Source organism: Dipteris shenzhenensis, chromosome 26, assembly GCF_047967505.1.
Source record: "Dipteris shenzhenensis isolate YYH24624 ecotype China chromosome 26, Dip_SZ_1.0, whole genome shotgun sequence".
Lineage (NCBI taxonomy): Eukaryota > Viridiplantae > Streptophyta > Polypodiopsida > Gleicheniales > Dipteridaceae > Dipteris > Dipteris shenzhenensis.
This window is the reverse complement of record NC_141621.1, coordinates 32497482-32569570: the sequence shown is the minus strand read 5'-3', so window position 1 is coordinate 32569570 and position 72089 is coordinate 32497482. Positions and strand designations below refer to the sequence as shown.

Genomic DNA, 72089 nt, shown 5'->3' with positions numbered 1-72089 from the left:
TAGAATTTGACAACTGGCGGGATCATGGGCTACAAATTTGACAACTTGCCTACAAATTGCTCAAGAATGGTAGAGATTTCAAACTTCTTATTATTTCACCTCTGAGCCTAGACAGCCGAGACTACAGTGAATGAGCTGGTTGCTTTGTCGCTTGTCTGGAGTCTGGATTGTAGCCAGAACACAGTTAAAATAGTCTGACACCGATATAAATAATGGGCACCCGGTCACGACTTGGAAGTCTGACTCGCGTGCTCGCGATTCTTGAGAGTCGACGCTCGTGCTGTTGGAGAAAGACGTCCGGTCAAAGGCATTCCGCGTGAGGCAATGGGCATTCGGGGCCGGGGCATTGCTCACGAGTCACGACTCACGAGTCATAACAAACCGGACAGCCGAGCAAATTGCAAGGTTTGAGTGGAGGTCAAAGAAATGAATCCGTCACGTCGCGTACATGGGAGTTGCCGCTGTACAGTTCTTTGAAAGAGAACCCACGTTTAAAATAAGGCAAAGGTGCGAGGCAGATTCAGTTTCGTGTATTTTCTATTTCAGGGATCGATTTCGGCTCATCTCTTTAGCCGAGATGCGCACTGCGCAGCGTTTGAGCAACATCGTCATTCGTCACCTTTCTGTCTCTACGAAGCGAGTGGGGACATTCTCGCAGCGGACACGCACTAACGTTTTGCATATAAAATACCATTGTCGTGCGCGACGATTTGTTTCCGATCCCGTCGTGATATCACACCGAGACTAAGCGAGTGCTTCGTCCATCAGGATTACCCGACTACTCTCAGTCCAGATCATGATTTTATTTCTATGTTCATGGATTATTAACTTTAGGTGTCTTTTCAATATACAAGATCAAGTTTTGGGTGTAGACACGTGCAGGCAAAACGAGAGTTGACGAGCCGTTGCTCCCCGTCCGTTCTACCTCGCATGCAAGCTTCCTTCCTTCAGCTTCAGCTCTGTCTGTTTTATTTCCCCCCCCCTTCCTTTCCGCACAGGCTCTCCGTCCCTCTAAAGGAGGGCCACCTCACCATGGGTGAAGCAGGCCCTTCCACAAAGATGGTGGAAGACTCCCCTGCTTCACGCCGTCCAGCAGTTTTTCCCCCTCGCCTCGACTTGGAGCACGAAGCCTTCCAAGGTCAGGAACTGCAAGGAAACGACCATCTCCTACAAAGCCATACAGGCCGACTATCCCAGATCGAGACTCTAGCCCGATCCAATACGACGGTATCCATGGATATTCAGCCTAATAGGATGTTTGGAACCTCCCTCGGGAATCCTCGCATGCCTGGGGAGCCTTCCTTCCCTCCGCTAACGGGGAACCCTGTGTTCCAACCCTTTTCAGCCCCTTTGAGACCCTTCTTTAATTCCCAGCCCCCGCACAATGATAGCTTCGTCTTCAATAGTCCGACATTTGGAAGCTTCAGGACTCCAATCCCACCCCAGGCCCCCTTCTTGGGTGAAAGCCCACCAATTCTTTCCACGAGAGATGGCTGTTCTGCTGGGAATCTCCAAGCGAACATGTACTCTGCAGCAGAAATCTCTAAAGCTCAAGGCAAATATACATCCAACAATCAAGCCTCAGGTGAGAACAGCGAACTTGCAGCATCGAAGGGAGGTATGGCTTCTATTCAAATCCCTTCCAACCTTCTTTTCAGCTCGTCCAAAATGTATCAGGAACGTGCGTTGGTTGGTCTATGCCATGGCCCTCGCCCTCCTGCGGAAGTCCTTCGTCAGTGGACTCGACAAAATTGGATTCTTAGAGGAAACAAGGTATTATCTACATAGTATCTGCCTAATAACTTTTTCCTTTTTCTATTTGAGAGCCAAGAAGCAGCGTTGAATGTGTTGGGGGGGGGACAGTGGATGGTTCGCAATTCCCCGCTGTCTTTGTTCAAATGGAACAAAGATTTGACCCTATGGGCCCAAAACCCACCCGAATGCCGGTTTGGGTAGAATTCCCTAATTTGCTTGCCCATCTCGTTCCTATACTGAAATTAATCGTCGAACCTCTAGGGAAATTACTTGGCCAATGCCCTTTCACAAACATCAACCCGAGATGGCACCCGCAGGTGCTCATTGAGATGGAAGTGTTGGGTCCAATGCCCGAATTCATATTGATTAAGGATTCAGAAGGAAACATAGTCAGAAAACAGGAAATCTCTTACAAAAATCTTCCTAATGCTTGCTTTAAGTGTATGCATACTGGTCATTTTGTAAGAGACTGCCGAGAGACAATAAAAAAGATTGCTACAGACTCTCAGCTAGCCCCCTCCCATGGGCAGAAGAATGAGCCTGATAGTGATGGTTTCCAGACCGTTTCTAAGAAAAATAAACTCTCAAAAACTATTGTCCACAATAAGGTGAAGAGTAGGAACTTTAATAACTTCTCTCCTCTCCTCGTTGACCTGACTGAACCAGCCCTAATTGTTTCCCAGCCACATGAGAAGGAAGCTAAAGATGCTAGGAAAAATAATGTAGAACTGACAAGGGAAGAAGACATAAAATCCTCCACAGATGACATGGGAGAAGACGATTTTGTTGATGACACTCAGTTCAACGTAGACCAACAATTATCTTGGGAGCTAAATGAATATGATCTGAATCAGCCAATCATGGAGGAAGACAACTCTCTCTCGCAGGTTGAAGAAGAAACTCTGCCAGGTAGGAACCTCCAACCTCCTCTAGAAAAGTCACCCAAGGTTCAAGGTAAGCTCCAGCTAGGAAACAGAAAAATTAACTCGAAATGAAACAAGCCATAAGAGCCATCTCATTTAACACCCAAGGATTAACAGATCTAGACAGACCGAGGGTCTTTAAGAAATGGATGAGTGACAATAGTATTAATGCTGACTTTATTTGCTTGCAGGAATTAAAGGCTGTTGACAAGACTCTTGAGTACAACCTCAAAGCTGTGTCAACCTCCCACAGATGGTTCCACACAAATCACCCCCCAAGGAAGGGGGTAGTTGCCCTTGGAGTCCATGAGAAATGGGGGTCATCAATCACTAACATTTTCTATGATGATTCTCACAGGTGGGTAGCGGTAGAGATACAAGCCGAGGAGACCTCTGTGGTGGCCTCTGTGTATGCTTGGGGGCCTGCTAGCTCTCGGCCCTCCCTCTGGACCTCCCTCTCTTTGTTTCAATTTCCGGTTATTTTGCTTGGTGACTTTAATATGGTAGAGTCTAGCATTGATAGATATTTTAGGAAGGGTGTTGTTATAAGTGGTAGGGAGAAGAGAGAGTGGAATAAATGTAAAGACAGCCATGCCCTGGTCGATGCCTCGTCCTCCAATGATTTCACCTGGGATAATTCTCAGAAAGGAAAGGATCATAGGAAGGCTAGATTGGATCGGCGGGCTTATGTCTCCTCAGGTCTCCTTCATTCATTCAACAACTCTCAGGTCAAGGTCTTTAAAGACATTTGTCTTTCAGATCACAAACCTATTTTGCTTAGTCTCTCCAACTACAATTTTAATATCAAGTCTGGGTGGTTTCATGTGGATCAGGATCTCTTTCACCTCCCCCTTGTCAGAGATCAGATTGAGAAGATTTGGTCCTCCTATTTTGAAGGTCCCTCTTCTCCCTCCCATGCTTGGGCTTGTGCTGTGAAATCAACCCAGCAGTTCCTGAGAGAGACTAAAAGATCTGTCCAACAAATCAGGCAGCTCATAAGGAAAGCCAAGTATGACTCCCTCAAAACCCTTGAAACTAGATTGCTTGCTGGAGATCGAGTAGTCCTCTCTGACATCCTTCAAGCCAAGGCTGATCTCAAAAGGGAAGAGCTTATTGAGGGCAACCAAATTAAGAAGTGCACTAGGAATTGGTGGGCTGGTAAAGCCGATAGACCCTCGAAGGAAATGTTTCGGACCCTTAAACAGAAGTCTAGAAGAGACCTCCTTCCCCTTATGCAGAAAAAAGATGGTCTCTTCATCTCTTCCCAAGAGGAGAATAAAGAGTACATAAGAAGCTATCTCTTTGAAATTTTCAGTAGGGATCCTTGTTACTCTCCTGAGAAGACCAGGGCCCGGGCTACTATAGCCCGTTGTAGAAAAGCTGTTGTCCCAGAGGAGCTGAACTACATTCTCAATCGGGACCTCTCCGAAACTGAAATTAAGTACACCATTGACCAGCTAAAAAAAGGCAAAAGTCCGGGCCCTGATGGCCTTCCAAACGAATTCTTCCAAACCTTTTGGGACTGTATTACTTCTCCCCTTTTGATGGTGTGGAACGAATCCCTCGGGTATGGCTCTCTCCCACTTTCTGTTAACGAGGGAGTTATCAAGCTTATTCATAAAAGAGAAGAAAAACACCTTCTTAATATTTGGAGACCAATTACTTGTCTTAACACTGCTTACAAGATATATGCCAAAGCCTTTGCCCTAAGACTCTCCAACCACTTAAACTCCTAGATCCGAAAGGAACAGAAGGGGTTTATCAAGGGAAGGTACATTCTTGATGCAATCATTAGCATGTGGGAGGGTATTGAGCATGCCCAGTCTACCAACCAAGACTTTATGTTTTTTAAGATTGACTTTGACAAGGCTTATGATAGGTTGGACTGGGATTTTGTCTTTCAATCCCTTCATGACATGGGCTTGGGAAGAAAATTTATTAAATTTGTCATGGTTCTATTTGGCAATGCAAGATCTAGAGTTGCCATTAATGGTTCTTTGTCTGACCCCTTCCCTCTCAAGAGATCCATCAGGCAGGGCTGCCCTTTAGCCCCCCTCCTCTTTGCCATCTCTACTGATGCCCTTGGTTGGCTTGTCCAGGAAAAGATGGACCAAGGCACCCTAAAAGGAATTGCCATTCCCGATAGCCCCTCTGACCTCTGCCTGCAACTTTTTGCTGATGATACCAATGCTCTCATCCATAATGATGACCAATCAATCGCCTCTTTCTGGGATTGTCTGGGCACTTTCTGTTTGGCCAGTGGCAGCCAAGTTAACCATTCCAAGACTGGAATCAAGACTATGAACAAACTCCCCCCTAATTGGCTCCTGCAACAAGGTTGCAAAATGATTAGGGATGGTGATATCTTTAGGCTCCTTGGTATCCCGATGGGATTTGGTGTCTCCATACACCAAAGATGGGAGTGGGTCCTTGATAAGCTGAAAGCCAAGCTCGACAAGTGGAAAGGGATGCAATTCAACATGGCCTCTAGAGTTATGGTCCTCAAACACATAGTGATTCCTGCCACCATATATTTCCTCTCCTGTTGGAGGCCTTCTAATGCTGACCTAAAGTCCTTTGACAGATTGTGCAGGAACTTCTTGTGGAGTGGAGACGGGAGCATCTACAAACTGCCCAAAGTGGCCTGGGAATTCTGCACCACTCCCAAAGAGAAGGGAGGCCTTGGGATCCCTAACCTTTGTGAGCTATCTGACAGAATGGCTGCTATATGGGTCATCAGAAGTCTTCTCTCCCCTAATGACAGCTGGTCCCTTCTACTCCATAGGCACAACATGGACTTTAGACTTAAGGACTGCCCTACTTGCAAAAATTTGGACACTATCCCCCTCATCTGTAGCCCTCTCAAAATCATTCCGAAAGGCTCCCAGTTGGTGAAGGGGATTCGGAACTCTTGGAACAAGCTCTAAGACCAACTTATCCTCAAAAGATACTCCAATCATATATGCTCATGGGCTCACTTGGACTCTGTTTGGTTCAGCACTCAACTTCAGAACTTCTTCTCTGGAGATCTAAAACATGCTTATAAACTACACAAGAAGGGCATTCGGCTCTGGGGACACATATGGGATTATGCCAATAGGAGATGGAAGGAAAAGGAGTCTTAAAATTCTATTCAAACTGTCTAACTCTGATTATCTTCTTGTGCAGGAAAGGATAGACCTTTGGGACTCCAGGGCAGCAAGGATCCACTTCAAAGGAGAATTCAAAATCCAATCTTTTAAATGGAATCAAGGGAGTCAGCTTCTCCCCCTCCCCTCTCTTCATAAATTGAATTCCAGTCTTCAATTTAAACTTAATAGACTATGGAAAATCAATTGGAATGTAAGACAATGGGAATTTAGGTTCAGGAACTGCTGGAAAAGGGACATCAGCCCCAAAAAGTCTTGCCTGCTTTGGTTAATCTTACATCATGCTGTGTGGACCTCCATGAGGGCTTTAAGGATAGGAAAGAGAGATGGTAAATGTTGCCGTTGCAAAACTGAAAATGAATCTCTCCAACATTTGTTTATGGGATGCAGCTTTAACATTCCCGCACTAAATTGGTTTAACAAACTCATGTCCTGCATCCATCCTTCTTCTATTTCAGTTAAGGAACTCCTTCTAGGAGAAATCTATGGATTGCCAACAACTCTTTGGAATAGTATAAGAGCAGCCTACTTGTGGAATGTTTGGATTAGTCGTAATGAAATGCCCTTTCAAGGTACGCATAAAGATATACTGCATCCTCTAATCCTTGACATTTGTAAGCAGATTGAAGACTCTTTCAAAGACGTGAGGAAGAAGATGCAGGCCCTGGAGCAGAAGATGGAAGGCCACGTACAAGATCCCAAGCTGGCTCATATGGAGGAGAACCTAGTCAAACAAGAAGAAATCCTCGTAGCCCTGTCACTACTCAAAAATCAGAGCTTAAACTTGTTGTAGATTGTGCTAGCAAAATCCTCTTTAGAGGAGAGACAGTAGCACCTCCCTTTTGAATTGGACTTCCCTTTGGTAATCCCCCTAGCATGTTGGGGTTGTTGACTCTGCCTCCGAGCAGGGCTGTAATCTTTCTCTTTTCTTCCAATTTAATATAATCGCAGCTTTTCGAAAAAAAAAAAAGTTTTGGGTGTAGAGCTAGTCTAGAATAGAGGTGGATCAAGGATAGCCTTCTAGGACCCTCCGTGAGTTTCATATCAAATCCAGTATGGGAGGGGGTAGCTAGCATTACAGGCCACACATAGATTAGCACTCGGAGGTAGATCTATCCATGACAGGCTGTTCGGAAGCAGGGGACAGGGTTGAGAGCAGCTCCCCGCAGAGGCCAGTAGGCCCTACTGGTAGGCAGATTGCACAGCCCCATGACTGTTGGGCTATCAGAGCTAGCTTTCTTTCAGCTCTGCAATGCTAGCCCAATAACCCCATTTCAAGCTTCAACTAGCCTAGCATTGCAATGGCCAAGTGCTCTGATTGGTCCAAAGACTTGGATGGTCTTCCTGTTGGCGAAAAGAACTTGCGAAATCCCTATCATGCCATCATTATGGTAGTCTACAACCTCACAAACCTTCACGGGGACGTGCCTTTTGCAAAGCCAACGTAGCATCCAAATGCTACAGTTCCAGCATTCTGAAGAGCGTGGGGAGCTACTCTGAGCATCCCAATCAAATGGAGAGCGATTTGGCTGGAAAGACACTCACTCATGGAAGGCAATTGCAATTGGCTCCACATCCTTAGAGAGCCTCCCCATGCTCTTGCCAAGGTAAAGACTCCAGGCTCCAACAGTGGCATGCTGAGCTACCAGTTCAAAAACCATGTCCCCATGAAGGTTTCTGTGATGCCTGGGTGATATTAATGAGGGTCGACAAGAGGCTTACAGGAATTTGCAGGTCATTTTAGCCAATTATAGAGAAGGTCGATCTCTGTGGCCAATCAAAGAGCTTGGGCATTGGACTGTTGTGCCAAAAACGCTTCAAACAGGGCTGTTGGGATAGCATTGCACTGCTGAGAAAAAGCAAGCTCTAGCAGTACAAACGTCATGGGGCATTGCATTTTGCTTGCTACTAGTAGGGCTGAGCCAAGCCCCATTGGCATGCATAGAGAGGCTCTCTTATAACTCCAAGGAGCACCTTGGGTGGAAAAATGGATCAATGTACTTCCCCTGATCCTTCCAAGAATCAACGTGTTGAAGGAAAGCGCCACTAGCTCTGTTATTTTCTCTTGCCTGAACCCACGGGGTGCTCACACCGCCGCCCATATGTGCGCATTTAGGGTGGCATGAAAATAGGCCCTATGGAGCTCGGCATCTTTCAATACCTCGTGCCCTACCCAAAACTCACCTTGCACTCATGAACATAGGGAAGGGGTGGACATAGTCCTAAATACACCAAAATTGGAGCATCCCCATGTGAGTCTAGTACCCATAGTGGCTTAGGTACACCATAATTTTGGATGCTTCAAGTCTTGCTAGCCTTCTGTCTTTGTAGAAGAGAACATCATTTCAACTTTCATTGTGCACTCCATGGAAAGGTTTTTTTAATTTAAAAGAAGCTTGGGCAACATAGAGACATGGAAATATTGTCGGATAACTTGCGTTTAGTCAAAAACTAGGAGGAAACTCTCTTGGGAGAAGAGATGATGCCATTGTTGGCATAATGTAGTTAATTTTTTAGCTTCATGCCATATATGCTATGTGGTTCGCCTACATTACTTTTTTTTCCATATAGATTGAAGGCTTGGACATATGGTGGGCAATGTTTTAAAATGAACATTTTCAGATGCAAGAGTAATGGTAATAGGGAAGTTTGAATCTCAACTCTCTATGACTCTGATAACTTACTCTTAGTTAAAAACTTCTCTCTAAAAGATGGGAGGCAGCTCTCTTGGGCAAAGAAATGATGCCACGTTTGGCATAATTTGTTAGATTTGACCTCCTGCCTATATGCTATGTGGTTCAATGGCCATATGTTTGCTTAAACAAGATTTTAAATTAACACTTTTAGATGCAATAGCAACGGTAATAGAGAAGTTTAACAATCAGCTCTATAAGATAACTAGCCATTGTACTAGACTAGTTTAACGCACTATAAATATGCAGCCCAAGTAAAGTGTCTCTTGCACTAAGTTATTTCTTTTTTAGCATATCTAATGTACAGGAATCCCATTGCCAATAAGCATTGAGAATGCCCTTTTGTTCTTCATATACCACCCCAACTTGGACTTTCAATCGTGTGGAACCTTGAATAGATTTTTATAGTGCCCTAAAGCCATGTTTCACATCTTTGTTTTTTGTGGTAGAATGTAAACGCCTCACATGAGAGAGAGAGAGAGAGAGAGAGAGAGAGAGAGAGAGAAGCATAACATGAACCTTTAGTTGGTGGACCTTGGAGCTTTCCTTTATAACTTATACTCCTTTCCTTCTCATCCCCTTCCATTATAATTTAAGAGCTTGCTTATATGCATCTCCCTTTCATTTTCCTTTCATTTTCATCCCCTCTCCAATCCTTCTCTTACCTAACAAATTCAATACTTCGACAATATTGACTTGAAGACTAATGTTGCAACACATCATAATTTCCCTAATTGTACCAAAAATGAAGTTCAGAGAGGTTGTTGAGGTCTCTGCTGGAGTTGATATTGCACGTCATCTTGCACAGTGCATGCCAAAGCTAGGACAAGGGCATGGCCTCTTTAATGCCTTATGCTTTTTTACAAGGGATTAAGATTATTGCAATGGATAATGGACATTGATTATAGCAAATAAGATGTAGATATCGTAGAATAATATTACCTCAAGCTCTCAGGGTTTTCAACCATAAAATTGCTACATGTAGTTTTTTATTCAAATAAGTTGTGCCTCCCCCATAAGATCATTGCTTGTGTTGTAGCATGAAACTATGCTGGGTGATTGTGACCTCATGCTCTTAGCTAGGAACGATGGGACAAGAAACCTCCTTTTTGGTATGAAGTGCAATCATACCAATGGTAGTTACAAGTGTGATACTATGATATGCCAAGGACTATGTTAGCATCAGCTCTCAAAAATTTATGGTGGCTAGGGTTATGTCAAGAAGTATGAATTGCTCTCTCAAATTGGCACTATTTAAGTAAAGAGTACTAGTTCATGGTTTTGGACATTGAAGTAATGACCCCTAACTTAGATTAGCACTTATAGTTAGGTCCCATGAGTCTTTGCTAGTGAGAGGCTAGTGATGAGGATTTATTTAACATGTGTTGGTTATTGGAGTTCACCTCATGTTTAATGGCTCCTTCAACCATCTAACTAAAGATCATTGACCATGATGATATTTTGAGCTATTATTCATAGTTGGAACTAAACAAGGAGATTAATTTAGGTAGTTCTTCTAAATTGGGTTTAACTATCTAACCAAGACCATTGATAAACCATGATAGTTTACATGTCCTTAACCTTATGTAGATTGCTTGAGTGGGGAGCATACAATCTTTATGATTGAAGCAACAACCTTTTGGAAGCCTCTTTGCATACAGGAATGGTGGCATGGCTACTGATGTTACTTGCAAAAACTGAAGACATGGGCCATTCCTATAGCTCTCGACTCAAGGAAATGCATTGTGCTATCAATTAAGTGGTTCGTGCATGATCAAAGTCCATGGGAATCTAAAAGTTGCTTTTCGGGACCTAGTGGTCATAAAGTGGAGGGTTAAATGTTATAACTAGTAACTTATTGTGTTTCCTTTGCATTGAGCCCCGCGTTCACGATAGTCATAAGTTATGGTCTTTGCAAATCATGTCTTTCCATTCATTGTTACTAAAGACTGTCGTTCACTAAGGATTGTTTACGACTTTGAAAGGGAAAGGGTGTTTTGATCTACTACATAGCATTATAGGCTAGGTTTCCTTATTTGGATTGTTTTTATAGAGGACTTATTTTTCAAGGGATCGACCCCTGTAGTTATAAATATTTTGAGGTTGTTGCCCCTTTTTCTTATTAAAAAAGAGACTATGACTAGTTGAATTATCTCTTCAATCTACCAACTAGTTATATTCATGGTTCTTCTTCTTCCTCTTTTGTTGCCCTTCTTGTGGATCAAACTAAACAAAGAAGTTAACAAAGGAGATCCACAAGATGAAGCAAGCAGAAGCAACAACAAGTAGCTAAAGCCTTAAAAAGAAAAAGAACATGAAAATGCCAATCAATATCACAACCTGTAGAACATGGAGGTGGAGGCAAGCTAAGTGGCAATACCTCAATCTTTGTAGTGAGTGGGCTCTGCCACACCTTTTGACCTCTCTTTGTCAAGTGTCTTACGTTAAATGTAGTTATAGTATCTTGCATGTAATTTATGGTTGCTTACGACATTCCAATGTAGCAACTTACCTAAGAATGTTATTAATGCATGACAAATTGAAATGTGTTAAGGTGAGGTTCTTGAGATATGGCCATATATATATATATATATATATATATATACATGGTTGTTATGAGAAAATAGGGGCAAGTAACACTTACCTTACTTATGGTCCTTTGCAAGGTTAATAAGAGAGATGGTTACAAGATGCATGCCAACAATAGAAGCCTTTCTAAAATTGCGGCCATGTCAAAATGCTTACATAGCCAATCGAAAAAGCCCATCTCTAAAGGGACAAACATTTGCTATATTCAGGCATTTAGCTAGTGGAGGTAAGGATGCCCAAATTGAGTCTTTCAGGCATATTTTCTAGATGATCACATTTCATGAATTTGCTCTAAGACCTCCAAGGGACGAACTAGCCTATGCAATTGGTCGTGGTGGGAGGCTAGAGCAACTGCCCATGCTGGAGAGCAATGGCCTGCTAACATTGAAGGAAACTATTTTTTGGCATGGAGAAATGCCATTTTTGACCAGTGCATGGCTCAAAATGATGGCAAGTATAACAGAGAAGACCCTTGGAATGGGAAGCCGCAAGGGTACAAGAAAAGATAGCATCATAGCAATTGAAAAGAGAGCGTGATAGCAAGAAAAGATAGCATCATAGCAATTGAAAAGAGAGCGTGATAGCAAGTTGATTAGAGAGATTCAGGAAATGAGCCAGTTAGAGTAGGGCCCCGAGCTCCCGAAATTCTAACTGCACAGACTTGGAATTTTCATCTACTTGAGTAGACCTTGTCAGGCCAAATTGGCCAAGTGCAAGTCCCCATGGAAGGCAACAAGCTGCATGCTTTACTAGCTACTGACTTGGACTGGCATGTGGAAAAATCAACTGGCTCCAAGCAGTGCCACACTCCCAAGGTGGGAGAGAAGGATTTGCATTGGCTCATGACATTCGACACAAATGAATGCATGGCCATTTTTGGAGCCCAAGCCATGCAATCGAGATAGCGGGCTGCAAGGGGGTGCCCCTACGCACCCCCTAGAACTAACTGCTAGACTTTGAATCTTTGGCTCCTACCTCCCCAGCAATTACAGAAGTGGGTTGACATGTGGTCCCCATGGACCGCATGGATGGATTAGAATATCCAATCTAGTGTGGTCCATCGGTGCATGGAGACCCCTCTCTAGAATGTTAGAGTTTGTTCCATCTTACTGCTCCATAATGGGGAAGCAACATTATTGAGCATTTGTGGGTGGAGGAGAGAAAACGGTTTCTGTGTACTCCTTGTCGTTCATCTATGACGACAATCCCACTCTTTTGACAATAATCCTCCATTCTTGACAATAAACATGCAAACGGATTGGTCAGGAGCAAGCTAGCCCTGAACTGCTCGGCTTTCATCTCCATCGAGGCACATCGTTGCTCGAGAAAACGTGCAAGGCTTTCAAAAAATATGGCAATCTCGCTCATGTAACGGTAAATGTAAATGAGCTCTTAGACTTCTAAGGGTTTGTTTTTGTGGATGAAAATGCGCGCGCACAGATGCTCGATGCACCCTCACATTTGTTCACACATGCAACATTGAATGGATGGCGATGGTAGTTGGAGCATTTAGGTGGCCTTTTGAGCATTTTGTAAAATGGTGGATTCAACTAGTAGCTTTCAAGTGGCAAGAAACTTGAAAAAGACCTTTGGACTTCTTGCAAGCGGAGAATCGCCATCAACTCTGCTCCTACTAACCTTTCGCTGGCTGCTCTGCACCCTTTGCACCATCGCGTTCGATTGACGTGCCCAATTCGATACCAATCATCCACATCAACTCCCGAGCCTCAAATAAAAGAAGCTCCATACCTGAATGAAAACACTTCAAATCTACTGAAACAAGCCCTAGCCTCTAGGTTCTAAGATTGTGGACAGACTATGTCCTAATGGGCTTGGATGTGGGTAGGCAATCTTGCCTGTCCATAGTGCCAGGGTGGGCTAAGTCTATAAACACCTTAAGTTATAGCGACATTCATTATTTATGGAGTTATTAGAGCGCGGCCACATGCCACCATCCAAACCCTCCAAACCTCCATTAATCTCCGCTACACCTCCATTTCTAGATCTCACGAACAATAGTGCTCTTGGCCATATGGATCAGCGAGTCTGGGTTGTAGGGTAGTCCAGGGCACATTGGTCTAGACACATAGGTCCCATGAGGGTTTTGGACTTCCAACAGCGGTGGGTTTTGGGCACCTCCAAACCTCCATTTTCCCACAATCTCTGTAGAATTCGACGTACACAGTCTGCTATCTCTATTGCACTGTTGCACCCGTGGGATCCCTCAAAATGCATGTGGCTTGGATTTCCACCGCGAAACCCTCCGAAACCGCCTTGCATGCGGGGGAGCTCTTATAGAATTTTGAATTTAGAAGCTCCACGTAGAATTTGAATTTTACAAAGAAATGACGTGGCCACGGCACGAGGGGGCGCCTTGATGCGAAAGCTCCCGTCGTTGTCGAAGACGTACTGGAGGCAGCTGGCGGCATTGGGCCGACGGCAATATGCGTCATCAATGACGGAAGACTTCAAAGTTCGTCGTTCACCCGTCACGGCCTCCCTTAACTTCCGTCATCTCTCGTCTTCGTGCCTTCATTCATTGTGCAACTTCGCTACAACTTCCGTCCTACATCTTTCTTCTTTTTCATTTTCCTTTGCTTCTTTTCGTTTTGCAGCTCCTAGTTCGAATTCTTCCTCTCAGCCATGCCTGTCGCCCAGCAGCAGCAGCAGCAGCACCATCACCACCACCATACCCCTTCCTCCGTCTTCTCCTCCTTGAATAGCATCCTCCATAGCCTCCACCACCCCCACCCCTGCCCCTCCTCCCAGCCCTTTGCCTCCTTCGACTCCTCCCTTTCCCACCGCCTCTCCTCCCTTCTCCCCCCCGATGGTGTCTCCTTCCTCACCTTGCCTTCCCTCTCCCAGTCCATGGACGTCGCCCTCTCCACCCACTCCGACCTCACCCCCCTCGTCCCCTCCCTCGCCAGCTCCCCCGTCTCCCCCGCCCAGAGCCGGATGATGAACGAGTTTCTCGACCGCAGCGCCAAGCTGCTCGACTCGTGCCACGCCATCAAAGAACAAATCGCAGAAGTCCAGGGGTGGCTGGAGCTTTTGGACGTGGTGCTGCTTTCTCTGGGTGTCAAGCAGGGGAGTGTCCGGAAGGGGCAGTTTCGGAGAGCCCAGAAAGCGCTCGCTGAGCTGCAGTTTCTGATGGAGACAGAGAGGGAAGAGGCCGGAGGTGATTTCGTTCAACTGCATCGGTCGTTTCGGCTCAAAATTCGTGAGGCCGGTAATATGCTGCATGAGCCTCAGCGTTGGAGTTCTTGGCATGGTAACGCTTCAAGCTCGCATTCCACCCTGTCGAATAAACTACACGCTGTAGGCGCCGGTCTTACTCCTCCGAGATTCTCCGGCGGAGACGTCGACGAGGATCTTTGTGCTGCCATATATGCTTTCAATGTGGTCTTGATTTTTTTTCTAAGCGCAATGATGGCTGCCTTTCCAAGCGGGGGCTATAGCTCCATCATGAGTTTCACTCACCCAAGATCTTTCCCCTGGGCTGCTCCCCTGTTACACCTCCAAGACAAGGCACAAGAGGAAATAAGGAGAAGGGGTAAGAAGAGCGGGAATGGAAGTCTTCTGGAGCTCGAAGAGGTATTTTCGATTCTTAAGAAACTTTCTCACATCACAGAATCTGCGCTCCGTTCGGAAGAATTCCCCTTATCTGATAGCCATCAGGAGGAAATCAGGAACCTAGTGAAACAGCTTCGGCAATACTCCGAAGAGCTTGACAGGGATTTAAAGATTTTGCACGTTCAGATAACAGAGCTCCACAAGCGACTTATTACCTCCCGTATGCGACTGCTTGATCGTTTCAGCCACGGTGACGTGTAGTGGTTTTAGCTACGATGAAGGACAAGATTTCAAAAAGCATGCGGGACTCCTCCCATATGCGGACGGCTTGTGACAAAGAGGAAAGCGTTTCCTGGCGAAGAGGAGCTACATGCACCCTCTTCTTTTGCTAGAGTTATAACTACGTTCGGAGATTTTTGGCAACTTCAGTTGTTTGCTGTACAGTTTCTTGAAAGGGGCTACCTTTATCTTCATTGACGCACACAGAAGGGCGGTCTGTCTTAGTCGAATCATCTAGTCTAAAGACGCTGTACAGTGCAAACATTGTGTAAATTTGGTCATTATTTGTTGGACTGCAGTGTCGCGGATGAAGCGTTTATTTAAGGTTGAGAATGCAGGTTTTAATCCTCTATGCCCATTGTCGTCGAGTTCGTGAAAGCTTTCTGTTTAAAAATCGAGGAGCAAAATCTGCAGTTGTTGTGCAGTTATCATTATGTGAAAAGGAAGCGTTTTCGTCGCATAGAAACCGGATGGGATGAGAGCTTCATAGATCAAGGGCAAATAGGGTATGCAAAGTAGCTTTTGAGTTTTGAACCACTCCACACGAAAAGATCCTTATAATGTGAACTCAATAGTTGCTCCTCAATTTTGGAGGGTGCCAATTCGAGCATCTGATCATCAATTGCCATGTGGAGTGGTGATGGGTTCGAGTCCCTCCAATGCTCAGGATACAGATGTGTGCTAATAAAGAGAGCCCAACTCTCATATGCAGTTGCAAGTACTCAGAGCTCCATTTCAACCAAGTCAGGCTTTAATTAAATGTTGGAAACTTGTAGAGTATTTCAACTCTTGCCCATTTTAGTCTCATGTACACTAGAGCTAACAGAAAAGGCTTTCAAAGTATCGATTTTAATTGATCATCCTTTACTATCATCGAGAGCTAAGAGTGGAGTTGTGAGTTACCTTAAGGAATTGTCTAGAAATATGGTACCTATTTGATTTTGTGTCGAACCCTCTCAAAGTTTTCTTATAATTTGGTATAGTCTAAGCCAAGTGGGGGAGTGTTATTGGGTGCAACTCGCAAATAGCAATCTATAACTCTTATTACCACACTACAAAAGATAACATTTTAGCATTAAAAAATATAATGTCACAAAAACAATTGCATCTACAAGTTCAAAATTCACACTCAGAATATTTATTACTAGGAGGGTGAACCCCTCGAAAAAGACGTCCTCCACAAAAAAGTCGGATTAAAGTGGACACATTTGCCCTTGGCTTATAATGCTATGTAGTAGATCAAAACACCCTTTTCCAAAGTCATAAAGAGTCTTGGTGAATGATAGTTTTAGTAACAAGAAATGGAAAGACATTTGCAAAGACCATAATTTGCTTATGGCTATCATGATGTGGGGCTAAACGTAAAGGAAACACCAAAAAAGTTTTTAGTCATAGCATAGATCCAACTAAACCTTCCACTTTTTGAGAATTAGGTCCCTATGGAAAGGAACTTTTAGATTCCCATGGAATTTGGTAGTGCAAGCTTATGCCCACCCATGTGCATGAATCACTTGATCGAGAGCACAAAGAATTTCCTTAAGTCGAATGGCACTTGTCCTTAATTCTTCTTGGTCATAGTGCCTTGTAGAAGGTGGTACTTCTATCATAAACACAATTTGGTTGTATGACCCTTACTCGAGCAATATCCATAAGGCCAAGGACAACCTACCATTATTACCAAGCCATTGGTTAGATGGTTTAACTCAATTTACAAGAACTGCTTGTATTGATCTCCTTGTTTAGTTCCAGCTATGAACAATAGCTCAAATTACCATCATGGTCAATGATCTTTAGTTGTATGTGTGACACTTATATTGGTGATATGCCAAGGAGTCGGCTAGCTTGGAAAGTTTATGGCTAGGAAAGTTTGTGGCTAAGAGAACTAGTTCACGTTTTTGGACAATGAAGTACCAACCTCTGACTTAGAATAGAGCTCATGGTTAGGCCCTAATCTGTTATGAGGGTCTTTGCTAGGGATTAAGATTCTTTAACATGTGTTGATTCTTAGAGTTCACTTGTTGTTTAGTGACCCCTCTTCCTTCTTCGGCCATATGGCATATAATCAAAATTACGAGGGGTCTTATGTTAGTTTTTCAAAGTGTGTATAAGACTGCTTGAGGTATTATTCATAGTTGAAAGTAAAAATTGATTTTTAAATTTGATTTAATTAGTCATTGTAAGGAATGAGAGGGGATGAAAATGAAAGGAATATGTATATAAGAAAACTCTTTTAATAGCAAAAGTGGATGGAAAAGAAAGGGGTATAAATTGTATAAGAAAGCTCTTAAATTATATGGAAGGGGATGAAAAGGAAAGGGGTATAAATTATAAAGGGAAGCTCAAAGGTCCACCAAACTAGAAGTTCCTATATGATTCTCTCTCTCGGCCTTTAAGTTCCATCGCACAAGTAAATCCCTGAAACATGGTTTTGGGGCACTGTAAAAATCTATTGAAGTGTTCCACATGATTGGAAGCCCAAGTTACTATTGCATTTGAAATTATTAATTTTAGAACCTTGCCCACCATATGTCCAAGCCCTCAATCTTTAGAAAAAGAAAAGTATTACACGTGAACCACATATAGCATATAGGCATGAGCCTAAAAAATTAACTAAATTATGCTAACATGGCATCATCTCTTCTCCTCCCTCTAGTTTCTCGTAAAGAGAAGGTTTGATTAAGCGTAAGTTATCAAAGTCTTGGAGAGTTGCATCCTCAAACTTCCCTATTACCATTACTATTGCATGATGCATCTGAAACTGTTAAATTTAAAACCTTGCCCACCATATACCTAAGCCCTCAATCTTAAGAAAAAAAAAAGTATTTTAAAAGACTACATATCATATAGGCATGACTCAAAAAGTAACTAAATTATGCCAATCATGGCATCATCTCTTCCCTTAAACCCAATTTCTTGTAGAGAGAAGTTTTTGACGAAGCATAAGTTATCAGACCATATTCCCATGTCTCCATTGTGGATGGTGCTCAAATTTCCCATGGAGGTTTAATTTTTTTAAAAAAGTCATGGTGTGCACAATATGATGTGAGTCTTCTACAAAGATAGAAGGCTAGAAAGACTTGTAGCATCCAAAAATATGGTGCAAACAAATGAACATAGTGCTATGCCCATCCTCGAACAAGTGAACATGTGCAACTAGAAGTAGAACAAGCTTGTTAGCCTACACTATCATACATGGTGTCAAGCCTTGTTTCTTTTGGCTCACGTAGTGCGAAAAGGGTTGATATGCAGCCTATCTTCCATTTGTTAGTATTGCTTGTTACGGGCAGAGCTCTAGCTACTACAAAGTTTCTATTGTAGAGGCCCTTTGAAAACGGATCAATTGGAGTTATACTCCGCCACTTGGGGGAGTGCTCATGTGTGCCCCTTGTTGTGTTTTGTTTTGAGAGACGGCTTTGTTGTGACTAGCTCTACACCCTAAAAAATCCTTTTGTAAATTCTCTTTTGCTTTTCTACTAAAGTAAATCTAATGTTAATTACACCCTAAAAAATCCTTTTGTAAATTCTCTTTTGCTTTTCTACTAAAGTAAATCTAATGTTAATTATCCATGAGCTGTTAAGTCGAGTTCTGAATTCTAGTGGCCGTGCATTGTGGATATCCCGACGAGATCGGATAGAAATCGTCCCGCACGACGATAAGGAAAACCTTCGCGCGTGCCCCGTGGTGAGAATGTCGCGACTCCGGACTCTCGCTTCGTAGAGCCAGAAAGGGTGACGAATGAAGTTGCTGATCAATCATCAAACACTGTGCTAGAGATGAGCCGAAATCGATTCGGAAGTAGAGAATGCACGAAACTGGATCTGCCTTCCACCTGCGTTGTGTTAAACGTGGGTTCTCTTGCAAACGAATTGTAACTCCCACGTAAATGACGTGACGGATTCATTTCTTTGACTCCACTCAAAGGTTGCTCGGCTGTCCGCTTTGTTGTCTCGTGACTCGTGACTTGTGAGTGCTTGTACTACGCTGCCTAGGCAGGCACGGGGGCCTGGCGCCCCCAAATTCCAATGCCCCGTTTCCCCACGCTTTGTGGGGATTGGGAGAAGCGTCTCCGACTGGACTCTAGTCTTTAACTTTTAAGAGTCGAGTACGCGATTCCCGAGTCGCGACCGAGTCCCCAATATATATTTCCTCGTCAGCCTATTCTATTACGATTTGCTTTACAATCCAAACTGAGATGGACGAGTCACGACAACGCAACCAGCTCATTCACTGGCGTCTCGGCTGCCTAGGCTCAGAGGCTGTAATGGCGAAAAGAACTTTTAAATCTCGATTCCCTACCATTCTTGAGCAATTTGTAGGCAAGTTGCCCAATGCCCATGGTTGTCTAGTGTAGATTATAGATACACCTTCCAAGGTGGCAATTTACAGCTGCATTTCAAACAAGGGCCATGTCCGGACTCCGGAAAAACTCAAAAGCTGTGGCCGTCGCTGTCGCAAATCCAAAATACGATCGAACAACTGGCTTCTTTAAGTCAGCGCCAATGGAGACGAATCCTTAAATTGAGAATAGTCATAGTTGAACTTTAAGATCGCATTCCCGTGTGAGGCTTCGTGGCATGTCCGATTTGGCCGTGGCGTGAATCGTGATTGAGCATTGGGGACTCGGGACTCGGAGCACGCACCTCTTGCTCAGTCCCTACAAGGCATGGGATGAGAGACTAGAGTGCACCCGACTGCAGCTGTATATTGAAAGAATTTGGAGGAAACCTGCAAGCTTATTGGTTGGAAACCTTGTGTCACGGAGCTAGCCCCGTAATGCGCGTTGGGAGACTCAAATTTTATGTCTCCAGCGGGGCGATCGAATGCCAAGGATCAGCTCCATGAATGTTGGTACAGACCATGGGAACTCCCTGGGTGTGGATGAAAAATGCTAATTCTTGGCATTTTCACTCAAGGGGGAGCATACTCTAATCTATGACTACTTTGCAAAGATAGATTAGGGCTCACACTAGCTAAGTCATCTTGTCTTGTTCTAATCGCTCCAAGACTAGCTTGAGTATGGACAAAACTAGATTGCTTGGCCAGCTGGGCTCTTGATGAATACTTCTCTCTTTTGCTATCTTGTTGAGGTTCACATGAGTCACGTTGTCAGAAATGATGCAGAAGATTGATGTTCAATTGCATGCAACCTTTTCTAGAGATTTCGTTATCATCCAGTCCTGCTTGCACTTGATGTTGTTCATGTCGACAGTAAAACGTAGTTTTTCTTTTTTTCAGAGGAAGACAAATTCCTATTCTTTGCACTGTAAGCAAATCTATTGTCATTCCACTTCGAGCGAACGACGGGGAGATGTATTTCAGAAATGTATAAATAATAAATCAAAACCAAATTGAGACAGAAGCATGCAACTGTGACAGGAATAATCCAAACGCAAAGCTGTACAACAAAAGTTATAGCACCATTTGCAACTTCATTGGATGCCTTTTTTCGAAGGCACAAATGTTTATTTTTTGGGTCAAATGATGTTCCTGCGCTTTAGGAAATAGTACTTCCGCGCTCTAGCCGGATGGCCCTCGAGCGTGTTGTAACCTAATGGACCTACTGTGTTGTGGCTCCTTATGTATTACTGCTCTAAAGTTCGTGCTTTGTCTACAGTGTCTGTTGTTTCCAAAACTTTGATTTCAAAATTTTCTTTGAAGGGCTTGTAATGCTGCAAGTCCTCTTTCATTTTCGCCGGTGGTTTTTTATTGTGCTGTTTGATCCTCCGCGGCAGGTCCGTCGTGCTCCCTATGTATTTTCTGTTGTTGGGCTTGCACGTGATGCAGTAGACGAAGAGGCTCGCGCGATTCCCTTGCGCGGGCGCTTCAGTGGAGGCTCCTCCTTCATCTCGAGGCTCGCGTCTTTCAATGTCGTACCTGCGTAAACATTGACAATTACGTTAGTCATCGATGTTTTCGGTCTTTTTTTTTTCTTTTGACGTCCATAATAGAATGCATTTATTTACTTGCCTTGGTTTTTCTCTGTTGGCGTGAAAGGATCGTTTCCAATACCGAAGCGCTCCTCATATAAGTCCCTGTCGAAAATATACATAAGCTTCTCCATTGTCATCACCGGGTGCGTTGCGTCGTGCGTCCCTCCAAATTGTTATATGAATTGTTCGAGTATAGCCGTTCCTTGATCGCGCGTCGTGTCCCTCAGCAACTCCAAGGATACATTGTACCTGTAATGCAACAGCTTGCACGCATACGCTGTGATCCCTTTCGTCTTCGTGTCTAGTAGCTTCTGCCCCTCCAAACTTTCCATCATCCTATCGGTCTCATCGAACTCAATGTCAAGCTCGACAAGGATCTCTTTGAGGAGTGCTGCAAGGGAGAAATGCAATTTGTTGTTCTTGCAACTCGTTAATTCTTTTTCTCAATTGTCGCGGTTTTTTTTAATTTTCGGAAGCATTATGTACCATTTGCGAATCTCAAGCCTCCCGGCTGTCTTTTAGCTGGCAAACGCCTATTGCAGTTGTCAATGAAGTCGCGTAGTTCTGCATACATGTTGAAGCTGTTGATGTAAGCTCCCGGACGTTCTCCTGCATTGTTTGCTAGCCGGAATTGCTTTGTGGTTAGGAAGAACCTCCTCTTTGCTGGTGGAGGTTTTGTTGCCTTCGCGTTGCTTTTGTATAACTCAAATAGCTGCTTGCAGGCACGACTTATTACCGTCTTTTCAAATGAGTTGTCTTTTTAAATCTTCAAGAAAAAAAGATTCTTTCATGCTGGTGGAATTTACCTTGTCTGCGTCCATGTCTTATGCTACAATGTCCCGAGCTTTCTGATTCTCTGCACCTGTTCTCGACAACATACAAGATATTAAAACCATTTTCCTTGCACGCATGTTTGACGTAACATATTCATGACTTGTCTCTGCCTCTCTAGTAGTGAATACCTTTATGGACGTGGTTGTGTTGTCGACTGTGAGAACTCTCGTGGAATTGGTCTGAATATGTCTGGATGTGGGCAATGTAGTATGCACAGCCTCGTTCTCTCAGTCACTCTGGACAACATCACGTATGCTAGGCCAGGGGCAAACACTCCTCGGAATATGAGCAGCGCTTTGTTGGATATGGTTGCGCCTTGGGATTTGTGTCCCATGATAGCGTATGCTAGGGTTAGTGGAAATGTGGACTTGTGGAACCATTTTCCATTTATTGCCTTTCGCTGATGCTTCGAACGTCGTAATGTGAGCACGGCCGCCGTTGTGTCCACGACGACAGTGATACCGTTGATGTCTCCCCTGCTAGTTGCATTGATGCTCTTGATTTTGCACATTGCTCCATTTGCGGCACCTATTGCGAGGTCGATGTTTTCCGTTATCATTGCCTTCGCCCCCACGCAAATTTTTCCTATCTCGTTGAAGCTTTTGTCCTCCAACCATTCTTTGAGAGCTGGTTCACTCGCGGCGTTACTGTGTATTTGAACATGCATAATCATCTCGGGAGTGTTGAATTTCTCCACAAGCTCATCGTTGAAGGTAGCGACATCGACTCTGTGCGTGCAAATGATGGTTGTTTCGGCATCGATGAAGTGGCATGCACCTTCCTTGTCGACAATGCACTGCCCCAAACAGTCGGAAATCTCGTCAGTTGTGGGCGTCCTGAGTCTTATGGTATGCAAGAATGCCAGGAACGGCATGTCTCGTGCATGTCGCACCGAGAATTGCATGTGGTACATTTTCGCTTGAGCCCAGTGTGCGGAGGACGTGATGTGGCACAGCTCGCAGAGATCCTCGCGTTGTTTGCAGAGACTGGCGGTAATTGCGCCAGGTCACCAAAAATTATGAGCATTTTGTGTTTGAATGGCAGCACCTAATCATTTAAGCAGTGGTAAACAAGGATGTTCTTATCAATTATAGTAATATAGTATTATAATATGTTGGAAAAAAATTCATATATTATTTTTTAAAGTTTCAAATCATTGGTGAATTTGAACTTTTATTATAATTTTTCATTCAAAATTTGCCAAAATATTCTAGTAGCATTTTCAAAAAATTAATTGCTCCCAAATATGTTGAAAATTAATAATATCAAAAGCTAACTCTCTTTTATATTTCACAATCTAAAAAGACATGAAATAGCCAACATTTGAAACTAATAATACCAAAGGCTACCTCTTTTTTCTATTTCACAATCTTTGTAGCTAGCATTTATAAAGTATTCAAAGCATAAAATTCTTCAAGATTAATGAATATCCTTCAAATACATTGTAAACAAAAGTCTCTAATTCGAGTTCAAATACTTCAACAAGATAATTATAGCCTTTCTTTTTACAACTTGACTTCCACAATGCTTACCTCTCCTTTCTATCTCACAATCTAAAAAGACATGAAATAGTTAGCATTTATAAAATATACGAAGGCATAAAATTCTTCAAGGTTAATGAATATCCTTCAAATAAATTGTAAACAAAGTTCTCTAAGTCGAGTTCAAATAGTCTAACAAGTTAATTATAGCCTTTCTTTTTACAACTTGACTTCCACAACACTTACCTCTCTTTTCTATTTCACAATCTAAACAGACATGAAATAGCTAGCATTTATATAGTATAGAAACCATAAATATCCTTCGAATACATTCAGGGATCTGTTTTTATTGAAGCTATGCTTATATATTAATATCAAATCTTGGCAAAAGTTTTCAAGATAATTTTTTAAGTTTCACAATATTAGTAGAATATAGTAATTTTATATATATATTCTTTGGAATTTTGAAGGAAAAAATGTAAATCCTAGCGAAACTTTAAATTTTTTTGCATAAAAGTTTCAAATTATGGCATATGTTTCAAACATTTATTTTTATTAAGGTATACAAACTTTCATTGCCAATATAAAAGTTTAGCTTCTTAACAAAACTAACTTGAAAAAATCATCCATGAATACATTGTAAAGAAAGTTCTCAAAGTCGAGTTCAAATAGTCTAAAAAGTGAATTATAGCCTTTCCTTTTACAACTTGAATTCCACAGTGCTAATGCTCTATCATATGGAAAGCTATGCTAATGCTCTATTATATGGAAAGCTACTAACATCATAAGAACAAGAGTACAATCTCAAGCTAAGATCTAAGTTCTTAGTTAGCTTACTGCAAAGTGTATTCTTCAAGGAACCTATAGTATTGAGACACCTTTCATCCTTAAATGAGCCAAGAATATATGAGGAATAATTCCACACAATCCCAATATCGAATGTATATTGTAAGTTTATGATACAAAATATCTACCTTTTCAACCTCTTATGTCTCCATATGCATTAAAGAGACCAAAGTTTTGTATTCATCCCACACTGGTTGAACCATAAGAAATTTATCTAGTATCCATGTTCTTCAAAATCAGTCCCTTGGCCAAGCATTGGGTGGTGCCTAAGAGAAGGGATAGAGATCTATCTTCAGTATTTCCATGTGGCACATTTTAACCTCATGTGAATGGTTATGGGAAAGTCTATCTCTCTAGCACTTAGTTTTCAACTTTATTTCAATGCAATTGTATATGAGGGGGTTGTGACTATGTGAATGTATAGAGTAGACTTTGAATCAAATTTAAATTGGCATCAAATTAGGGGTTGTGACTATGTGAATGTATAGAGTGGACTTTAAATCAAACAAGCATGCTTCTTATGTAGGAGTGAAAAACATCGTTACCTCTCTCTTTGAAAGAGTCCAAAAACCTGACCTTAGAAGTGGTCCCATCTAGTCCCATTGCCTTGTGGGTGTAGGGGCCAAGAACCAATCTCTTGGCCAAGCATTGGGTGGGGCTTAAGAAAAGGGATAGAGATCTATCTTCATTACTGCCATGTGGCACATTGTAACCTCATTTGAATGGTTATGGGAAAGTCTATCTCTCTAGCACTTTGTTTTTAACTTTATTTCAATGCAATGCATATGGGGGGGGTTATGACTATGTGAATGTATAGAGTGTACTTTATATAAAACTCAACTTTTGTTGTCTTTGTGCCAACATGGATTTAGGTAGCACACAATGTGCATGTAGAATAGTGGAAAAGCTCCACTTGTACTTGCATAAGGTGAATAATCCGTCTTAGGAATCCATCTTGCATGTTCTACATGCAAGTTCTACATATGATTCCTACATGTAGTTTCTACATGCAACTCCTACATGCATGTTCTACATGCAACTCCTACATATATGCTCTACATGAACGTCCTACATGCAACTCCTACATGCATGTTCTACATGCAACTCCTACATGCGATTCCTACATGCATGTTCTACATGTGAGTTCTATATGCATCTTCTACATGCAACTTCTAGATGCAAGTTCTACATGTAGAGAGAGAATGTCTTACAATTCCTACATGTAGAGAGAGAAGCTCTCCAACTTGTATAAGTACCCCATAATGGAATGAAGCCCACTCTTCGGGGCATTGTGTTGAGTTCTACTTTGGTATTCCAAGCAATTGTCTCCAAGGGTCCATGATTCCTTGCACTCCATGTCCAAAATTATGTCCTGACCTTGCAACTCCTCCTCCCCTCTCCTCCAATCTTGCAACCCCTCCTCTCCTTCTCCTCGGGCCCAACTCCTCCCTCCTCCTCCTCCCTCCTCCTCCCATCTTCTCCCTCCTCCTCCCTTCTACTCCTCCGAGGATTACCAACAGGCGAGCTACAAAAAGCGAGTGAGCCAAAAAAAGCAAGCAATAAAAAACAATGAAAGATGTATAAATCCCCCATTTCAGTAGCAAAAAATAATAACTTATTTAAAATTCCATATGTTTCCTCGATGCTAGAAGGTTAAATATGCATATAACTTTCTAAGCCACTAACACTAATTTCACATCATCCATGAGATAGTTTGTATGTTCAATTTCCAATTCATTGTTTGTATTAAAGACAAACCCTATAATAATTGCAATCAAGTTCTCTCTTTCCACTAGAGTAATTGAGATCATCAATGCAACCTTCCACACAGGTGGGGTGTTTCCAAGGACTTTTTGCATGGATTAGTCTAGATTCCATGCATATGTAAATGCTTAGCTTTTTTAACTCTTTCACTCTTGGAATGAAACCCATGTTTCTTTGTTACTGGAAAAATATCCTTCCCCAATGATTTATTCTTACCTCCCACTAATCTAACCAATGCAACAAATTAACCACAAATTCATATTTTGGTGCATTAGATTTTACTAGATGCTGCACAAAGACATGATAATCATCTAAAGTAGGCCTTGCCATTTGATTTGATATGTAACATGACCCTATTTAGACTTGTAAATCAAAAGATACAAGGATGTGGCCAAAATAGGACATTTTCACATCCCTGTATTTTTGCAAGATGTCAACATATGATTTTTTTGGCCCAAAAGATGAGTTTTCAACATCCCTACATCTTTTTATTGTTAAATATAAATGGCATAATGTTACATATCAAATCAAATGACAAGGCATGATTGAGATCAATATCATGCCTTTTTGCACCATCTAAAAAATTGTGCGCATCATAATATGAATTTTGTGAAATTCTGTCCAATTTTTTGCACCAAGTTTAAAGCAAGGCTTCCCATAATGGGGAGTGAGAAGACACTGTCTATTTTGGCAAAAAAAAACCAAAATTTAAAATCCTCTACCTTTTAATTGCACTTCTGGGGATCACTCTTCATAAACCCATAAAGCATGTGCAAGCAAGCGTGTATTAAAAATTACCCCTATTCTTGCAATTTACATTTTGTCATGTAAATGGTTGAACCCATGTATGTGTTTACATTTTGAAATATCTACATATATAAATTACATTAAGTTGCTATTTTATAAATCCCCTCATGCACACAAACAACATGTAAGTCCCCCCACTAAAAAATACCCCTCAATGCACAAAAGTGGTATGTTGCATGTTTATGAGTAAGCCCCCAAGATAATTGCCAAACCCAAATGGGGTCATGTTACAATAGTCCTTAACTTTAGACTACTCAATTTCAAGAAATGTGACACATAACAACTCTTTTGAATACTTTATACTTCAAGCAATTATTTTATAAAAAACTTAGATTCTTTCTTTGCCTACTTGATTTTCCAATCACTTCAACTAATTGTCACTCGCTTTTTTGGGCTTGCTCGCTTTTTCTCTCTTGCTTGCTCTATTGACTACCTCCCTTGAACTCCATGATCTACAAAGGAGATGAGTTCTCCGCCATGTACTCCACCCTAAACCTTGGATCCTCCTTCTCAACCCTGAACCTCTTCTAAACCCTGGAACCTCCTTTTGAGCTCCTTCTAAACCTTGGAGCTTCTGCTTGAACCTTGAACCTCCCTCTATCCCCCTTAAACTCCTCCTAAACCCTTCAAACCCCAATGAAGGCAAAAGCTTTCATTACCCCAATCATGATGATGCACGTCCCTTTCACACATGCATGCACTATGTTTGCTTACCACACTTAAGCCTATGTCTCTCACCAAAATATGACTCGAGGTCCTAAGCTACACTTCTACTACAAACAATGACACCGATATATCTGTAGGTGACAAAATGCCTCAAAACTCTACATATTGAGAATACCCTGCTCTTCTTGCAGAAGCCATGGGAAAGAGCCAACATTTGGTTCCCCTACCAGGGAGACTAACATCTCAAGTAATGAGTAAACTCATAGTGAAAGTGAGAGAGGAGAGAGAGAGAGAAGTGCACATGATATAGCTACCTGTACACTAAGTGTATTGACAATGAACATGAAGATATACATGTGAGCCCCTTACGGTTAGCGTTAGGGTTTGCCCCTATGCCCTTTGTGGATAGTGCAATTTACACCATCTTTAACAACCCCTCTTAAATTGCACTGGGTAAGTAGAGGGTGCATGTACAAGACAATTTTGTGGATTTTGTTTGGTGCATATGCTAGCATCCAAAACTGGAAAAAAGCCTGAAAAGCAATCAGAGTAGTATGTGTGTATGTGAACATAGTGACTACGTAGTGGAAGCATGTATAATGAGTACAACTTATGATCCTATACATAATGCAGATTTCCCCCTCTTAAGTTGTGGCTCATCCTTCGCCTTTGGGAATGAAACCCAGATAATACGCTGAAGGGAAGAGGAAGGAAATGTACAGAAATTCAGGTCCACCTGGATCAAAAACTAGTTGATCGAAAGATGACTGTGTGGAAAACTGTGTGTATGGTTGTGTACTGAACATGTCATGAGTCACCGCGGACTATGCAACTACACTGTGGAAGAGGCATCTGGATGTGAGGCTAGTCGGTGTGCTGTTATCAGAGTGATTCAGGTGTTGGAAATCATGGGCCGAGGGTGCAGGTATGATATGCTACTCTAAAGAATCCCGTAAGACTAACAAGGTAGGGAAACCTATCAAACTTGTATGCTCAACTGTCATGAGCTAGAGGTCGTCTGATGTGTGCATGGCTAAACATCCATCGGCATGGGATGTAGCGTCTGTCATAGGCTCGTCAAGAAGGAGCTAACAATGTAAAGGCCTAGAAGCCTAAAATACACTGAAAGTGCATAAGATGTCCTTGAGGCAAATAAGGTCTGATCTATCAAGACCAATGAGGCTCGAGTCAGCATCATACACCGGTACATACCCTGTGGCAATGAATGGTCGGTGAAGGTTCTCTTTCCACTCACGGATCTCGTCTGAAGTCATGACTAGCATATCATCAATTGTGTGATGCAGTGAATAACTCCATGCTAGAGCCAAAATGCAAACAACAATGTTGAATGCTACTAGTGTGGTAAAATGGGTCATATGGTTAAAGACTGCTATAAAAAGCAAAATGACATCATGACTGGAAAATTGCAGCAAGGCAATTATGCATCCTCTAGTAGACAGGGTGATGACAAAAATGAGCATCTGTTTATGGTGCGGCACATGACCAATCTATGACAAGTGCAGAAGAAAGCAATGATGTGTGGTATGTTGACTTAGGTGCATCAAACCACATGACAGGTCATGCAAAATGGATGCAAGATGCAAGGAAAATGGAAAGACCAGGATTTGTGGAGACTGGTGATGATACTACACATCCTATTGTGCAGATTGGTAAAATTCCTTTGTCTATGCAGGATGGAAAAAAGAAATAACTGTCTGATGTATTTCATGTCCCAAACATCACCAAGAACCTGGTTTCTGTTGGTCAAACGGTTGAGCAAGGCTTGCAGGTCAGATTTAATCCTCATGGATGCTTTATTGAGGATATGAAAAATAAAGGTCGCTTGATAGCAAAAGGAAAGAAGAAGGGCAGGATGTTTACATTGGATGTGGACATGCCTGAATTGAGTGCAGCAATGTTTGCACATGGGACCGGTGTAGTTGCAGATATTGATATTTGGCATAAACGCATTGGTCATGTTAATTTATAGCGACTTAAATTAATGCAGGCCCAAAATATTATTGTAGGATTGCCTAAGTTCAAGGTTGCACAAATGCATAAGGTATGTGAAGCCTCTCAATTTGGAAAACAGGCAAGGAAACCATTTCCTAGACATGTTCAAGAGAGTAAGAGGCCATTGGAATTAATCCACTCTGATGTGTGGACTACTAAAGTTGCATTTATTGGAGGCTCTCATTATTTTGTCACTTTTATTGATGACTACAGCAGAAAAGTTTGGGTGTATTTTATGAAAAAGAAAAGTGAAGTGTTTGGGCATTTCAAAGCTTTTAAAGCTATGGTTGAAAAAGAAACAGGCTTGCAAATAAAATGCCTAAGGTCAGATGGAGGGGGAGAGTACCTCTCAAATGAGTTTGCAAGTTTCCTACAGGAGCATGGCATAAAGCAACAATATTCATGCAGTAATACCCCATAGCAAAATGGACTTGCAGAAAGGAAAAACAGGCATATTGGAGAGGTATCTCGTGCCATGATCAACAAAAAAGACCTGCCAGATTATTATTGGGCTAAAGCAGTTGCTACAGCAGTCTACATAATGAACAGGACTCCCACTGCAGCAATACATGGCATGACGCCAGAGGAGAGGTATACTGGTAGGAAACCAGATATTTCTCATTTGAAAGTTTTTGGTTGCATTGCCTATGTTCATGTGCCAGATGAATTGAGATCCAAGTTGGATCCAAAAGCTGAGAAGTGCATCTTTATTGGTTATTCTCTATAGCAGAAAGGCTATAGATGCTATAACCCTTCTACTCATAACTTTACAGTGAGCAGAGATGTTGTTCTTGATGAGATGAGTAGCTAGTATAAAGCAGTAAATGTGATTGATGATGTAGATGCACAAAATGGTAATGCTGCACAGAATTCACAGCATCAATCACAAAATATTAGTGGACCTGTAGTGCCCTCTAACAGTGGTTCACATACTTTGCCATGGACAGCAGGCAGATTGAGATCAGGAGGATCTCCTCAAAGTAATGCAAATAGTGGTATGCAAGTATCACGAAAAGGAAAAGAGAAAGTAGATCAGCCCATGGTTGATGTGAATGTAGATCACTCTTATGTGGATGGTGAATCCAGTGGCTCAAAACAGAGCCTTGATGATGAGTTGGGTATTCCTTCTATTGTTACACCTGGAGTAAGGAAGACAAGGGATGTTTTGAGAGCACCTGGTAGTGAGCCTATTTTGTGCAGGTCTACCAGAGCTAGGTATCCTGTGCCATTCACTATGCCTATATGGTCAAAGTGACACATGAACCAAAACCCACTTCTTTTGAGCAAGCCATGGGAAAAGAAAAATGGGAGAAAGCCATGGATGAAGAAATGGATTCCTTGGAAGCAAATGCTAGATGGGAATTGGTGCCTTTGCCTAAAGACAAGAATGCAATTGGCTGCAAGTGGGTTTATAAGGTGAAGCACAATGCCGATGGTTCTGTGAACAGATACAAGGCAAGATTAGTTGTCAAGGGGTATGCACAGACATATGGCATTGATTATGAAGAAAAATTCAGTCCGGTTGCAAGGATGGCAACCATAAGAGCAGTCATTGCTATGGCTACATCAAAGGGATGGTCTTTACATCAGATGGATGTAAAAAATGCTTTCTTGCATGGTGATTTCCAAGAAGAGGTCTATATGGAGCAGCCACCAAATTATGTTCATGCTGTTCATCCTGAGTTTGTTTGCAGGTTGAAGAAAGCCTTGTATGGCTTGAAGCAAGCACCCAGAGCATGGTTTGACAAGATAGGATAGTATCTTGTCACTATTGTCTTTTAGATTTCCAAGGCAGATTTCTCACATTATGTGAGAAAAACAGAGAAAGGCATTATGCTGCTTGTCATTTATGTTGATGATTTGATCATCACAGGTGATAGTGATGAAGATATCCTTCATGTGAAAATGCTATTGAAGCAAAAATTTGAGATGAAGGATTTGGGGGAGCTACGTTACTTCTTGGGCATTGAGGTGATTATATCCACAAGTGGGATATGGCTCTTGCAGAGGCAGTATGGATTGGACATGCTGTCCAAATATGGGATGATAGGCTGTAAGCCTATTTCAGTTCCTTTGGAGCAGAATGTGAAGTTGATCGCAGATGTAGGTGAGCTTCTCGAAGACCCTACTATGTACAAACGCATAGTAGGAAGTTTGATTTAGATGACTATTACTAGGCTAGATGCATGGATACACTAATGCTACTTGGGCTGGTAGTATTTCTAATAGACGATCTACAAGTGGATATATGTTCTCTTTTGGAAGTGCTGCAATCACTTGGAGCAGCAAGAAACAACCTACATTTGCCTTGTCGAGCATAGAGAGGCTGAGTATAGGGGTGCAGCAATGGCTGCATGTGAGGTAGCTTGGTTGCATAAGCTACTTTATGATATGCATCAGATGGGCCAGTTGTCATTTATTGTGACAACATGAGTAGTAGACATTTGGCAAATAATCTAGTCTATCATGCTAGAACAAAGAACATTGAGGTGCATTATCACTATGTGCAAGAGAAGGTTCTAGTAGGTTTTATTGATCTAGTTTATGTCAGCACAGAGGATCAGGTAGCTGACATATTCACGAAGGCATTGGGTGCAGAGGAGCTGCGCAAGTTCAGAGACCTGCTTGGTGTGCAGGAATTGGGATTGAGCTTGAGGGGGAGTGTTGAGATATCGAGCTCCACTCATGATATGCCAGGGTGACCATTGTGCATTTATGTCACCGACTTGTTAGTTGCACATGTGGTTGGTGTTGAAGAAGTGAAAGGAAAGCATGAAGCTGAACACGAAATGAGAATGCTTGCTTGCTTATGGAATGAAGAAAGGTGAGGTCCATATGTAGGCACCTCTTACATGAGCTATCAAGCTCCACAATCATCTCCTCAATCATCTCCTCAATCAGCTCCTAGAATCTCTCAATCATCCTATGTGGCATCTACCACCACCTAACAGTGCTTATGGGCACCTAACTGTGCCTCTAGCACACACACACATAGAACCCAAGGTGTGCCTAGGGCATACACCTTGAGATATCCCTTCAAACCCCCCCCTAAGGGAATGCCTCAGGCTATGTCAAGGATACATCTAGTCTCATAGTTTCTCATGCCATCTCATGGTGGTCAAGGATAAGTCTATGGCTAGGATCTCATGCTAGCAAGGGGTTCCCAACGGTGTGAAGTAAACAAAGGGATATATAAGACCTTCCAATGGTTATCTCCCCTACATGTAGATGCACACAATGTCTGCAGGAGGTACTATGGAGCAAGACACATACACATAGCCTACATCATATGGTGACCAGAGGTGTTTACAAAGAACACAATAGTTTATTCCATTCATTTTGGAGGACTATCTAGGTAGAGTACCTTGAATCAACATAAAAGAGAGATCTGGAGCATATATGGAGATGGTTCAAAAAGCATAATCATCATAGGAGGCCTCATCTTGCGGAGGCACAAAAGTAAATTGGCAGTTTCTAGTTTTGTAGTTGCTTCCTTTTTGGCCTTACAATACTTTTCATGGTGATTGTTTTTGCCACAATATTTGCAAGGATTGATCTTGAAGCAATCTTTTGAGAGGTGATTAGTCTTCCCACAATGTTTGCAAGGTGAAAACTTGCCCATTTGAGTTTTTATGGCATAGGCTGTGTCATTGCCTCTTCGGAGTTCCTTGTGCCTTTCTTCTTCTTGAAGAGCAGTAATAAGACCTTCAAGAGTAGGATTAGGAAGATTTTTCAAAGTGGTAACAACATGATCATAATCTTTAGGCATACTTTTGAGCAATCCTACCATTGCATCATCTGTAGTGATTGGAAAGTTGATAGAAGCAAGTTGAGTCATGAGACTCCGCATGTGATTGACATGGGCAGCCAAGGGAGTGCCACTAGCCATCTTCAATTCAAAGAAAGCAATCTTAAGTCACAATTTTGAGATGTGAGAGCTAGCACCAAAAATAATATCAAGCTTCTGCCAAGCTTCTAAAGGAGACTCCAAATCAAAAATGTGATGAATATAGTCATCTCCGAAGCTAAGAGCAATAATGCCATAGGCTTTCTCCTCTTTAGCAGGATCTCTTGCCAGGAGCTGAGGATTCTCTAGCTTTAGAGGCTGTTGAAGAAGAATTTGAAGCAGGTTGACAAGCCCCCAGAGGTTTTCCCTCATGAATGCAAACTTAACTTTCATCTGCCATGTGTGAAAGACTTTACCATTGAACTTATCCATATTCAAGAAGGTAGCCATGAGAGGGTCTAACCCAAAATGGGCAATGTCTACTCTCTTACAAGGCTAGAAAGACTTGAAAAGCTTTCAAAGTACAAGCATTTAGTGTAGCAAAGACTTGTAACCAAATTCCATACTAAAAATCATAATGGAAATGATACTTCAACTTGCATGCTTCATAGAGGTGGCTAAATGAAAGTATTCCAAGCAAATCCAGGTATAGCAACCTAAAGGAAAGTTGTAGCCACAATTGTACTGATGCTATTTAACACTTTAAAACATCAGAAATGCTAAAGTATCATCTAATGTAGCATCAAACTCACAACATTGTCAAAATTGTCCAAAATAGAGGCCTGATCTTGGAGGGCTTGTATCTCACTCTTCAAAGCAAAGAAAAGAGGGCTTTCTAGGTAGAAATAAAGCTCGGATACCAGAGAAGAGAAGAGAGGCGAAATGCCACGTCAGGTCGCCATAGCCAGGAGCTTGAAGTTCGACTAGTTTTTTGCCTGTTTCTCCCTCCTTGGTGGACCATTTCACTTCAAATCTGGATAGGAGCTAGCTCATGCTATTGTGCAAGCTTGGCTTAGAGGAATTTTGGAATGGCTAGTCTAGCAAGTTGCATTGCAGGAAATAGCATCAGGAAGAAGGCGACTGCTGCACGGTTTCGTGGACACCATTGTCTAATTCCTTTGATGTGGAAGGTCACCCATATGAAGGATCTCTCCAGCCAGAAGGACCTTCAGAATGATTGCTTGTACGTAGAGAACTCAGCCCTCCAAGTGTTTGGGTAGAAAGGGGCAAAATGGAGAGGAAGGTGAAGAAGAAGAAGAAGATGAAGAAGATGACATGGCATAAATGGGCTCAAGGAGGATCATAGTGCTCTGATACCATGTTGAAGAAGTGAAAGGAAAGCATGAAGCTGAACACGAAATGAGAATGCTTTCTTGCTTATGGAATGAAGAAAGGTGAGATACATATGTAGGCACCTCTTACATGAGCCACCAAGCTCCACAATCACCTCCTCAATCATCTCCTCAATCAACTCCTAGAATCTCTCAATCATCCTATGTGGCATCTACCACCACCTAACAGTGCTTATGGGCACCTAACTGTGCCTCTAGCACACACACACATAGAACTCAAGGTGTGCCTGGGGCATACACCTTAAGATATCCCATCAGTTGGTACACCGCCCATGAATAATAGCTGGATGACAGCTATCTTTATGTACTCTAGTTAGTGGCTCACTTAATATGCCACCTTAGTTAGCTGAGTTTGGTTTGAGACCCACATATAGGGTTCACCTATTCTTTTGTACTTAGAGTTCTTTTGGCTTTCACAACTAAGAAGAGGAAAACTATTTTCAACCTCCATCTTTGTGTATATTCCCCCATTGTGTATGTGAGAAAGCTGTAAGTGAGACTCCTTCCTTCTCTCCCACCCTCTTCACATTCTTCTTCTTCCATATCTAGCCTCCATGCTGTTCCCCATTTTGAGCCCTATGCAAGACCCTCCTCTCTCTCCATCGACTGCTACCCTACTCCCATCCTCATCGATGAGTTATTTGGAGCCCTTCTCGCAACAACAGTGATAACCTGACCATCCACCCACCGTCCATTCGCCCTTAACAACCATGTCAAATCGAGAAAGGCTTGGGAGAGCGTTGCAGGTGACCATCTCCTCCTCCCTTTGAATTTCCATCAAATTTTTTCGTCTGTCAAGTTTCCACCACCCCCTCAACCCCCCCATCTCCACACCCCCCTCCCCCCCCCCCCCCCCCCCCCCACCCAATTTCCACCCCCCCTCATCCCTCCCTCCACCCCCCCTCCGTCTCCCCCATCTCCCCCCCGCACCCCCTTTCTTCCACCCCCCCCCTCCACCACCCCTCATCTCCACCCCCCTTCCTCTCCTCCACCCACCCCCCCCCCCCCCCCCCCCCCCCTTTCCACCACCCCCCTCCCTTCCACCACCCCCTCCCTCTCTGTAACCCCCCCCCCAACCCTCTCTCCCCCTTCCCCCCCTTCCCCCCCTTTCCCCCCCACCACCACACCCCCCCACCCTCCTCCCACCCCCGCCCCCGCCCCCCCTCCCCCTCCTACACTCTTAAGGGTCTCTAAGGCCCCTACTCTGCAAGGCCATCACCCAGCAGCACCACCTGCCAACTGACGGTGACGCCCACCTCACCGTCGACGGCACGCTAATGATTTCCACCATCTTGGTGGTGACGCTCGCCTACCTGCCCTCTCCCCCCCTCCAATGCTTCATCCATCTGCCGACCCACCATAGCCTCCAACCCCCTCCCCCTCCCCCTCCACCTCACTCCCTACCCCCCTCACAACCCCCTCCATCCCCTATCAACTCCCCCCTCCACCCAGCCACCACCGGCGGCTGCCAACCCCCCACCTCTTAGGGAAAAAAAAAGTCCCTAAGCCTAACCAAATCCCACTGCTAACCCTAGTTAGACTAACTATACTAAGCTAGGTTAGAATTAAGTCTCACTTAGTTAGTAGACTAACTATAGTTAGTTAGGTTCACAATCAGGTTAGGATAACCTAGGGTGGGTTAGATTTTGGTTAGGTTAGCCTAACTAGGCTAGTTAGATTCGGTTAAAATTAACCTTAACTAGGTTTATGCTAATTGTAATTAGGTTAAGTAGCTGACTGCTAGGTTAGGTTAGACTTAACTGGCTAGTTAGTGGAACTAGAACAACTAGCACAATTAGTGTAACACTTAGGCTAGAACAACAGTTAGCTTAGTTCCAAAACTAGTTAGTTAGACTAACTAGTAGGTTAGAGTAGCTTAACCTAGTTTAGTATAAATCCCATTCACACCACAAAAGAGCCCATTCGCACCACACTTTTGCCCAAAGACCCCCCTGCCTCCACCAACAAAAAAGGGCCTCATTTTAGGCCACATTTAAACCTTCGTAACTTGCTCGTTTGGCGACCAAATTGAACCCAATTTGAACCATCGTTTCACACACAAAAACACCATACTATGGGGAATGTTTTTAGCCCAGTGTACACCATTTTGGTAACGTTATGACTCGTTAATTTGTGCCCCCATATGGGCCCCTTTTCACACTAATTCGCTCATAAATTTTCGCTGACGTACGATTGATGATCTGTCTGCACTGGCAAATTTCCCTACTCATGTGGGAAAATCCTAGGAACATTATTAGCATGAAGATCCCTACAACACTAACACATCTCTAACCCCCCTAACACACCTACATAAACACCCGCACTTGCAAAAGAGGCACCCGTTCCACCTCTGGACTAATCTACATGCAACTACGCTCTAGCCAATGTCTCTGAGAACCCTTTGCCCCAAATTGCCCCCCTGAATTTCAGCCAATCCCTTTGACATGACATGGTACATGGCATCCCAACTTTGAAATCAAAATAAGCCATAATTCGAGGACAGGTAATCAAATGGATCCGGGAGTATGTTGACTTTGTGCCAACATGGACTTAGGTAGAACATAATGTGTGTGTAGAGTAGCGGCAAAGCTCCACTTGCACTTGCATAAGGCTAGATCCAATTTGCATGTTCTACATGCAAGTTCTACATACAACTCCTACATGCAAGTTCTACATATGACTTGTACATGTGAGTTCTACATGCAAGTTCTACATACGGCTTCTACATGCAACTTCTATATATGAGTTCTACATGTAGAAAGAGAATGTGTTACAACTTCTGTATGCGAGTTCTACATGTAGAAAGAGAATGTGTTACAACTTCTACATACGACTTCTACAACTTGATTTCCATAACCAATCTGCTAAATATGTCGATGGAACACTCGAGCTAATTTGGCAGAGAATGAAGGAACTCATGTAGGCGCCATAATAGTCATATCAAGCATGTTTAGCGCAATTGGTTGGCTATTTTTCTTCGTGCCTACGTTTCTCAGGACAAAATGATAGAAACTCACTGCCTTAAACCTATCCACAATCTTGAGATAATTTGAGCATCGGTAGTTCCAAAAAGTCAGCTCTAATGGTAACGTGTGTTAAAATTTTCACAACTGGAAGTAAAAAACTCACTAAGATTAATAATCTAAAGAATTGTAATGACAAGTTGCCGTGATAAGGTCTTCTGCATTTTCACCATCGCCGATGATTAGTTCATCCATCTGCCGCATATAGCTTCCAACCTAATCACTGTCCCTGCAATTTTAGCTAGTGGTAAGTAGTTCCCTTGTCCTTTGTTCATTATCTCTTTACAATCCTCTTTGTACTTGCAAATACTAGAGTCGGAACAAATATTGGGTCAATTGCAAACGTTTTAGAACGTTCGACTCTAGTTGAAGGATCAAATACCAAAGTGTAATCAGATGTTCCCCCATCATTTCGAGTATTCCTATTACAAACTGAGAAGTTTGTAATCTTAATGCAATCTCCTACATTCAATGTCTTGATGAAGTTGGCATAGTAAACCTTGCCTATAGCGAGTGTAATATACCCGTCCCCTTCTCTATCAGCAATTAAATCTAGTTTTAAAATCTTGGGGTAATTAATGTTTTGTAAGGCCCAAGTTCCATACTTATTCAATACTCTACCTTTGAATATTCCATTCTTAACAGAAAAGTCCACTTCATGAATGAGTAAAGCCCTCTCATTAGGTGAATACTCACTTTCGACACTTAAATCATCCAAACACTCTATAGTTAAAGTGTGGTAAGGTGTTTCCTCTTGTGGAGATCCTAACTTAGCTCGTTTATCTTCTCTATAATCTACATCATCATACATTCTTTTCACAGAGCTCTTATCGATGGTCACAATAGCAAAATTTGATGATTCCCCATTAGACTCGGTAGGGACTACTGCATCGTCCTTAGTGTAGTACCTACTCGAATCTGAAATATTCACATTTGTTATAACTTCAATATCTTCCTCTAATTCAAAAATTACACATTTCAAACCTAATGTAATTGGCATATTAAATACTTTGTACGTTATGAATTCATAATATTTAATTAAGCCTGATATTCTTAAATTCCATCTACTACAAATAATTCAATACAAAATAAAAGCATTTGTTAATACAAACTATCAAAGATACATTCATATCATATTGTTCTTAACAACTACGTAAAGGAAGCCTTATTTGTGTATAGACTAGTCTTGACTATATAAATGCATGTGTGTGCTTATAAACTTGGAAAATCCTAAAGCTCTAGCATTTTCATAGTACCAAGGTTTCATTACAATCTTCTCTCCTCTTTGTTATGAGCCTTTAGCTTCTGCTTTATAACTATAGTCAACTTCGATTTTGAAGATTCATTAGTATTAATGATTTTCTGTACAACTCCTGCATGTCATGTTAAAATCCTTCTGAGCAAGCCAAAGTTATAATGGAATTTTTTTCTCCTAAATTCTTTCTGTACTTTCTTTCTGTACTAGACAGAAACATAGTCTGTGAAAGACACATTTGTACTTTTAGCTGGTAATACCTCTTTGTAATTTGTGGATAGAGTGAAACTTTCTACAAAAGCCAAAAGTAATTTATAATTACTTATACATACACTTGTACTAGCTAATAGTACCTTTCCATTGGAGTGTAATATTCTACAAAATTTATAAATAATTCGTGATTACTTATATATAAGGACTTCAAACTTAGCAAACTTCTATTAGCTAATAGTACCTTTGTCTTAATAGAGAAAGCCTCTAGTATACGACCTTATGATTATTGGTTTCAAAGTACATTTAAAATTTTTTGATTATTAAAATACCTAAGGGTATACAGTTGTACTTTAAATTAACAACCTCAAATTTGTTATGATTTTTCAATTGACAATTTCACATATTTTGTATAAAATAATAAATTAACAACCTCAAATTTGTTATGATTTTCCAATTGAAAATTTCCAATATTGTGTTAAAAAGAATAATAAAAAATAAGGTAGTCAGTAATTACATTTACCATGCACACCACACCCAATGCACAATGGTGGTGGTGTATTAAACGTTGGTGCACATGTGATTGGCTGCTTAGATTGCCCCTTATATAGACACTCATTGGCTGGGTGTGGGCCTTGACACGCATGGCATTGAATGGATTGTTTCTTGGTCAAGTTTATATATCCCATTTTTTGAGGAATCGGTGCTGTCTGGTAGACCGGAATGTGTTGGTCACCTTGTATAATGTAGTGACTTATAATACTAGAAAGATTCGCATTGTCACCATTTTGGGGATAGTTGTGTCCATTGAAGGTAGGTCTTGAGTCTCCCCAATCACTAGGTAGCTCCTCCACCAGTACTTGATTCAGGGGAGTAATTTGTGGAAGTGGTGGTGGTTGAGGTTCCAGTACTGGTAGGGGTAATGGAGTATTTTGAGCCCTAAATTGCCCTTGATTGGCTGATGTAGCTCCTTGTATTGCCAATTGTGCCTGATTGGATGGACTGGGTAGTGCAGGAAATGGTAGATGCGGCATTTGTAGATACATGGGTTGAGGAATCACCCTAGGATAATGACATTGGGATGTGTCATGATTTCCCCAATGATCACAATGGGCATAGTAGAGTGTTAACAGGCTTGGCTCTAAGATGAGGGCATTCCTTAGTCTAATAATTTCTAGTGCATACCCCACACCATATGTTCTCTTTGTGGAAACAGATGGGGGTTGCTGGGAGCATCTTTTGGTGCTTCTATATTCCATTGTTGGCTCAACTTGTTTAATAGATCTGTGGCCAACTCTTCCATGTTGCACCTTGGGCATGCTTGCATCCATAGTTCCTTATGAGGTTGAAGTGAGTGCTATTTGGCACATAACAGAGGAACCTAACGATCTATCCTTTTGGGGCGTCTCCCTCATGTTGTCCCCTAAGCGTATCGTCATCTTGCTAGATAGCTCAAACGATGTGGGATTCATAGAAACAAATGATCATGTAGTTTTAGTATCCCATAGCCCTATGAGAAAGCGTGGCAGAAGCTGCACATCACTCATCCTCTCATGGGGTTAACATCACGAGTTTAGATGTTTGATCTTGGTGATGTATTCTCTTAAGGACTCGTTGTCCTTCTGCTTCACCTCATAAAGCTAGTTAAGCAGGCTCCAGTTGGGACCATTGGGGGCAAACCCCACAATGAAGGATTTATGCAAAGTGACCCAATTTATTTTCTCTTCAGGATCTAAGGCTCTAAACCATTGTCCATCCTTGCCATCAAGACTCAAGATAAAAGCATTGACCTTGTCTAGATCCCCAATATCACCAAAGGTGTCACAGATTTGTTCAAACCTCTCAACATGGGAGACTGGGTCTCCTTCTCCTGCAAACTTGGTGATTAGCTTGGAGATTGTGATAGGCTTGCTCCTTGAGGGGTCATTATCCCTTCCAAGAAACATTGGTGGTGGAGCAGTGGCCCCCCTTCCTAGTGCTTGCACTAGGATTCTCATAGCTTCATCTATAAGGACCGTTTGCAATATAGGAGGAGGTTGTGGAATGGTGGGCGATGTCCCATACATTGGTGGCCCTGATGAAGGGTTCCATGGATTTGATGTCACAAGATTGGGATGGGAGGATCCAGGCGCACTAGGCATTGGCATTGTGACTTGGGTCAGGTTGGGCCTAACATGTTGGATTGGAGGTCCTCTAGGGAGTGGTATGTTCCCTGTAGGCATAGGCTTATAAGGGGAGCTTGCTGGGTAGGGAATATCTCCCATGTTTTGCTGCCAAGGAGGTATCATAGGGGATTCTGAGGTGGAGGGTCTTAATTGTGAGCCTTCAAGGTTACTCCTCTAGCCCCTTTGCTCTAGATCCTGAGACTCTTGTGAGAATGTGGGTCGAAATCCATCCCATCATCAAATAATTGGTATGACGGGGGTTGATTGCCATTCGGTATGGTGGGACTTGGCTTCCTGAGTAGTGCTTTGAACATCGGTGGTTGGGCTAGCATTTGAGCCTCTGACATTGCCCTAGTCTATCCAACAAATGGGTTTAGACACTCTACTGGGTCTATCAATCCAAACCTTCCCATGATATTGGAAAAGGTTCCCCTTAATGTGGTTGCTACTATAGATGGGGTAGGAGAGTGGAGATCAATGGGGATGGAGTCCAGAGAGCTACTGAGGCTCTAACATTTGAGGGTTCACCCATGTCTCTATCTTGACTCATGGACTCTTTCGAGCTAGATAATTCAGTTGGTGGTGGTTCTTGCAATGAGTGAGAACTAACTTTTGAGCTTACTGACCCTGAGGATGCCAAGGTAGCTATGGACGTCGACAAGATGGTATTTGAGGCACTGTCTTTAGGCTTAGGGTGAGCTTGTGTAGTTGATGCCCCAATTCTAGGTTGAGTCCGCCTCGATTTCTTGATTCTCGGGGTCCCATTTTTCATGTGCTTTTTCCTATTTTTTTGTGTTCCCAGAGCTATCCCTACGGTCGTGGGGATAGAGTTATGGCAATGACCGACAGGATAGAGCTATGGCAACGACCGGCGGGGTAGCAAGTCGACGAGATAGAGTTAAGGCAACAACCGGTGGGATAGAGCTATGGCAATGACCAATGAGGTAGCAAGTCGGTAGGATGCAGTTAAGGCAACGGCTAGCGGGATAGAGCTATGGCAACAACTGGTGGGATAGCAAGTTAGCAGGATAGAGTTAAGGAAACAGCTGGTGAGATAGAGCTATGGCAATGACCAGCGAGATAGAGCTATGTCAACAATTGGCGAGATAGCGCTAAGGCAACGGCCGACAGATGGCAATGACTGGCGGGATAGCCTATGGCACTGGGTCAATGCAAGTTTGACCGGTGGGATAGCTGACTAACAGTAATTAATTAGGGCGATGGGTTAGGTACTTACATTTGTCAAGTCGGTAGGATAGAGTTAAAGCAGCGACCGACAGGATAGTAAGTTAGCAGGATAGCACTGAGGCGACAGGTCAAGGATAGTGCTAAGGCGATGGGTCAACATAAGTTTGACCAACGGGATATGGTTATAGCATCGAGTTGACGCAAGTTTGATTGATGGGATACGGTTATGGCACTGGGTCAATGCAAGTTTGACTGGCGGGATATGGTTATGGCACCGATCGGTGGGATAGTGCTATCACACTGACCCGTGGGGATAGGAACACGTAGTTTCACCGACTGGTTTTTGATGATTCTTGATGATTTGGAAGTTTTTGTTCATGTTTTTTGTGATGGGGGGATGCTAAACTACCTAATCTACCTACTCAATGAAAAAAACTTGAAAGAAAAACAACTTTTGAAGACCAAAATGCAAGATTTCTTGAGGGGTGAGTTTTACCACACAAAACCATTTCGAAATTTAGGAAGATTAATCATTTTTTGTTTTTTTTTGTGTGTTTAGACCTCATACACTCCTTAGCAATCTCACATACTAAGTTCCTATCAATTCAGAACACTCAAAAGCATCAAAAACAAGCTTCAAATGCTCCAAAATGACTTTCCAACCAAAAAAATTTGTTTTCCTACTTTCCCATCCAAACCTCTCCCTTCCTCCCTCTCTCTTCTCCTACAACTCCACGAACAAGCTCCAAGTTAAGCTTGAAGCCTTTTGCAATGGGTAGATAACGAAGGAAGACAAGTGCAATGCAAAAGCATACCTTCATTCCCCAGCAGCTATGCCAAAAATGTGTGGGTCTCGGCGGTGACTCACGTGTTGTGGGGATGTTGAAGAGATGCTTGTGAGAGCAATGCAAGGCACGAGTTGTCCGCAAGTGTCACTCAAGTGGCCTCCAAATTGTTGCAATGTGCTTCCAAGCAAGAAAGAGGGAAGGGGGAGAGGGGAGAGGAGAGGGCATACGGGAGGCAGAAGGAGAAGGGAAGAGGAGAGTGAAGGGGGATGGAGTGGCAAACAAAAGGGCACTACAATGGAAACAAGAGAACACCCAAAACACTCTCTTGGAAGAGAAGAGGGAGCTTGTATTCAAACTTATGCAAACAACAATGAAGATCAAAGTCAACCATTTGGCCTTTTATACAAGTCACCTTTTGAAGGGAGGGCCAACCCTAATCTCTTTATACCACTCTCTCTTCTCATCCTTTTACCATTCTCTTGGGCCCATCTAGCTCCAAGGCATGATCCTTGCTCTATGGACTTGCCACTGCCCATCAAATCACATCACTTAACTAGTGGTGGCATATTGTTAGCCAATTTGCTAACAACGATGTTGACCAAGTCCTGCCCCATCACATCCCAAAAATCTTAGAAGAATTTTGCATTTAGGCCATATGGTCCTGGCAGCAAATAAGGCTGGGCTAGTCGCCTCTGATGATACTCTGAGACCCTCGAGGTCAGGCCCTCTAGTGCGCAGTTAATGTTGGAGTGCCAGTCTTCGTCCTAGATTGCCTCTTCCCCCACGATGGAGCTCAGCTCTTTCTGAAACACGGTGGCAATGTGCCAAGTCTCATTTACTACGTTGCCTTAACAGTCCTGCACATGATCAATTCTAGCAGTTTCTCTTAATTTCCTAGAAAAAGGCCTTCGAGGGGTAGTCTCCAACTGCCAGCCAGGTCTGTCGGCTTCTAGTTCTCGCCACCTTAACTTCATGCAGCTCCGCATCTTGCGGCACAAAGGGCTTCTTGTGCCGCGTGAGCCACCAATCACCATTCTTTGTGAGATTTCCTATACTTGAGGTCCTCTGCCTTCGTAATTTGCATAATTTCCCTTAGGGCTCCGTCCCATCGCCTCACCGAGTCAAACAAATTCGCCGTTATTTCCTTTCAGGCCCTCCGAATCTGATAGCAAAAACCTCTACCAAATAGCAACTTCTTATTAAAGGAAAAGGGGATATCAGGGGGGCGATCAATGGAGACAAGAACCAAAAACTTCCAAGTGACCGGAATGTGGTCAGAGAGCACCGTTCCTATTGCTCCGACCTCCATGGGGCCTCTCACCCACCACCCCTCTTCAGAAATATAAAACCAATACAACCTGCCAGCCCTGAACTCACCTCCCTACCTCTAATTGGTCCAAATGAAGCTACGAAAACAGTTAGGGTCCAACTCCTCCATCTCCACAAGGGACTTTTTCAAAACAGAGCTCATTCCAGGCATCCCGCTCTAAACTGCCCAGAACTGCCCTCGTGAGAGTGATCCTCCCGGCTTTCCATCACGTTCTAGTCCCCCTCTAACAACCAGTGCCCTTCCCCCACATAGGCACCCAGAGATCTCCAGCAAGCTACTCTTTCGTTGGAAGAGTTAGGGGCATAGATACTTGCCACATTGAACGGAAACCCTCTGTGAGAAATCTGCACTCCAATAAACCACCCTTCTCAACTCCTCCCTACATCATGGGGATCTAGGCCAGTTTGCACTAGCACCGTTGATCCTTCCTTCCCCCTTACCAGTGAGTTAACAAAGGTTTGGAATCCCAATCGACCACCATCCATCCTCGCAGCCACACTTGACTTCTTGAAGCAAGACTACTTTCGGTTTGGCTTTCCTAATAACATGCAAGCAAGCTTTTTGTTTCACCTTACTGTAGCACCCCCTCACTCACGTTCCAATGAAAGACTTTAAGGCCCAAGACATTCTCCTTGCTTCCCCTAATCATAGACGAATTAATTAATGAGGGCCTTGCAAGCATCCTTAAGAAAATTAAATCTGTTGTCCCTTGATTGACTTTGACAGTGCTTTGGGCCTTGTGACTTGGCCTCCTTGAGGATCCTCGTCCTACATGCCAATCTGCTTACTCTTTTATTCGAACACTCTTTTACGATGTTTAGCTTCAGGCATCTCGACTTCCTTGGTGCCCCCATCGTCTTGCATGGCCTATGTGTTAGGAGTCTCTGCTTCCATATCAATGGGTTCACCCTTCGGGAGGGCTTCCACCGATGTATTGGACGTATCGGGGTGATGAGAGATCTGTGTGTCCGCGCCCCTTCCAATGCTTGGATCATCATCGTTAGGTGCCTTATTAGTCCTTCCTTTCTTCCCCACTATCCTCCAAGGTTCTCCACCTGTGGGAGGCGTCTGATCATCACCATCCGTCTTATCGCCTTTCAAATTCTTGGACACCAAGTCAACCTTGGGCATTGCTTCATTGGGAGTCGACAGGACCACTTCATGCTCTTGATCAGTGTTGAGGGCTTCTCCTCCATTTGCAAGCTTGACATTCGCTGCCCTAAGCAGACAGTTCCTCGCAAAGGGGCCCATATGTTTGCATACATAGTAGGAGTCAGGGAATGGGCTGAATTTGCCCTACTGAGCAATGCTGGGACTATCTGGGAATTGAATCTTGATGAAATCTGGGATGTCTTGGGATCTATCCCACAGAATCCATGTGCGTTTCCTTCCCCCAGGTTGACGAGATGCTGGAGGCATCTAAAGAACTTTTCCAAGTGCTCTTGCCACATACCCAATCTTCACGCACATCCATGATGGGAGGATGCGAAACTCAACCCATACAGGGAAATCATGGAGCAGGAACCGATCGATGCTAAAATCCGGGGACCAGGGTATGACTAGAACATGTGCAAGTCTGAGAATTAAAATCCTCTCCCCACCAGCTCGTTTCTAACCTGTTCAGAGAAGCACTGAAGAAGAATGAAGACTTTGCCCAGAAACCTCGACATGTACCACTCCTCGGGGAGCGCACACTTGTAGACCATGAATTCCTTAAGTTCTTACAGGGAGGGAATTATTCTCATGAAATAAAGGTAAACTCCTCCCATGGCCAACCTGTCCATCTCGGGACACACATCTTCCAGCTCAAGCATGCAGACTGATCCATGAGCCTTGCCCATCTCGAACCAAGGCTTCTTGTCCTTTTCTCGCGCTCTTCGTCAACTCCGCATGTAAAAGCATCCTGGCCTCGTCCTCTTGCAGGGGGGTGAAGCCCCCTTGGATCTTCTTCGTAAGGATTTTGAAGTAAAATGGCAGGTTTTCCCCTCCTTCATAGCCTTCCTCCGGTGATATTGAGCGCACCTCAGACTCTTAGCCTCCTTGAGGGTCCACCTCTTGCAGGTTGTTGGAATCCGAGTCGTCATGCTTGTAGGATCTAGGCATCTCTAGCAAGGGTGTATCAGCTCTCTTTTGATATCTACAATTCTTTTTAATGAAGTGGGGATACTTTTTGTGAGTTATGCATGTGTAACAATCACACTACTATGAATGAATGATTTAAAATCATTTATTCTCCCACACATCATTGTGCTTCATGTATTGAATATATCCCTTGTTTGAAATTCATTCATACAACAAAGTGCATAGTGATTGTGAAAATCATGCCACCAAGTTGCGTTACAATAGCATGGATAAGGAGACAATGTATCTACTTAGGAGCTTAGCACATGGGAAGAAATAGGATGGGAATGGGAAAAGGTGGTCCCAAGTGGTCCCATGCATATTTCTATCCTATTCCCATCCCACTATATGCTAACAGAAAAAGAACTAGGGATGGGTTTAAGAGGAAGAGGACACATGGCATCATTTCGTGTATTTAAGAGGTGGGGACCTTGTGGGGACAAGGACACATGTCATCCTTCCATGTTTTTGAATCCCTAAAAAGAGGGAACCCATTATGGCTGCCAGGGTCTAGAGGCCATGGTCCAGGATGGGAGAAAAAGTGGCTACTCCCACTCTAAATCCATCCTAAACCACTTGGTGTAGGATGGGAGTAATGATGACAAAAAGATTCCCATCCCAAACCCATGCTAGCCCCATCCATGTGATGAGGCCCTTAGAAGCATGCTATAGAAAGAAGCTCAACACTTATAACCACAATCAAGCATAATGCTAAATTTTGTCTTATTACATTATCATGTAAAGGTGATGTAATATACAAATGTTTAAATAGCATGGAGAGAGAGACAATGTCTCTACGTAAAGTTTATTATAGAAAAAGGCTCAACACTTGTAATCACAATGCTACTTTTAGTCTTATTCCTTTATGATGTAAAGATGATGTACAAATATAATCCCCCTAGTGGACCCCGTAGTGGAACTACTCATGGTGTGGAAAGAAGCTTACTACTACTTTCGACCAAATGTGGACACCTACTAAGGGCAGTTACACATTGGCACCCGTCCATCGTAGGGAAGGGGCAAATGCCCATGTGGTATTGACGTGGCAAAAAGGAATTGGTAGCGTAAAAAAAGGGCCGCCCATCATGATGGGCAAGCAACCTCCCCCACGCAAAGTCCGCCCAAGTGCAAAACTAGGATTAGAACCTACAACCACTGAATAGGATTTCATCAAGCCTTGACCACTCTGCCAATTTCAACTATGCATAAATGCACACATTTTTTCTTATGATTTGTCCAGCGGGTGTGTAAACACACCCGGCCCATTGCCCATCCTCACTTGAGCAGGCATGGGCGGTGTATAACCAGCCTAAGGCTAGAGATCACACAAAACTAGAGTGGTCAATTGTGTGCTCACTTTAATTGTGTGCACTTATAATGGTGGGGCTGCAAGGGTACTAAGGTAGCACCAATGTTCAAATATATGTGCACATGCGAGAAGATTGCATAAACGGCGACGAACAGATGATTACGCATGTGCAAGATGGAGTCTTTAGGGAGTCGTGATTCGAAGATTGACGAAAACATGAAAGGCTGCGAATGGCTATGGTGTGGACGTCTTCTCTTAACAAATTTTGATCTCGCAATAATCGTGGGAACATAAACTGTTTCGCTGCTAAGAGTTTAATAGTAGAAAGAATTCGTGGGTGCGGCTTTCGTTTGCACCGATGGAAACGTAAAGAGGGTTGATTTTTTCCCTTCACCAAAGGCGTGTGCTATCCCCTTTCGTCTGCGTAGATGAGCGAGGTATTGTTTGCTTCTGGGAAGAGAAGGCGAGAGTTCCTGTAGGATCCATTTCCTGGCGTTGTTTATCATGAGGCTGCGCTTGGAGAGAGGCGAGCTGCTGGGCGAGGTGGATTCGGCCCTTGGAGAGCTGCTTAGTCATCTGCTGAAGAGAGAGAGGAGCTTCTCCTTATGCGTGCACCCAAAATCAACGAAGAGCCTGTTGCGTTCAAGATCGTCGTGCAATCCCTTCACCAAGCACCTCACCTTGTCCAGCATTACTGGAAACACCCCCTTCGCTAACGTCTCCAGCTGCCTCTTACAGGAAAGGGATAACCGTGATCGCGTCCAGACCGTGGCCCTGCTCATGTTTGCATACAACAGGCCCTCGTATAGGTACGTGGGTAGGTAGATGCACCAAAGCGTGCCTTGCTCGAAATGGAGGGAAGGTCAATACAAAAGCTGGCTAGGAAAGCAAAACTCGTCCGGCCGCCTACCCTGCAAGTTGGTTTTACATTACCTAAGTAATACTATTAGGTACTATTTCCGCTTATACTTGGCTAGTTCTCGGGGACTTGAGGCCCCATTTAATGCAAATTCGACTCCGTAAGTCATGCATGGGACTCTACTCTGAGCAACTAACAAAACAAGATGAATTTCATTCATGTGGCTTGCCAAGAGAAGAAGAAGAAGAAGAAGAGAGAGAGAGAGAGAGAAGAAGAAGAAGAAGAAGAAGAGAGAGAGAGAGAGAGAGAGAGAAAGGGGTGAATAGTACTCAATGGGCCTTCCCAAAGTGAGAGAGAGAGAAATAGAAGAGGAGAGAGAGGAATATTTGCAATTACTGAACCTCTAGAAAAAACGAACGCAACGAAACTTACAAGAGATGCTCTAAAGTCAACACACCAACCAATCGCGAATTTTGCATAAAAAACACATCTGAAAAATGCTCGAAATTATTTTTAGCATCTCAAAGTGGAACCTTCACTCAGGCTACCTTACGGTCGGCAGGCCAAAAAAACCCACGAGTTGCACTAAGTGGGAGTTGAACCCACATCATTTCTCTCTTAATCCACTAGAAATAGCGAGTCATAAAAAACGACGAGTCATGAGTTGTCGTTTTGCAACAGACTAATTCTTGTTTTACTTGGCGTAAATATTGTTCAATTTTAGAAAGTTTTGGAAACCTTAAAAATAACTATTTTCATAACTTTTACAAAATAAGATTATTTTTAGAATTGATTTAGAAAATGCACATATCACAAATTCAGAATTGAAAAATATCCACTTTTCAAGTCAAATTAGAAAATTGGAAAAGTGAAGTTCAATGATAAGATCTAATATTCTACAAATATTTTAATAATTCATGCATATCTATGTAATGTATAATGCATTCATTAATTAGAATCACAAAGACATGTTTTTTTCTTCTAAAAGCAATGATCTATCAAAACAAAATATTGCTCACATTTCACCATGAAATATTTATAAACCATCAATAAAAAAATAGTGACAACATCTTGTGAAGACGATAATGAGACTCATGAATAACACACATGTTTCTAAGTAACGTGAGTAATGGGCAAGAAAGTGAGAAATTATATCCTAATGAGACTCATTAACATGAGTAATAGACAAAAGGCAAGAAAGACTATTCTATCACTAGATGTTCTTCTATTTGTTGGTGATCCTCTCCCTCTTATTGCTCAAGATTAGCATCAAGAGTATTCATCCTCCTCATTAATAGCATCTGGTTCATAATCAAGTAGATCTATAATCTCGCCAATAGCTTGTTCACCAATGGGAGGTTGAGGCTCTCCAAAAGCATAAAAAAACCTTGGATCATCTTCATTCTCACTTCCTAGAGCTCATCTAGCAACTCTCCTAGTGTCGTCACTCTTGGTTCAATAAATTCTACCTGTAAGGAATCACACTCAATAGCAACAACATTTCTCCCCCTCTTAAGAGCACTGACAGTTGTGGTGCCTGTTCCAGCAAACAAGTCCATTATCCATTCTCCCTTAATTGAAGAGCTATTTTATTTCTTTACGACCAAAATAAGCTTTAAGGCTAGGTTTCAAATCCCAATCTTCATATGAAGTGGATTCCCGAATCCAACTTTCCTTTTCACTAGTTCTAAAGAACCATTTTTTAAAAATAAGACTTCCAAGGTTTGTATTATGGAATCCTAACTTATTTTCCTTTTGGAATGGAGGTTTCATCTTGAGAAGAAATTATGTCTTCCCTTTGGATGTTGTGTACTTTCACATGTAATTATGTTTCAATAATTATAAACAATTAGCCCAGAGTTTACAGACAAGAATATCTCCTCATAACTAACTCTATACCTCAGACTAGCAAAATTTGTTCCTTATCTTTTCCAAATATATGAACTCTCATAAAAACTACCTTTGTGGATTCCCAAAACATTACTAACAAATTAAGTTATGTTCTCTAAAAAACTATATTTTTAGAATGTAAACTAAACAAGACAAGTAAAAGACCAACCTTTGCTTAAAATTTATACAAAAATGTGTGCAAGCCTCTATAGTCTCTCGAGCTCCAATTCCAACTCTTGCAATTGAGAAATAAGGCCCTCCACCTCCTTTTAAAGCACTCTTTCTCCATTTAGAAAGTTTAAATATTTTTTAAATTTAAGTAATTAAATTCCATTAAAAAAGGTTACACAAACCCTTTCCATGTCTCTAAAGCCTCATTTACAAGGTGTAATATTTCATTTGTGCTTGGTGATAGAGTGGTAATATGGAGCTCATGAGCAGTCCTAGCAAGTCCTCCCTTTTTTGTCCATCTCCTTCACAAACTTCCACTTTTAGCAAGGATATTGAAGAAATCAACCCCCCCCTCCTCAAAGAGACTTCGATTTTGGCAATCAGCATGCACATTGAGCATCGCTGCTAGCAATGCTAAGCAAAGAACTTCAAGAGGCACAAGGAAGGAAAGAATACTTTCAAGAATTTCCATACGTGATGCAAGTAGAGCATTTTGTTGTAGAAATAATTGCTTGAGGTCACTATGATTTTAAAAAATCAAGCAAGAAAGGTATCATTTCTTTGGGTTGAAAAGGCAGGGAAAAATTTTCTTTTTGAGAACTTCAGTGAGAGCCTCCTCCTCCTTGGCAACCAAGTACTTTATTAGTGATATGATGGTTTGCAAAGCAAGCTTCATGAAAGTGTTTTCCATTGGAAACCTAAAAATGGGGAAAATAATTTCAAGCAAAGGACTTGAGGAATTTCATCCAACTTATGGCTCTCAGGAAACACCACAACTTTCATTGTTGAGACAGTGGCTTCAAAGTTTTGTCTTGCTCCATGGGGAAGTCGTCCCAAATTCTACATTTACTCATTTGCCAGATAGTTTTACAAAGAAAGAAGTCTACAATGTTTATGTAGATACATTCTCGATGCATTCAAGGAGAGTATGCAAGAGGTTCTCTTCCTTCCCTCATTCTTGAGAGTCTCAAAGCAATATTTCTCTCATGTGAAAAATCCTAAGAAGAACAAGATGGGCATTTATCGAATTTGTACAAAGTTGAAAGTAAAAAGAGACACCACAAACACCAAAGAAGGCAAGGGTGAGTACATTAGTTTCTATTAAGAGTTTTATTTTTTTTTAAAGGGTACATAATTGAAATTAAAAAATTATTCTCATCTTTTGTGCATTTTTCTCATACATTGTAGAGCAAATTCAAAAAGCTTTACAGATTCATAGAGAACAACAAAGCACAGAAAGGCAAAAGTTGGCAGATTGCCACACATACAAACACACACATATTTATGCCTTTTTCCTTAAACAAATTTATCCATAACAGTTCCCCCCCTAGGCAGGGAAGCATTTCCATGCCTGCATCCATCATGCATAAAGAAGGGCTTGAGGTAACACTTGTTGATCACCTTCTTACCATATGGCTCATGCAGCTCGCAAACTCATTAGGGAAAAAGGAAACTCATTTTGGGGCCCTGTAAGAAATTCACTATTTTTTTATTTATTTCTCTCCTAAAAGACCTGAAAAATAGTAAAATACGGAAACGTGGCTCAGAACTGTCAGTAAGGACTACAGAACTGTCAATTCAAAAAGGAATAAGATAATCTTTTGTCTGACTAACACGATTTTGTATTAAATATCCTCTTAGATTTTTTTTTGTTTACCAAAGATTCCGCATCTCTTTGGCCGACGTGTGCAGGCCTTTCATAAAGAGTCCATCACTGAACTTAGTGATTGCAAGTTTTCAAAATATTCACATGGATACCGCCACACTTCCACGATTCATGTTACAAAAGGACTATGAGATTGAAAAACAAACTTCGCAACCTGAGAAGCACAAAAAATGGCCGATACTAGTGAGTCACTATCTGAGAAGAAGCGATTACACCATCTTCACATCGACTTAGAAGAACAATATGCTCCAGCACAAAAAAGACGAAAGGACACGGTGCTGAATGCTCAACAGCGGGAAAATATGAGAAGAGAAGGGCTTCAACATATTGACTTATGGTGCGATGGAAGCATATATCCAAAATGTCAAGTAAAAAACTCTACACCTCCATTTGTCAATCCCCCCACATTACTGAGGTTTGCCGGCGATGGACAAAATGGACTTCTTGGTTATATTTCAGCGCAGTCTGCATTTGCGGAAACGTATAAAATGATGTACCTACAAGAAAAGGGGGCCAAGATGGAGGAGATAGCAATTCGTGCAAAATTGGAGTAGCAGTTGCAGAATGAAATTGAGGAGCATTCAAAGAGTAAAAAAGAGTTGACAAGAGCAAGAAAGAAGAGAACCGTGCTTGGAGACAGACTACGTAGCAGGAAGATTAAAAACATTGCAAATTTGAAGGCTGGGACTGGTGGATGCAAGCGACGAATTCAGGAAGCAAGGTTAGATTGAAATTTATCATTTTGTATACTCAAAAAGGCTCTCTTCCAGACTATATCTATTTCGTTGATTGTCGCAAAATAAGAATGGAGGTGCTGAATGATATAGTCATATTGTGTTGTTACTACAGGAAATTATTGGAGCCTGCAAAAGAAAATATGGACCCGAACCTTCTTCCTGTTAAACAAATGAAAGGATTGCTTTCTTGCGGTGTAGCAAAAGGTTTGATTGAGGAAAAAAAATACAAAACAGTCAAACGCAATGTTGTAGAGGACTTTGTATCCAATAATCAAGTTGATGGCACTATAATCCAAGAGGCTCTTGATGTTAGTGGAGTTAGCAGGAAGGGATATAGTTCGATTTTCCATGCGATATCCTCAACTTTGAAAGATCAAAGGATTAAACGAGTTTTACTGCCAAATCCAGCAACCGTGTGGAGGATAAGAGGTCATTTGAATGAAAGTATAGATGAATTTATTGGGCAATATATCCATATTGAAGAAATATTTCATGGTGTTAAAGGAACCACTGTGTATGATCCTTGGAACAATATATTTTTAGATCTGCAACAACTTCAAAAAAGAATGGTCGAGTTTTATGGAATAACATTTGAGGAGTGCAAAGGCATTTTGAAATTTGTTATCAAACTGGATGAGTGTGAGGTTGTAAAGGAAAAGAAAATGGAAAGAGTTACTATTACATTGATGAATGGAGCAATTGATACATCATTGACTGAAGCGAGTTCGAAGTATTTTAGTGTGCAGTCAGAGAAACACATATGGTGGTTAGGCTCGTTCCAGGTATGATCATGGGTTGTTTTATACTTGATTTTGGTCATTGTTTTCAAATCTGATATAGTAATACTTTTGTTTTCTATAATCTCGCAGGTGAAGACCGAAGACCATGAAACACTAGATTGGGTGTTTCACCACACGGAAATACCAAGAATAATCAAAAGACAAGTGCAAGGCGAGAATCTCCATGTTGCAGGAAAAGGTGATTTTCAAGTAGAGTGGCACATGGCCGGGGATCTTAAAACACTTAAGTGCATGTATAACATTAGTAAAGGAGGCAACTCAAAGTCTCCTTGTCTTTACTGCAAAGAATCAGCTCAAGTAATGGATTCAAAATGGTGGAAGAGAGCACCTAATAGAGATAAAGTTGACCCTGACTTCAAGGCCATTCTGGACATTCCACTATGTAATGTTCACATCTGCACATTGCATGGTCTATGTCGAATTATTGAGAAATTGGTATTTTTATATATTGGATTTGCTTGGAAACTCCGTCCCGAAAAAAATAGAAAGGACGCTCTTCAAGCATTATAAAAGGTGTTATCCGATATAGGTCTGCATGGAGGAGATGTTCAAATCACAAAGGATTTTAAAAAGTCTACCAATGGCAAGGAGGTACCAATCAAGCCCTCTATTGGTGGTGTTAAGGCAAGAAGATTCTTGTCTCGACCCAAACACAGTAAGCAAGTAAGGCAAGGTAGAGCAGTTTCAAAGATTAATTATGGATTGTGGAAGCAAGTCCATAATGCTGTGAAAGATCATGAGGCAGATGGGGAAGCACGAAATAGGAAGGCAGAGGTGTGGAGGTCTCTTGATCAACTCTTCATGTTCTGTGACAAAGTAACATGGACAAAGAGTGATTACAAGAACTTTGAGGAGGCAATTAAACATTTTGGAAAGTCAATGAAAGACGCATGGACAGCCTGCAATATAACTCACTACATGGTAAGGTTATGTCTTTTTCTTTTACTTAAGTGTGATCCTCTTTTTTTTTATTACTTACTATGCATTCTTATGTCTTACAACATATCATATACAACCACCTTCCCTATTTTGTCAAAAAGTATGGATGCCCAGCTATTTGGTCTACCCAAGGCATGGAGAAGTCTCACTACATGGCACGTAATGCATTTTTTAGACACACACAACACTATGGAGGGAGTCAGAAGGCGAATAGTATGAAGGAAGTCTTCCAATGGTTTTACCAAGGCATACTACAGAGGCTGCATGCTAAAAGAAATGTTGCTAGCTCCAAAATCAAGCTTGCTTTTCTTCTAGCCCAAAAGCAAAGACGAAGACAAGCTCTAGACAATTCAATTGCAGCAGAGAGACATAGACAATATAGGGAATCGAAGATATTTAGAAACCATAAATGGACAAGTAAACATGAATAGGACTCATTTGTAACTTATTGGTGTTATGTCCACATGTTTTCAAACTCATTCAATAGAAATTTTTTTAGTGGAACAAGTGACTCTTGGTGTTATGCATGAAAAGTATTTCAATGTGAAACATATGATCTGAACTTAATACAATTTGTTTACAATTTCAATATATTGTTCATTTAATATTTAACGACACCACTCTATGTAAATGTACAAATCATTTCATCATCAACTTATTAATCATTTATACAAGATCATACCAGATATCAAAGACTTTATACAAATCAATTCAAATTTAATATAATGTTTGTGCTATATTCGATGACTAAATCCTATTTCTCCCAAGGCCTGCCGATCGGAACTCTCTTTTTGATCTTGATTGGAGTCTTTTTCTTCTTTATTGGCTTGATGTCGACGGTCCCTTTATCCTTTTCTTCAGCTCTCTCCACCTGTTCCTCTTCTTGGACTGTGTGGCCTGATGCAATCATGGGTGGCTCTCGAAACCTTACGAGCTGGTGTTTTCCATAGCCCTCCAGATATTTGGGCTCCTTAACACCTCATGCTAATGCATAAGAAGTGTAAGACAAAAAGTAAGCGGCCCTAGAGGCCTGCTTATTCACATAATCTCCAAATATATCTATGGCAGACAACCTCTCTATCAAAATGATCTTTTCCTTTTGCCATGAAAGAACATGTCCACCTAAAGCCCTGGACAAACATTTTAGGAAGTAAACAATGGCTTCTCCATTGTTGCTCAACTGCCTATGGTAAATCAAGATCTTGGCACTGCCTAGATCATGAATATAATGAGCTAGGCCTGACATTTTGCGAAACCCAACCTGCCTGCTTCCACTTGATCTCTGAAGGAATGTGTCATCCTCAATTTGTAGCTGCAACATATCAAAGGATTGGAGTGAGACAATACACAACCTACAAAAACAAAGTTAAGCAGAAGTCAAAGTATATGATTTGAAGTACCTTCTCATTTTCATCAGCAACAAGCAGTTCATCTTTCCAAAGATTTATCCCTCTCCCTTCTTGTCCAGTCTCTTCTTTAGGCTTTTCTGTGTATAGTGCTGAGAGATTCATAGCTTCCTGTGTGAGCTGGAAGGCAGCTTCATCTGGCTCTTGGAACTTTTCAGCCTCTTTGAAACAAAATGAAAGGGCCTCTACAGGATCAAACATTGTTTCCAAAGCCAGTAGTGAAGGGTCATCCTCTATGCCAACCTCCTTGTCAAGCCTTGAAGCCTGGGCAATAAGGGAAATGGCATAGTCCTCCCTCAAATCAAACATAAACTCTATATCATGGAGGAAAACATAATCCTTTCCACCAATCAACACACCTGGAAGCATGGGCACTGCATAGTTGCTGCTCTGAACATCAAAATATTCAACTGGCTCTGCTCCCCTCAGAGTTTTTGTCCTCAGTTGAACAAGGTCAAGAGCAGCCACTTGCAGCCCCTCATCCTGAAGGTTGATATCTTCTTCTTGCTCTGCCATTTCTGTGACCAAAGAAACATCCTCCTTTTCCTCTGCTTCAGATGTGTCTTCTTCTTCTATTTCCTGCCCTTGTTCATCCAAAGACTCCTGACTGAAGACAATGTACATAAGAAATGCCATGCTCTCCTTTGCAGCAAAATGCGAGGAGAAGGCATTAGGAATTTCAAACTGCTGAAATCGCGTTTTGTTGCAAAAAATTGAAATATTGCTTCATCAACCCCTGTCATTCTGGTTTTGTGACTTCCATAGCTGTAATCTTCTTGCATAAACTCCATTCATACTGTATTTGGTTGGAGAGACATAGAAATCACTGTAGGAGTGCACCAGCATGCCATTTCAAAAATTTGCAGCAAAATGCGATGTGGACCTGTTTGAAATTCCAAACTGCTCATATCGCATTTTATTGCAAATTTCTCTATTTGGCTTCTTCCACCCCTGTGATAGCCTTTTCTTTGTTAGAACATGTTCTCCATGTCTGTGATCTCTTTCCAATCCTTTATATGCAGTTTTTCAGAGTGATGGCAAGAACCAAGTCAACTGCAAGGAAAGTTGGCAAAGGACCAGGTCTGGGGCAGGTACCAAGAAATTTAGTGTGCCTCCAAAGGGAAGAGCTGCACATGGCAGGAAGGGTAAGCCAATGAGCTTGCTCAAGCAAAAGGCCAAAAGATTGAATCAGGGTGCAGGTGTGCTAAGGGAGATAAGGAGGCAACAGAAAGCTATAGGCTTTGCAATACCCAAAGCACCCTTTCAAAGACTGGTGAGAGAAATTTGTGACAGTTGGAACCTTGGGTTCAGGTGGAATAGAACTGCCATTCTTTCCTTACAGGAAATGGCAGAGGATTACTTGGAGAAATATTTTGAGGATGCAATGCTTGTAGCAGCCCATGCTCACAGGGTGACTTTGATGGCCAAAGACTTCAACACTTTGTCCAGAGTGAGATGGAGGTATGACAAGCTGGTTCATCCTGTGGAATGGCAGGACATCAAAATGAGAGATATATTGCTAATTCCACCTACAAGGAAGTTGAAGGTTGATGAGGTAAAGGTTGTTGAGGTAACACACTCAAAGAACACCAGAGGGAAGGCTGCTTATGAGGACTCACTGAAGCAGCAAATAAAAGAAACAAAATCTGTTATAGATGTGGAGTATAGATGTGGAGACTGGAAAGAAGGAGCTACAGATACATAGAAGGTTGAAGGAGCTGGGCCCTGATGTAGTTGTACATATTGAGGATGAAGTTTCAGTCAATGATTTTGATTTGACAAAACAATGCTTAGCAGCATTGGCTAATAAGAATGAGTATTGCTCAGATACTATCATTCTTGCAATGCTCTAGTAAGTGTCTATAAATTTTACATTTTTTGCAAATCAATCCTCCTTGTAACTCCTTTATAACCTACCCTAATTATTTTCTGATCCTATGCAGCATGATGAGAAGCTGGCTTCACCCCTCTGTACAGCATACAGTCCATATTGTTGATCCAGCCATTTCTTCTAAATTAAGAGATGCAAAGGAGACTCCCATGAGTATTTCCAGCTGGTTCAAACTGGTTCAAACACTGCAATTTTGAAGTAATTGATGTTTTGCTACTTCCATACCATAGCAGGTATGTGGGTGACTACTTCTTTTAAGATTCTTCTTTAATATTGGGAACTCTTGTAGCCTTTCATTTTCTTATGCTTTTTTCCTTATGCAGTGACCACTGGAGTTTTGTGTCTATTGACATCCAGCAGAAGCAATGCTTTCTATTCAACTCTCTAAAAAACACACACAGAGAGCTGAAATTGTAAGTGCTGTGTGTGCTTTTTGAACTTAAAACTTCATTATTTTGATATCATACTAACTAAATTATACATATTGCAGTTGTATTAGAAGGCTATTAGATGCATTGGATCAGTGTCCTCCAAATGTCTCTCTTTTGGATTCAATAGAGCCAATAAGTCTAGAGGTAAAAAGTCTATTAAATGCTATGTCTTTGAACTTATTGAATAATTTTGTTTTGTGCTGATGCTCACAGTTTCTAACATTTTTTTCTAACTGTATAGACACCACAACAAAATGATTCAAGTAGCTGTGGATGGAGGGTGCTGATCAATGCAAAATATATACTTTCAAGCTACTTTGAGAAGGAACAGCCAAACCTGGTAAGGAAAAATACTTTTCATTTAGCTTGAAGATAATTCATAATGATACAAAGTGTTCTAAATTATCCTCTGCCATTGCAGATGAAAGAGGATAGCTTCAGCTCCAACTATGTACATAATTTTAGAGCTCATACAATTTGGAGGTTTTTGAGCTATGCCTCCCCCAAACCTATTGTACCAGCTACTGTGGAGCTGGGTGAAAGCTCTAAAGTACAAGAAGGTGTCATACACCTTGATCCCACAGATGAAGCACCTAATGCTGAGGACCAGAAGCCACAGGAGCAATCACAGAGTGCTGAGGAGGAGCAGACACAGGAGCAAAGACCTACTGCTGCTGATGTTGAGGAGAAGGTGGAGAAGCAGCAAAGAGAGGCTTCTGGGGCAGTGGAGGAGACAGGATGGAGCAGCAGAGAGAAGATCCTCCAGAAAATGTAGAGCAGCCTCTGGATCAAACTGTACATAAATAGAAAATGGATGTCAGAAATATGTTCTACAGATTCAGCTAAACAGTTCTGTACAAAATCTTACTTGATTGAATACAAAACCTTTCTTTATGGAGTCTGTGTTATCTCAATTTTTAAATTTTCCATGTCCTTGCATTTTATTGAGCTCCCTCTTCTTCTGAGTAACTGCAAAAAAGCAATATGAATTAGAGTGGTAAATTAAACTAATAGCAATGCTTGATGAGACTAGGGTAAATCAGATGGTGTACCTTTCTGTTGTTGTAGATAAATAAAAAGTCGTTTGTGATAGAACCTTCAGTCTCAAACAGAATGTCACTGCGCAATTGAGCTAGGGAGCAACATTCTCTTAATGAGATATTGACTAGCACATCACCATTCTCAACAACATCAATATCAATAAGTTTATTTTCTGCACCAAAAGACTCTTCATCTTGATCCATTGGGACAAGCTTTGTGCCTAGCATTCGACTGCGCTTGTAATAAAAAGAGAAAATAAAATTTTGTGATGCAACCATGTACTTCAGTTGCATAGAAGGTTGGACCACCTCACAAAACACTGAACTACATGTCTTCTTATCCCAACCTTTATCCAAAAATTGTGGCATGCATGCCGAATTTGTTGCTTTAACTGTGAACATTGTTTTTGAAACCTTCACTAGAAAGGTATTAAACAAGTCCACAAAAATTGTGAGAGGCATGCACAAAGAAATTTTTACTATCCTAGTGGCAATATTGGGCCTCAGAGCTTTCTGTACTTCTGTAAAAAGCTTCGCCCTATATGCCTCTGTAACACTAGAATGTGGGTGAGGCCAATCCACTGAATTCCACGCCGGAAGGTCTTGTTTTATTAATACACCATGTGTGTTAGCTTTGTCCAGCAACTGATAAAAATGATCAGTAAAAAATATACCCGATTGAGCTAGCTCTGTTGCACATCGACCTTGGTATTGTTGTTCTCCTATCGATCCATGCAGAACATCTATAAATCCCAGAATACAATCGATGTTTTGCCATGTCTCATACGATGAAGGATATAAATCTGAAATAAAACAACACAAGAATGTCAATAAGCTAAGAGAGAAAGCTTCATCTTAAAAATCCATACACCTCATGAAGAAAAAAACCACAATAGAAAAATATACAATTAGGCCTGTGTTGCGGAAGATTTTTTGGATAGTCTCGCAAGACAAGTTCTTTATACATGTACACGTGCTGAATCAAAACTTCTTTCACGGATATCTTCCCTTTGGTGATTTTAAAATCTCGTACTCTTCCCTTCCACGATGCCAAGAAAATGTTTTTTGTCTGGGGTCTTTTTCTTTTGCTAGGTTGCATGAGCACCCATGTTCCTTTCGAAACACTAAACCTTTCCCAAGTTCCTTCCGTTTTGACTGTACTTGAATTCTCTACCGACGAAATAGAAGAAGCAGGTCGACGGGGTAAGGATGTTTGGTATAATTCTGCCTTCGTAGCATTATCATCCACAGAGCGTCTTCCACAAGAACGGCCGTGGTTTTGGTTCACCATGGAGATTTTCTGAATCTGTAACAATAGCAAAGTAATGTAACTAAGATAACAATTTGAAGTTTCAAGAAAGAGAAAGTGGGCAAACAGACAGTTGATGAGAAACATCTTACTCTACGCCAAACAGGATCAAGGGAGCAGTTTTGGAAAAGAAAGGCTGTTGCACAATGAGGCAATGGTGTAGAATGGTAGACCTTTCGCACGAAAGGCGGCACAACATTTGAAAATTCAAAGGAAGGTGGAAGCGGGAAGGATCTTGTCAGATAAAATGTCAGTTTAGATTCTATCTTCTTGTCCAAAGATCTTCTGAGAATAAAAAACCAATCTCCACATTAATGTAGCACGCTTGTACTTACATAAAGTATTGTTTCTTTTTTCTATTTTCTCTTATTTTCGTGAATTTTCAACGTTACGTTGGCCTTCTATTGATTGGTTGAGAGCTTATTTTTCCAAACCGTAAAAGACCCCAAAATGAGCTCCCTTTTTTCCTAATGTGTACAGACCCATTGCTACATTCCTTGATGACTTTGTATGGACTGGTCCACAATGGAAGGAACTTCTTATCCATTTGGTGGTCCAATTTGTTATCAAAGCATAGCACAACATCCCCCTCAGTAAAGTGTCTTTCCCATCCCTTGCGAATCTTAGCATCCAAGCGGGCCTTTTGTTGATTCTTTTGAATCTCTGTTTGATGTAGGGCAAGGCATTGGGTTTCATTTAGCTTCTCAAGTTGCACCAAGCGAGCCTTCACATGTTCATGTTCTGTCATCCTCTGTTCTTGTGCCAATCTCAGAGCCAGAATCTCTATCTCTAGTGGTAAAACGGCCTCAATGCCATACACCAACTCAAAAGGAGTGTGACCTATAGACATTTTATGAGTGATGTTGTAAACCCATATGGCTTCTGTGACCTTCTGATCCCACTGGCTCCTGTTCCCTGTAGCCATTTTTCCCATGGTTTTACAAAGGCGGCCATTGGTCCGCTCCGTTTGACCCATGGATGCTGGATAATAGATGCTAGAAGTGCGATGATCAATACCCATGCGATCCATGAGTAACTCCACTGCTTCATTTAAGAATGGACTCCCATTGTCAGATACTATTTCCATGGGTGTCCCAAACCTTGTGCAGACACGTTCAAATATGAAATTTGAAACTGCCTTACCATTTGCTGCGGGGAGGGCAATAGCTTCAACCCACTTAGTGACATATTTAGTGGCTACCAAAAGATACTTCTTTTTGCGGGCAGTCATGGGCAGGGGCCCGACAAAATCTATTCTCCACTTTTGAAATGGATGGATGGACATCACTGGGTGATATTGCCCAGGACACAAGTCCTTCCTACCAAAGAATTGGCATGGTTCACAAGTTTTGCAATGCATAGTGACATCCTTGAACAAGGTCGGCCAATAGTACACCCAGCATGTAAAATCTTCTTAGCTATATAGTCACTAGCATAGTGGCATCCACAAAATCCATCATGATAATGCTTCAATACCTTAGGTACTTCATCTGCATCAATGGCTTGTCTTAGTACCCCATCCATGCCTTGATGGTACAACACCCCATCAAAGAGGGTGTAGCACCTACTATCTCTGCAGATCTTCTTTCTCTCATAGCTAGTACTTTCTGGAGGAAAGGAGAAAGCAGTCAGAAACCTATAGATACTGCCATACCATGGATCCCCAACTTCTATGGCTGCTACAAGGGTTATATCAAGGCACTCCTCTAAATCAATCAAAGCATTCTTCAAGTTGGAACAACCCCCTTTTACAATTTTGAAAGAAAAATCATATTCTTGTAAAACGGCCAACCATTTGGCCAACCGGCCCATGGGATTTGGTGATTGAAGAACCTGCTTTGCAAGACCAGTGCTATGAGTATAATGAAGGATAGAACACCAAAGACAAGGCATGCTTGTCAACCTTTGAGTAGTGTCGTTCGGTGTCGCGCAATTGTGAGAAGCAAATCGAACTGGATACATGAACCGATCCTCCCCTTACTGGAGAAGAATACCTGCTAGAGTGTGCTCACCAAACCCAGGATTGATATAGAAAGTCTTTGACTAATCTAGATTACGTAGAATGGGTTCTGAAGCTAGAGCATTCTTGATTTGTGTAAACCCATGATCACAATCCTCATTCCAAGAGAAATCAACCCCTTCTTACAATAGCATAGTCATGGGTCGTGTCAAAGAAGCATATTGATCAATGAAGCGATCAATGAAGCGGCGATAGTATCCTGCTAGATTGACAAATGAGTGTACCTGGCATTTGGTTGTTGGTGGGGAGAGCTTGAGGATAGCTTCTTCCTTAGGCTTGATGCCCTCAGATGAGACAATATGTCCCAGTAACCTCCCATGAGTGGCTCCAATGGTGCATTTCTTAGGGTTGAGACTGCCATTCGCATCATTGACCCTTTGGAAGGCCAACCTAACCTTCATGAAATGCTCCTTACGTGACGAGAATACACAAAAATCATTTAAAAACACCTCCAAGAAATCCCCCAAATAAGGAGCAAACACATCTACATAAATCTTTAAAAGGTAGCAGGAGCATTGGTGAGGCCAAATGGCATTACTTTGAATGCAAATGTCCCCGAGGGTGTGGCAAATGTGGTTTTAAGCACATCTTCTTCGGCAATTCTGATTTGATAAAACCCGAAGTAACCATCACAGAAAGTATACATCTCATGAACACTTACCCTCTCAAGAATGAGGTCTTGAAAGGGAAGAGGGTGATGGTCCCTCTTGGTGGCAACTCTGAGCGCAAAGCATCGGTCTCTAGAGGCCCTAATCTTTGATACTTCTAAGCCACAGGCTTTGCATCAGGCTTCAGCTCTATCTTGTGCTCTATGGCAGTCACATGGCGAAGGTGATGGTAGCTAGTTGCGAAGAGGTCAGGGAAATCTTTGAACATTTCTAGGAACTCATCTTTCTCACTTGGAGTGAGGTTTGGGGAAAGCCTACATTCAAGCTATTGAGGACTAGCTGTTACCTTTTCTATAGGTGGCGGGGTCAGAGACACCCCCATCATGTAAACTTCCTCCTCTAAGAACTCCTCCCCCCCATCTAATCCTTCCATTGATTCAGACAGCGAGCATGAGAGAGTATCATTGTCTTGCTCCTCTTGGGGGAAATCAAAGTACTAGCGAGGTGGCTTTACGAGAATGAGCGTGTCGCATCAAGGAATAGCCCCCTCCTTTTATAGCCAAGAGAGGGGGTCTCTCCCAATAAATGCATCCTCCCACATGCGTGGTGTGTGGAAAAGTCTCCCATGTGGGCTACGCAGTTACGCACTCTCAATTGTGTGCGACAACCCTTTGCCTCATTTTTCCACATAAATCAAGCCCCATATCTCAAGTCTATAATACTCCCTTGGTCTCTTCCCAATTTTATAATACGTTCAAAGTATTGTGGATGTTATGGAATTAACATGCACCCATGTATTTTGGCAATTATCAATAATTTAACTCTTTCCTTATCTTTCCATTATAACAACACTATCTTTGCCCCTAATCTGGAAAATAAAACTATGCAAAACCTATTCTAAATGGCATGACCAAAATTAATGATGACTATTGTACAAAGTTGAAAACTGTATGCCTATCCAATTGTAAATGAAAAGGACAAGGTAGGCACAAATTAGTATCCCTTTCTAAATATAAAAAGGAAGATAAACAGCTATCATTTTCAATAGAAAATAGGGCAAGAAAAAGGGAAACATGCTAGAATTTAGAGTGGATTTAAAAGAGTGACTAAGGAGGCACTTTACAGTGACTAAGGAGGCACTTTACATTCAAGGGACATTCAAATCCAAAATGCCTCATATCCCTTCTCCCACATTTCTTCTTGTGCTCAATGGGGTTAGTCATAAATACATAAGCGTAGCATGTGGGTTCAACCAAAGGGGTTTTTTAAATCTTTCTTTATTGCACTTTTTTTTCAAAATTCAAAAGGGTACCATATAAAGGGGGTATTCAAAGATTGAAAAGAGGTGTGCTTCATTCATTAAAAATTCATAGATAAGGGGTTCTTAAATTAGGACTTAAACATACATGACACGAGGATTTAATATAGTGAACCCCCCCCCCCCCCAAGTTCTTGTGTGGACATTGAGATATCACAATGAGAGGGAAAATCAACAAATCATATTAAGGATCTCGAATGCTAAACTAATTGTATTTTGTAAAGAAGACATCCCTTTAAGTTAGTCTTTCATTTAGTGTATATCATTGAAGAAACTCATGTACTTATATGGGCTAATGATTGTGGTGTACATGCCCCAATGATTTCTACAATTCAATATCATAAGGGTCATTACTATTACAAATGATTGAAATTGATTTTAAGAATGAGATTCTTATGTGCATAAAGTTTTCTCATGATTCAAATAATAAATGGAACCCTCTTTGAAGAAAGTTGTCTTGGAATCATGTGATGAAGCAATGTAGCATGCTTAAAGTTTGCATGGTGTACCTAAAGCATAATATTTTGGAAAGATCTCAATTACATTAGTAAAACTTGGGCCTTTAATGAGTTGCGTAAAATTTTATCTTATTAATCAATGGTTTGAAAGTGATATCACATACACTATGGTCTCGCTTTGACCACTCATCAATAACTAATGCAATAGTATAGAGTATTGATAAACAATTCAAATATTAATGATTTAATGAGCTTGCACTCCATGATATCTTACTCCATATATGATGCTAGTCAATAGTTTGATAAGCTTGTGGATTAAACACATTTTGAGAAAAAAGAAAAGTTAAATAGCTAATTAAGAGAAAAAGATGTAAATTAAATTGTGTAGTTTGATTATGTGTGGATTGTCGAGACTACTCCCACGTGTTAAAATAACTCTTCTAGGAATGAATATAAAGGAGGGGGAACACCTCTTTTTAGTTTTAGGGTCCCATTTACACATTGGCATGTACATTTCTTCACTTTGAACCTTAGTATGGAACTAGATATCATGATGTAGACATATTGTCTGATTGCACTTCCAAGTGGGATAAACACCCTACCACTTAATGTATGAGTCAATGAAAAGTATGGAGAACCTAACGTACTCTACAATCCTTTTTAGCAAGCACAATACTATGATCGAATGATTTAAAACCGCTAATTCTCATACACGTCACCATGCTTTATGTATTGAAGCAATTACATCCTCTTGTTTGAAATCAATTCATAGAATAAAGTGTGTATTGATCCTGAAAATCATGCCACCAAGTTGCTTTACAATAGCATGGAAAGGGAGACAATGTACCTGCTTAAAGCATATTGCCGAAAAAGGCTCAACACTTCTTATCACCATCAAGTGCTTTTAATCTTACTCCTCTATGATGTAAAGATGATGTACGAATTTGATTTCCCTAGTGGACTCCCTTGTCATGAACTTGCTCATGATGGAGTGGGGAACTCTCCTTAGTGTGGAAATAAGCTACCATTCTTTTGGATTCAATGTAAGCACCTACTAAGACTAGACATTAGTGACACATAAAGATCAAGCCTCGAGTGGTCAATTGCATGCTATGCGCATGCTATGGTGTCTTACTTTAATTGTGTGCTATGCCCAAACATATGCACATATGAGAAATGCATAAAGGGGACATAACCCAATAGTATTGATTTGAAGAATGAAGCCAACATGAAAAGCCTATGGATAGTGTGGACGTCTTCTCTTGGTGGCAATAGTTCACATTGCAAAGCGGAAATAGAGATTGGAATTGTAAGATCTGGCAATTAACAAGGTCAATTAATTAAATGGGCCTGTCCTGTGGAAAAAGAGGGCGGAAACCTGAGTGAGAGCGAATACGAGGATAGTATGGAGGACTCGAGTGAAACTGGAGATGTTGTGAGGAAAGTATGAAAGACTGGAGTGAAACTGGGGTAGGTTCTTAAGCCCAATGACCTATCCTTCCAAGACAGGCCAAAAAGAAAGAATTGGTGGGTGGGTGGTAAAGAAAAAGAATGAATGGTGACTGAGGGAAGAGGTTTAATACCAGAAGGATGAATCTCTGGGATTGAAAGGACCCCGAGCATATGCCTGTTGGAAGGACTGAAGAGGGTTGATCTTTCCCCTGCACCAAAGGCATTGTTCATCTATCATCTGTGCTGGATGGGCGAGCCGAGCTACTGTTTGCTTCTGGGAAGAGAAGGCGAGAGTTCTTGAACGACCCATTTTCTGGTCTTGTTGATGATGAGGCAGCAGACGAAGACCTGTTCTTGGAGATTGGCAAGCTGCTGGGCGAGGTGGGTTTGGCCCTTAGAGAGCTGCTTAGCCACCTGCTGAAGAGAAAGGAGCTCCTCTTTATGAGTGCACCCAAACTCAACAAGTCTCTTGTTACGTTCAAGATCATCGTGCAAACCCTTCACTAAGCACCTCATCGTATCCAGCATTCTGTTCACTGTAAACACCCCCCTCGCCAATGCCTCCAGTTGCTTCCTTTGCCTCTTGAGCTTCTTCATCCCTATAATCCCACACCACTCCCCATCCCCCCCCTTCTTCTTCTTCTTCCCAGCTGTTGCCACCACCCCCATTGGCGCCGCTGCTATCCCCCCCACCGCATGCGTCGCCACCATTACTGCACATATCGATACCCCCACTATCGCCAGCACCATCGCTGCTGTCCCCCCCCTGCAGTACCTCACCACCCTTATCCTCTTCCCTACCACCCTCCTGCTCTCCTCTAGCTTCCCCTTTAGCGTCCCGTAGCTCTGCCTTACCTCCTGGAACTGCTCCGACGCCGGCTCCGAGAATGGGTTCCTTGACTCCCCCAGATCGCTTAGCCTCTCCACCACCCGTTGGTGGTTTCCGTCCCCTAGCTCTCCTGAACTCGGTAGAGCGGCTAGCGTCGCCCGCATACACTTGCAGTGGCCTCTAGCCTCGTGGATGCTTTCCAGTAGACTCCCACAGAGTGTCGATGCTTTCCGACTGCTGTCGAAATACTCTGAGACGAGCTCTAGAATTTCGGGTCTTTCCTGGCTGCTGCTTCGCAGCACGTTCTCCACCGCTTCGTGGTCCGGCTCCAGGAGTTGGTCCGCAATTACACTGCCGGATTGCACGGAGATTGGAGAATCGTCGTCGGAAAGCTCGCCTAAGAGTGCCGCTACTTTCTTCAGCATCTCGTTGTAAGAATCGGTCCGAACAGCTTTGTCATACATCCCGGTCCAATACGACGTACTTCCGCGCTGGAGCTCGGGCCTGGAGGCAACTTTACGGGAGGCGTCGCTCCCAGAATCTGAATCAGGTTGAAACATGAGCGATTTCACAAAAGAAGAAGGGTCTGAAAGGTGTGAAACCGGAAAGGAAGCAAGAAATCTGTGAATGCAGCTAAAGCAGGAGAGGAGGGTATGTACCTGAAAGAGGGTCAGGGGGGTGACCGTGACAGAAGCTCCTCCATTGGATGGGCATGCTGTGGTCTTCGGAGGGGAAGCAACAAGGGTGATGGAGAAGAAGAAGATGAACAGAAGAAGAAGAAGAAAAATATGAACAGAAGAAGAGAAAGAAGAAGAAAGGCAGGTGCCTTGGCTTCGTGGTGAATCCTAGGGTTTTGCCCCGACAGGAGTGTGCGCTGACGTGACGTGCCCGCTCGGACAAACGGGGCAGCTTGGGTAAAGCGTTGCGCAAAGCCTACTTTCCACGTGGCGCAACCACGTGGACACTTTAGCCGGAGTTTGGAGACTAGTGTATCCTTCTGCCGACGTGGCAGGTGGCCGCGGTCACCGGCAACCGGCAAACTGGGTATACGTCCGCAGCACGTCGGGGGTGCCACGCGGCAGCCGACGTGGCGGATTCCGTCCTCTACAGCACGTGGCGCAACCACGACCGTCCGTTAGGGTTTTGCCCCGACAGGAGTGTGTGCTGACGTGACGTGCCCGCTCGGACAAACGCGGCAGCTTGGGTAAAGCGTTGCGCAAAGCCCATTTTCCACGTGGCGCAAGGCGGCTCGAGATAAGAACAAAACTACGTCTTTTCATGCAGACACGTCCTCACACCAAGATTGCTGAGCGGACACCTCAGCCGGAGTTTGGAGACTAGAAGTTAGTGTATCCTTCTGCCGACGTGGCAGGTGGCCGCGGTCACCCGCAACCGGCAAACTGGGCCTACGTGCGCGGCACGTCGGGGGTGCCACGCGGCAGCCGACGAATCTACAGCACGTGGCGCAACCATGACCGTGATCGGACGGTCTGGATCGGTCGCCGCTTTCTTGCGCGGAAGTGGAGCCTTAAAACGTAATTACGATGGTAATCGATATAATTAGGAGACGTAATCACAAAACTTAAACGTGATTACAAAACGGCCCTTTTCGATTAAGCCGGGCCGGTATTAACCTTGGAAGCAACGGCTATTTAGTATTTTACGCTGCTCTTTTCCGCACGGTTCCTCGGCATTTGCCTTGCACTCCAGGCAAAATTTCCGATCATCTTCTCCGATCCTTCCATGCTCTGCTTCTCCCTCACGATCTTCATCAATCCTCCATCGATTTTCTGCATCAACCTTCCGATTTTCTGCATCAATCCTCAGAATCATGGGTAACAACCTCCCTTCCCGCCTCTCCCAACACCCCCTCGACACCACCGATTTCTCCTCCTACGAAGACGCCTGCCGTGATGACCCCGACGTCCGCACCTTCGATGCCAACCTCAAGGCCCGCACTGGCCGTGTCCTCAACGCCCTCGCCAATGGAATCGATCAGTACAGCCTCTCGCTCGACTCTTTGAAGGAGGTCACCACCTCTTTGCTCGAAATGGATCACGACGTTATGCAGCTGATCCTCGAGTACAAGAAGGATGTGTGGGACAACCCGGATCTGTTCCTGCTGGTGGAAGAGTTCTTCGACAACAGCCTTGCGACCTTGGAGTTCTGCACAGCTGCCGAGACCTCGATTAAGAGGGCCAAAGACAATCAGCTCATACTTCAGATGGCCATCAACCGAATGCCGTCAGACAGGGACCCGATGGAGGCCCAGATCGAGCGCGTTTTGGCAGACCTAAACTCTTTCCGCACGGCCGAAAATCCTTTTGGAGAAGATTTTGTCCTCAAGTTCAGAGCTGTACAAGATAGGCACACACAGATGCTAGAAAAGCTGTTGCTGAAGAAGAGGAGGCTAGATAAGAAGCTGAAAGGAGTAAGGATGTGGGCGAAGTTGTCTTCGATAATGTTTGCAACAGTGGTCGCGGCGGTATTGATTTGCTCTGTGGTTGCAGCAGCGTTGGCCGCCCCACCGATTGCGGGGGCGTTAGCAGCTGCGGTTAGCTTTCCGTTGAGCTCGATGGGAGCATGGGTGAAGTCTCTGTGGAGCGGATATGAAAACGAACTCATAACACAGAGAGAGGTTATACACGGCATGCACATGGGGACTTTTGTAGCAGTTCATGATCTGAGGACCCTCGGAAAGCTGGTGGACAATCTAGAGGCTCAACTGAAGTGGATAGAGTTTAACATAGACTTCTCGGATGAGCGTAGAGATGCTATAGCTCTTAGGTTGGCAGTAGACGAAATCAACGCAAAGAGAGTTGGGTTTATGCAGGGCCTGGAAGACTTGGAGGTGCACGTCGACAGCGTGGGAAAACGGATCCGCCAAGGTAGGGCAATCGTTCTGCAACGGATATCGAGGCGCACAGATAGGAGAAGGAGGCCTGGAAGCTTTTGATTCAAGGAAAGATTTCCGGTACTCTCAGATGTTTACGTTAATTCAGGACTCAGAAATGCAACAATTCCGGTACTCTCAGATGTCTCCTTTAATTCAGGACTCAGAAATGCAACAAGCAAAACCCTTTCAACCCCCGGGTTTTCCTCTGTAGTACATTGTTTATGCCCATTACCATACCGCCTCAGAGTTGTTTCTCCTCCCAGCTTCCAAGCACCGTCAATCCTGCAAATGAGTTTTACTTTCTTTGGGGGTTTTGGCTGTAAAACAGCCTAAGCTATCATTTATAAAATGCCTGAATTGGAGTGCAGGTGGCAAGTCTTACGTGCTTACGGAATTGACCTGCTCTGTGTTCATTCTTTCATTGCGAGTATGTTTACTTTCAGGATGAAAAATTTCTGTGTGTTACATAAGAGTGGAGCAGCCATTCTCCGGCTGGATGGTTTGAACCTTAAATATCTAAGGGCATCTCAGTTCTGGAGCATTGTAGGTTGCTGAGCTGTATGTATTTGGATCGGGTTGGTTTAGCGTGGCTCTTTTCACCACTCCATATCTGCCATTCTGTGTGACTTATAAAAAAATGCACGAGGAGCCAAAGGCGAAACTTGGCTGTACTACTGGTGAGATTAATCTCTTCGTACAATTCTGTATCTGTCCCTACTCCACCCTGTGTAGTGTAAGCCTCTTAGAAAATTTTGCAAATTCGCATAGTGAAGGCAGTGGCTGGCTGTATTCTGATCGGAGTAAGAGAAGTGGAAGCTGTTGTAACATGGTTTCTTGTTTTTCCTTCAAAACTCGCAGCACATGCGTGTGTTCCATGTCTTATCTGATGTAGTGTGCAACTCTCTCATTAACGGCTTTAAACTTTGCCCACGTGTATTCATAAATGTATAGTAGCTCTCAGGCCTTACAGAAACTTGAACTTTGTAATAACATTTCTCACTACTTGGATCCAACTTGGGCAAGACAAACAGTACACGGATTTAAACCTTATAAAGGCCTTTCTGTCATTGCCACGAGAGTTTGCAGTATGTATTGGACAAGTCTTACCCTTTTTTTAATGTGATTGCAGACCTTGGAAGTTAGTACCATTGTCTTCCTTTTGTAATCCAAACTGTTTAAAATGCATTTTAGATAAATCCCCTTATATAAAGAGGACACGCATGAGGTATCGTGGTTTTTAGTAGTAAGCATGAAATTTTGGAAATACTATTGTGGTGCCACTCAGCAGTCCACAGTCCATGAGCCGAGGGTTTGAGCAGTCCTCTCACACTAAAGCAACATTGTAGAAATTAGTAGTGGACTCTAGCATTAAAATGCCATCTTCTCCCAAGGAGTTGTCAAGTGGGGCCAACAAAGGGAAATCCCCAAGGAAAACAAGAAATAGAGGTCATGGTAAAGGGAAAGCAATAGCTATGGTGTGTGAGGTGCACACCTTGCACAATCTTAAGGGATCCATACAAGCACAAGGCAAGGGCAAA

The 72089-nt window shown here is 42.4% G+C and overlaps 3 protein-coding genes across 4 annotated transcripts; 2 read left to right on the top strand and 1 right to left on the bottom strand.

Annotated features, from left to right (window-relative positions):
• The first annotated feature begins 13546 nt into the window (after nt 1-13546).
• LOC147884973 (protein ROH1D-like) lies at nt 13547-15774 on the top strand. The gene is made up of 2 exons (XM_087397943.1): nt 13547-13582; nt 13725-15774. Exon 2 carries the CDS (start codon nt 13753-13755, stop codon nt 14941-14943), a length of 1191 nt encoding a protein of 396 aa, XP_087254069.1. The 5' UTR covers nt 13547-13582; nt 13725-13752; the 3' UTR covers nt 14944-15774.
• Nucleotides 15775-48067: 32293 nt separating this feature from the next.
• On the bottom strand, nt 48068-68547 carry LOC147884972 (putative UPF0496 protein 2). 2 transcript variants are annotated; one of them, XR_015543555.1, is made up of 3 exons: nt 68315-68547; nt 66629-68196; nt 48068-48101 (listed from the first exon to the last, which is right to left on the bottom strand). XR_015543555.1 is itself a non-coding variant. In XM_087397524.1 (2 exons), the coding sequence occupies exons 1-2, from the start codon at nt 68367-68369 to the stop codon at nt 67088-67090; spliced, it is 1164 nt and encodes a 387-aa protein (XP_087253650.1). In that variant the 5' UTR covers nt 68370-68547; the 3' UTR covers nt 66471-67087. The 2 variants fall into 2 exon arrangements, 1 of the variants encoding a protein (XP_087253650.1); XM_087397524.1 differs by lacking the exon at nt 48068-48101 and having other exon boundaries at nt 66471-68196.
• Nucleotides 68548-69331: 784 nt separating this feature from the next.
• Nucleotides 69332-71496, top strand: LOC147884971 (UPF0496 protein 1-like). The gene has a single exon (XM_087397825.1). It carries the CDS (start codon nt 69487-69489, stop codon nt 70609-70611), a length of 1125 nt encoding a protein of 374 aa, XP_087253951.1. The 5' UTR covers nt 69332-69486; the 3' UTR covers nt 70612-71496.
• Nucleotides 71497-72089: the final 593 nt, after the last annotated feature.

Excerpts from the sequence above, each read along its gene's own strand:
- LOC147884971 (XM_087397825.1), top strand. The coding sequence starts at position 69,487 with ATGGGTAACAACCTCCCTTCCCGCCTCTCCCAACACCCCCTCGACACC.
- LOC147884973 (XM_087397943.1), top strand. The coding sequence starts at position 13,753 with ATGCCTGTCGCCCAGCAGCAGCAGCAGCAGCACCATCACCACCACCAT.
- LOC147884972 (XM_087397524.1), bottom strand. The coding sequence starts at position 68,369 with ATGCCCATCCAATGGAGGAGCTTCTGTCACGGTCACCCCCCTGACCCT. Across the intron at positions 68,197-68,314 it reads CCCCCCTGACCCTCTTTCAG|ATTCTGGGAGCGACGCCTCC; the intron begins GTACATACCCTC and ends AACCTGATTCAG.